At 45.2% G+C, this 72,089-nt stretch overlaps 1 protein-coding gene across 1 annotated transcript; it reads right to left on the reverse strand.

The window, feature by feature from the left end:
- Nucleotides 1-16,508: 16,508 nt before the first annotated feature.
- On the reverse strand, nucleotides 16,509-60,573 carry MKX (mohawk homeobox; the record flags this gene model as incomplete). Its single annotated transcript, XM_082327320.1, has 6 exons — nucleotides 16,509-16,695; nucleotides 16,802-16,835; nucleotides 49,649-49,984; nucleotides 51,212-51,365; nucleotides 58,141-58,300; nucleotides 60,392-60,573. The coding sequence occupies 6 exons, from the start codon at nucleotides 60,571-60,573 to the stop codon at nucleotides 16,509-16,511; spliced, it is 1,053 nt and encodes a 350-aa protein (XP_082183446.1).
- Between the last annotated feature and the right edge of the window lie 11,516 nt (nucleotides 60,574-72,089).

The following is a 72,089-nucleotide window of genomic DNA, read 5'->3' on the forward strand; positions in this document are numbered from 1 at the left end:
GGCAGCTCAGCAAGGAAATCATGCTTTAGGCAGGGCAGAATCCCTCTGCACGCTCTGCTGGCAGTTTCAATGAAATCTCCGTCATGTTGGTGGGATTTTAAGCGCCTGGCTTACATGGAAACCTGCATTTTGACTCCAAGATTTGGTACCTTGAACTGAATCATGCCCGTGGGGGCTCAGTAGGATCTGTTCTTATGAAGAGATGTTCATCCACCTCTAGGCTGGCTCACGGAGTCCTGGGAGTGCTGTAAAAGCCAGGCTGTTCCCCACATCTTGCAGTCATCCTGCCTTTGTAGCTTGGGATAGGGGTGGCTGCAGTCCCGGCTCCTTCTGGGCTGGGAAAAGCCCAAGGCAGCATGCCTGGGTGATGCTCTAAGCACTCAGTAAAGGCCCTGTGATACCGGCTGTGGCATCCCAGGGGCACCCCTATGAGTTCCTATGGGTAAACACCATGGGAAGGCATCAGCTCTGGGCTTCACCGTTCTGCACAGGCTGCTCTACGTGACACACCAGTGCAGCTAAGACTAAAATCTGAGTCCTTTCCCTGCCTGAATCAAGCTACTCCTTTGAATCTGGCCTTGTACCTCCCAGCTGTCTCCTTCAGCCATTAAACCCTGACACCAGTTATTACCTCTGTCCTTATCCCAGTGACATTCAGTTAACTTCAGATAGAGCCTCAAGAGAAAGATGCCGAGTGGTAGGCTCAGATATTAGGCTGAACCTGAGTAATGTCCCACAGAGACTGCTTCAGCAGCTGGTCTCAGGGCTAAGCATCGGGTCTGTTGCCAGCTTCTGCCTGGTGTCAGGAGAAAGCCTAGTGACAGCTTCCTCCTTCCCCTTTTGGGGTTGAGCCTCAAGTTCACAACACGCCCCTGAACTTAGAAAGAGAAGGTATTTCTTGAAAGTCCCAACTCAGCTGCCACAGCCATGCATGAAACCAGTTGTCCTTGCAGGTCACTGTGGTCCCAGCATGCAGCACTCGTGCTGGTTTGTTCTTCACTGTCGGCACGCGCTCTCCCGGTTCCTTCTGGTGCCTCGCACAAAACCAGGCATGACCTCTGCCCGAAGGAATTCAACTAGGCAGCGAGATGTCTAGCTGCTAGAAAATCACCTGCAATTATTCACACCCTCAAAATTGCAGGAGCAAAATGAGAGCCTGCTTTTCAAAATCAAGTCCATTATGTGTCTGCAAAGTATATAATCTCCACATAATTCATCAACACCATTAATCTAAACTCCTAGGTACTGAGCTCAATAGTGCATGTGTTTTCCATGTGTGTGTAATATCAAACAAACGTGTGTTTAACTTGTCAGAATATAATCAACTTCCATTAATTACTTCAGTATGAAGTCTCCAGTACCAATGGTTCTTCATATAATCACTCAAAAAGCTTTTACTGGGGAGCTAAACAGCTCAATAACACTAATTAATTGTGTTTCTTGGACAACTGAGATTGTATAAGTGAAAAGGTGGTTTTGGTACATTTCCCACTACATTGATTTTCACATTTCTGGAACGCATTTCCCCATAATAGTCATTAGTGCACAGAGAGAAGAGTTGGAAAGGTGCGGTAGAAGCACGGCATTCCTGAAATATGATTTGAGATTTGTACTGGATCTGCACTGTTTGCCAGAAATTCAAACTCTGGCAAATAACTTAGCCTTTCTAGGCTGTTTGCCCAATAGGCTGAGTGAAAAAAACAGCAAACCTAAAAATCTGCCAATATTTATGTACCAGCGTGTGATTCAATTGTTTTATTGCAGAGTAAAAGTGACACAAGAGAGAGAGGAGGAGGATAGAAATTCTGCAAGTCTGGGGGAAAAATATGAAGCATTTGAATGTTAGTGTTAAAGAATTTTAAGACCTTTAATTAAACCACCTCAAAACTCACAAGCTCAACAAAACCAAAAAAGAAAGAGAATTGCTCTCCCGGGGCTTTCAGGGCTTTACTTCTACACATATTTTTCTAATTCCACATAGAGAAACAAAGAATGTGCTTTTCCCACCTGAGAAGTGTTGTTTGGTGATTCATGAAGCTTTCTCCGTTGTCTGAAGCAGAGATTTCTCAGTTACGTACCCCAGGGCTGCACCATTGCAGAGCGGAAGAGAGCTGGCTGGGAGGGGGATTGCCGGTGGGGAGGGTGTGAGGCCTGGGGAGCATTTCGGATAGCAGGATATTACTTAGTGTCGTGTGTGTATGTATTTATACATTGGGAGTAAATGAATTGTTGCACTCAATGGCATGGAAAAGCAAATAAAAAGCCTCTCTCGGCTGGATCGTGAATGCTGGTTGTGGGTTTGGATTTGTGTTTCAAGGCTCCATTCACTGCTGGGTTTTATGTTTTCAGGCCCTCTGTGCAGCTCCAGTGTTATCTCAAAAGCCCCATCTTTTTGTCTACCCAAATACTCAGCAGCACTCAAAATACAACTCTTATCATCCATGTGTTCATAGCTTTTTTCCTTTGAAGTTTCCCCCCCCCCATCATCATAAAATACAGATTCCACTCAATGGAAATGTATGGCACAGTAAGTGCCTTGGTAAATCAAGATCAAAGTGTGCTTAAATCCTATGAGATTATCCTAATTTAGTAGCTTATTCTTCTTTAGTAGTAAATACTGCCACAAAGAAGTCATCAAATAGTCCTGTGCCCTATTGAGCCAGGCTCTGTGGAAGTCAATCCGTCCCTGGAAAAGCTTCCTATACAAGGTAGCGAACATGTATTGGGAAGCGCGAGGAGAGAGTGAGAAAAGTTGCAGATAAATGCATTGCAACAGTTTAGGGCTTTACATTTTCCCTTGGTCTAAAAGGCAGAGTTAATTCAGACCCGTAATTAACTGGGGAATGAAGTCTGCACTTTAATTCAGTAGTTCTAAGAAAGCAATTAAATAATCAATAATAATAACGATAGACAGGAACTGGAACATCCACTGTTGTGTCGCTTTTGCTGGTAATTTGAAAAACAGGTGATCCAACAGTTCTAAGAAACAGAGAAAAAACTTGCCATTACAAATGCCTAGACTGTAATTTCTTAGAAGACTGATTATAGATTCTTCACATTTCACTGTCTTTCAGTCTGACTATGGAGTTAATACTATATTCTCCAGGCAGACCTCTGAAAAGCCATTTGATAAAAAGCTGGTGCCAAGAGACAGACAACAGTATCAGTATTATGTGTTGCTCCTGCGAGGATCTCATGAGACATTTCTGCCATTTCCGTAAGTAAGTATGTTTTCACAAGGCAGTTTTTGCAAGTCTCGTTAAAGGAGCAGAATCTTAATACAAGAAAATGGATGTTGGCCTAAATAAAGAACTAGACTTGTAGTCTCACAGAAATATTGGCAAGTCCCAATCAGGGTCTCTTTAATCCCTGGCACCAGGTGGAGGTAGAGGGAGAAATCCATGTTCTGTTGCTAACAGGTAATGTCCCACGTTGGTCAGATCTTTCAGATCTAGGACATTTGACTGGTTTCCATCCTCCAGTGGTTGGTAGTTTCGTTTAATAACCAGCTCGCATTAGCAGTATCTGTGATATTCCTCTTTCCTACCTTGAGAGCCAAACCCTGTTTCTATCATGCTGCACTTGGATCCGTTTCAGGTTTCATCACCCTCCTGAACATTTCTGACCACTTATGCGAGTTCTTCGCATCAAGAATAGCTCATTCGGCGCGCACAAACAGTTGGATTGTCAGTCTTTGCAGCGAACACCTTGTGAATCATGTAGCTGGCAAAGGAAGGGGATTGAATTTGCTGTAGTCACTGGATCTGATACAATGGTAATAAAATTCTTGTCTCTTTTGTATCAAAAATAATTGTGTATCTCTTTGGCTAATGGAATTGCCGGTGCTTGCAAAAAAAATATATCCTATTGTAATGAATATATGCAAGACTCTTAAATTCTGATTTACTTTCCCCTCTTTCTATTTCTGGCTCAATCTCCACCTTTGTACATAGCTTGACTTTGCTTTCCCTCCTACCCCCGCCTCCCCATTTCCCTATCCACTAGTTTCTTTCTGAAGTGAGCTGCTCATACCTAGAAACGTATTCAAAGTGTCCCTTTGAGTCAATATACCAAGTCTTTTCATACCCAGCAGAGCCTTCCTTCTGAATGATCCATCTTGTCACACAAGGAACATTCCTGATGTTTTTTTACACATCCTGACGGCCTGTGCACTCTTGCGGAGCAGCTCTGGGGATTCTCCAGCAGCAATTTCCTTGGCTTTGTGGCGCAGAGTGCGATTCCCCACTCGGACGACAGGCAATTGTTTTCCTGTTAGTTAGCGGCATTGACCGCAAACCAGCCTGTCAAAAAGGGTGTTGGTTAACATGCTCAGCAACCCCTTTTGAAGCTTGAGGCAAACTGTGAAATAATTTCTTCCTCTGTTGGCATCTTCTGTGAAACTAGAATTTCTCAGCAATCACCAGAGGCTCTGGAGCAAGTGTTATTTGAAGCAGCTTATAGGATCTGTTCCCGTGTTTTTCTTTGTGGTCTGTCTGCCTGTGTCAGGCTCCAGAACACAGTGAAAACGTTCAGTCTCCCATGACATTGAGTAGAGGCAACACAGCCTTCAGAAAGCTCGGTGCAGGAACTCCAGATTCTGCTCAAAACAAACATACCTTCTGGAGGGTTTCTGCCCAAGTATTTTCTACGGAGGCCAAAAGCACTTAGAGAGCACAGAGATCCTTCAGGAGTCGTTCCATTGCATCTAACTGGAAATTTCCTTGTTTTCTTCTTCTGGCAACTTTAACTTTCATGTTAAATGTGCATCCCTCTCTGTTACCTTCCATGTTTTTCGAGACTGTTGTCTTGCATCTAGGAGCCACCTTTGTCCTTTATGTTAGGCTCTGAAAGGCTGGGAAAGTTAAACAGCCTCCGATGGATGGCTGCCCGGTCTCCTCTGCTGGCTGGCTGGTGGGATCAGAACTCGCTGTCCTTCCTCTCCACTCTTACGCCTGGAATGTAAACACACCTCCCAAAAACAGAGGAATAAACCAGCTGCTATTCACTCTTTTAACCATCTATTGAGCAACTGACCTCTATGCCATGTTTATAAGGCAGACTGCTGAAATGGAAAATAAGGGTGGGAGGTGACCTTGAGAGGCCATCCTGCCCCAAAGTAGGATCAATTACACCTATTTAATTTCTGATTAATATGTCTCTAACTTGTTCTTAAAAAACCTTCAGTGATGGAAAGTCTACCACCCACACAGTCAATGTACTCCAGTGCTTCCCCATCTGATCTCTCTTCTTCTGTTGGCATGTTCTACCCAGTAACTGACTTACCATCTCCTTTGCTGCAATTGAAATGCATTTTTACTTAACTGTACTATGGTACAAAGAACAGAATATTTCCTTTGTCTGTTTGCTGGCCATGTATACCTGGAGACTGTTATCTTTGCTACACTTAATAACCCTGGATCAATCAGTCTTTCCTTCCAGATCATGTTTGTCCCTATCTCCTTCTAGCGCAGCCTCAACAGAGCTCAGCAGAGCAGAAGACACTCACTTACACATCATATAGTCCAACACCTAAATATACAACCCTGTGTGTCATTGCTTTTTCATAACAGAAGGGTGGTTTTGGATAATATTCACCTTGTGATCAGCCATCATCTTCTCCCGCAGAACTCCTAGCTACCTGCCCATGCACTGTGCAGTTCATCTCTTTTGTTCACAGGTCCTTGCAATACCGTTGATTAATTCTGTTATTTTTCAGGCCATTTCTCCAATCTGTCAAGGTAATTTTGCATTCTAACCCTGGCCTTTGATGTACTTGCAAGGAGCACCAAGTTCACAACAGAAAATGTAACAAGATTCTGGATTGCAACAGCTCCACTTCTTTCTGCTCAAGACCACCATGGAGAACAGCAAAGGCAGAGGGAACATGCTCTGACAGCAGCAGCCAGAGGTCTTTTCTGGGCTATACGCCCCCTAGGAACTGGTTGTATAAAACTAATAGCACACATCCCACAGCTGGGGAACCTCTGCTTTATTCCTTTAGCCAAGCTATTGATGAAAATACTGAAAATAAACAGCCAAGGACAGACCTCTGTGGAAGTCCTTTATGCATACTTTCATTTTGACAATGAGTCCCTGATAGCTTCTCTGAGTTTTCAACTTGTTTTATACACTCTCGATGGTAATTTCAGCTCCATGATATTTCCTCTGCTTATTTATGAGAACATCATGTAAGATGTTGCCAAAAGGCTAACTAGAGTCCCAGTAGCTGTCTGATCTACTGCGAATCTTCCACCCACACAATTTGCTGTACTGTTGCAGGAGGAAATCACATTGGCTTGATGCAATTTGTTTATGAGAAGTCCATGCTGACTGTTACTTCTAGCACCTTGCTGTCCTCTAGGTGTGTACGCACAGCTTGGCTGGCTGTTCCTGCGGTTCCCTGAGACGTCAGCCAACCATCTGGACCTCCTCAGTTTGTCCCTTATGTGGATGAGTGGCACACATTTTGGAGAAGTAGTGGACACCCTTGTATAGTGCAAACAGCCAGATATGGTGCTACTTCTCCTGCCCTACTGGATCAAGAGCAGCTACGTCTCTTACTGCCCCACTACATGCATTGCAAAGAAGGTGTAGGTAGGATCTGGGTAGAGGTGGGCCTCAAGCATTTGTTCTGGTGGTTTCCTGGTTGATCTGCAGGGACTGAAGAAGTAGGTGAAACACAGATGAAGGGGACTTGGCTGCATCTTAGAGCCTGTCATCTGCCGCCCTGTCTGGGTTGGTGCAGTGCCTCAGGCTAGAGCGATGCTGAATCACCGGCACCCGAGGGCTCGCTGCTCAGTGTGTCTCTGAACTACAGCTTCTCTAAATATACTTCCTACCTGAGCAATGGGAGCCACCAAAACAAACTACTGAAAGCAAGACATCGAAGTATGTTACCAGGATTCTCAGTAAGAGGTGAAAAGCTCAGTCTCTGGGATCTTTCATGCTCAAGAGGAAACCAGTATCAAAGCTCCGTTGGTTTTGATGAAAGGAGAATTCAGCCCAGGGGCTGTGACATTTAAGACTTCACAGATGAAAAAGTAACGAGTCCTCACGGTTCTACATGGGACTGTTTTTCTTTTCATTTTCATAGAACAGGTTTAAAAAAATTACACTTGGCATTTGGTTTCCATGCTACCATTTTGTTGCTGTTGAGGGAATGCAGCAAGAAGTAGCTAAGTATTAGTTTACATAATAATGTTTCGACACGCCTGTATTTAATTTCCAGCTGTAAACCCAGGTTCCACCAAATCCCACTCTCATGCTGGTACATGTCCTTGTGAAACAGATACAGGGAATATTTCATGTTATAAATCAGCTATAGAGTTCCCACCTCAGATGCCCATTAGGAAATTAGAAAAAAGATTGCAGCCTTCTTGTATTTCTGTTCCTGAAAGGGAATCTGATTGATGATGCTTAGAAGATGTTTGATATTGACTGCATTATATAGAGATGCATATATAGTTGTTTTCATAGTAAACATTTTTATTGCAAGTAGCCTTGTTTGAGACAGACGAAATGTGTTTTTCTAGGAACTAAGACCATAAAGGAAAGCTTTTATTTAAAAGGTGAGAGAAGGTGGGTAAATATAACTTGTAACTGTATAATGCTTTACACACTTCAAAGTGACAAAAGCACCAGACTTTCCAGCTGGAGTACCCTCCAATTTGGCCCTGGGCATGGCCTGATGGGGTTACGCCAGCCTGGGCAGGCTGCTCTCAAGGAGGCCTTTCTGCTGCCCACCTAGAGGCACCCTTCTCAGCAGAAGTCAGCTTCAGGAGCATAGTCAGAGGTTTAAAGGACTAGAAATGACTATGATTTTCTTTGATCTACATCTTGAAATGTGGAGAGTCACTGCTAGCTGTTTGTTTTTTTGTCGCATGAATTGCACGTGGCTTCACTGCCAATGAAGTGTTGCAGCAAATCCTGGACCAGTTTGTGTTTTCTGGTTGCTATTACACTGCTCAATGCCACCTGAGAAATGCATTTATTATTGCTATTGCAGTCTCTTTTTAAGTGATGGGGATGCCATCTTCAGTCTGACACCTCTGCTTTCTCTTGCTTTCTCTATTATTTGTAATCAACAGGCATGAAGTAGTATCACATCGGTTCTTCCATTACCACACTGGGTGTCTGCCCTCCAAGGATGAGGAGCACTAGCAAATGCTATGCCCACTGTCTTCATTTTCTGGCCAAATGCAAATTCTTTTCATCATCCCAGAGAGCAACAAAAGCCTCACAGTTTCCCTTAAACCTTTTTCTTTTGAAGATATTGATACAAAGGTGACCTACAGCATAAGCAGCATTGTGTTTGCTGAAATGATTCAGCATAAAAACTAGTACTCTCAAAATGAAGTACTGAGATATAGGCTTTTATATCCACCGATCACCATGCAAAACTGCTCTGATTTTTCAAAACACTGACACTTAAAAATTATTCCATGCAACTCTGGGGGGGGGTGTATTTTCCATCCTGTGGAAATTTTTGAGATATTAAAACTTTCTTGTTTTAAACTGGGTTGGAAAGTGTAAATATATAAACAAATGAATATGAATAGCCAAAAGAACATTTTTTAAAAGTCAGTAAACATAATTTGGTAACCTCAATATTTTGATAAGTTTCAATGATTTCTATTTTGGCTTTCATTTCAACCTTTTTTTGCTATAATAATCTTACATTTCAAGACAAAAAAAAATTAATCTGGAAAACTAGACTTTTTCATTTAAAAAAAGAAAAAAAGTTGGGGGTTTGATCATCTCCAAGCTTTCTTAAAAGAAATCCAAAGAAATTAAATGCAGTTGTCCTATTGCACAAAATGTTTCCATTTTGCTGACCTGGCATTTAATTTGCAAAGATCTAACTGAAATGCTGCTGACCACTTTTCATGACTACACTGGCTGCTGTTGAGCACTTGGAACATTTTAAAATGCAGCCACATATTTTGTGGCCATTTCACAAGAGCCCCAAAGTTAGATTCACATTTTAACTGCTGCCCAAAGAGTTTAGCCATGGATTTCAGTTATACACCCTCACTTCTCCCTGTGAATAGAAAGCTGACTTCTTTTTTCTCTGGATGTGAAGACAGCAAACATGAATGGGAAATGTACCGTTGAAGAGGAACCATCTGTGTAGCACAGATGTACCATCTGTGCAGTGCAGTGAAGGCACTGAGGCCCCAGTGTGGTGTCTATGGGTCTGCTGTCCTCTTCCACCACACCAGCACACAGCAGGGATGTCTTCTGCTGCCTGACTTCTGGATTTCTTCTGAATGTGATGAGTACAATCCATGGTTTTCAGGTCTGGCTGACAATTTCTTAAAAGGATGTGAAAAAGGAGCACAAAACCACTTAGACTGAAGATTCTCAGCTTCACACCAGTTAATATGAGGAAGATCGGGCAGCTTTGTTGAACATCCCCGTCATAGGGATGGTCCTGAGTGAAACATTTTATCTTACACCTGAACTTATACATCTACACATTCCTGGATTGCAAGAGGTCTTTTTTTAAGCTGGAAAGTGACATTTCCCCCTTCCTAGGATGAGGTTTTTCAGGTGCTTCAGTGTGCTCCTCAGCTGATGTTGCAGAGGAAGGTAGATGACAGTGGTAGCCTGAGTTCACCAGGTCTCTTCATGTTGTGGGACCCAATGGTTTGTTTCTGGAGAATGTGGTTTGTCTTCCCTGACTTTAGCTGTGTCAGATTTGGGCATCTGGTCTCAATTAATAGCTTATTCTCCTACTGCAGTCAGTGAAGAGATAGAAGTGCTGCAGAAGGTGATGCTTGCTCTGGGACATGTGCCTGGGATGCACTTTTCAATGATGGTTGACATCAGGTATCTACAGTTCCTTAAGTGCCTCAAACTGAGTGTGCCACTTACAAAACAGCACTGCTCTCTCCCACCTCCAGAGCCTCATAGCAGCAGGGTGAGCAGTGAGGGACATCTCGTAGACATGATCCTCATCCCACATTCCCCGGTTCTTAGAGCGTTCCCCAAGGGAGAGAGCCAGCCTCTCTGCATTGACCAAACCCTGGATGAGGCTTGCCGGGGCTCACACAGGAAGCCTGCTGCAGAAAAGATCCTGCACTCCAGTTCTTCACCAACAAACTATCTTTCTTATGCTCAAGATAATGTGCCTTTACCGTAAAGAAAGAAATGTCCCTAATTTGTGGTTATTTACAGCACTGTAAATCAGGCACATGCCACGAAGTACCAATAAAAATTGTTTAAAATCAGCCTTAAATAGCTAAACTCTCAACAGCAGCTCATAAAATGAGACTTGGCAGTTCTTAGGTAGTTATGGTTAAATTGACAGTCCTTTTGGGAGTTAAGATAGCCAAAAGCAGTAGTAGTTAGGAGTGAAGTGATAGATGGTGGAGCTTGTTGGTTGAAGAGCCTCTATTGCGCACTCCTGAGACTGCATGTGTTCACTGACCCTGGGCTGGGAGAAGGGACATACCAGACTTTGTCAGTGAACACCAGCTTGTTGAATCATACATCCTTCACCTATATGGCCCTAGAAACTGCAGAGCCAGAAGAATGAGCTTTAGCATGAAGGATCCCATTCCTCTCTGCATGCAACAGGAGACTTTTCAGGCAGGAAAAAAGATAGAAGGAGAATCAAGTCCAAAACTGGCTGAAAGGAAAGCTAAGGAAGTCTGAAGAAGGGACCAACACCACGAATGAAAAAAAGCCGATCCATAAAGAAACCAGATCTCAGCTCCTTTTAAAAAGTCAGGTGCGCGAGTTATATTAGCCTCGAGCCAGGTCTAACTTCCGCTGCCAATAACCACTTCCACTGCCAATAACCCAAGCTGACATAACAGCAACATTAAGGAGGCTTGGGATTTTTTTTTTTGTTGCATTAGGCATTCATGTCTCTTTTCCACTTCTTTTTTTTTTTCTTCTTTTTTTTCACAAGGTACTTGTATTTTAGCCAACCTCCTCCCTTCTTGTTAAACAAGAGGAGTTTCAAGATGGGGCCCAAACCTAAACACTGGCTCAGCAACCCAGCACTGTGAAAACCGTAGGTCTGGGTCTCAATTCCGCTGCTAATGGGGATTGTGCACACCCAGATGCTGGCAAATCAGCTCGTACAACATGAACTCACATCCAGGCTGGACTCCTGTTGCCTCCCTTGCCGCGTGTCAAAACAGTGCTCTCAGGCAATTCAGCCCTTTGCATCATGCTTCACCTCACTCTCCTGCCCTGGCTAACTAGGCTAGGTAGGTATTGCACCAGAGCAGCTCCCAACTATCAGTGTCCTTCTACACACAACAGCTCAGCCATGCAGAGCAGTATTATTGTCCTCTTTGAAATGCTGCACCAAAGCACAGAAAAATTTGAGGACGTTGTTGTGAACAAGTGAAGGCATAGAACAAGCAATTGTCCAAAAGCTGCACAGACGTGTTCGCACCGTGCTGAGTCCAGTCCATGCTCTGCTGGGGACCTTGATGTAGCAGCTCAGGCTTCATGCTGAACTTGGTTACCCAGTTTCTGAACTAGACCACATTTCTGTCCAGCTGGCTCAAAGCAGGCATGCAACTGTCTGCACTTGGCCATGGAAATATGCCTTGGCCCTCGGACCTTCAGAAACGCTTGGATTTGTTAAGTTAGGAGCCTGGATCCCTTTGAGGTTCTTTCTGATTCTCCAAGAGTCTCACTGATCATAGTAACACAGGAATAAAACAGGGGTCTGTCATACTTGAAGCTGTCACTGTGACCACTGAATTGGTACCCACTGGACTTTAGAGCTGCTTGTGGAGTACTGGAGGGTCTGGTATCTTCAGCCTGTGCCGAGTCCAGGCTCCATTTTCCTGCAAGTAACAGACCAGGGCTTAAGAAAGTGTAGTCACACTAAGGACTGAGTGGAAGCACAACTTCAGTTAAAGGCTTCATAGCAGGACATGAGATTTCGCAGCAAACAACGTTGGTATTGTGCGAGAAAGTCAGCCATGATAGAAGACAGCTGCACCCTTCCCTTTGCCACATAGCAAGTGGGCATCTGAGGCAGTACCCAGCCCAAGGAGCAGTGACAAGCTTTGCGGTTGTAATTGCTTTTCTCTCCTGGCAGCACTGGGATCCCGGCTCTGCCAAGGCTGCTCTGAGGTCCTCAATGCTCTTTTGAATGCGGAAATTAGGAATAAGACTTGTATAGCCCTGGTGGAGCTCAACTTATAGGAGCTTTGTTGCAGCTTTGGCAAGTTGGATGACTAGTCACGCTTATTCTCATCTTCCACCCCACACAGGGGACTTACCAGCAGATACACCCATCTCCTCCAGCCCATGGAAGCCATGCAGGGGAATATGGCCCCGGGCTTCCTCAAGACCAAAAGAAACAGAGGCATTACTGAGCCTCAAAACCTCTGGAAGGATTCCTGAAGGAGGGTCTGAGCTTGGTGGCTGCAGCCCCGCTGCTTGGCCATGCCTTGGTAGGCAGGGTGTGGTATGCCCCACTGGCACGCTACCTGATAGCCCTGACTGGCCCTGAGTGATTCCTCGCACCAGTATTCACTCACTGTGACAAAGCAGGGAGACAAGGCAGTTCCCTGGTATTCCAGAGCATCCCCAGGGCAGCCACAAATTCCTTTCCCTCGTGCAGGTCCCCTTTTGACTGATGCAGAACAATTCCCATATTCTCTCCCACTGCTGGAGATGTCACAGGGGGTACAAAGGAAGACTTTCCAGGCATTAAGAGTACGGTGAGTTCCAGAAGCTCATGATTATCAGAGGTCCCACTCATTTTTATAATCAAGGCTGCTTCCTGTAATAGCATCTCACATTTGGTGTTGTGGATCTCCACTGATGGATAGTTTAGGTGGATAAAAACATCATTCATCAAAGCCAGGGCACATAATGAAAAACTCGCTGAGTAAACTGATAATGAAGAAACAGGTTTAAGCCCACATAGCCTTTCCCCTACACTAAACTAAATCCATTCTTCCTTGTGATATCCTGCAGGATATGCCGGGACTTGCTCTCAGCCTCCCTGGTGGAACTGCTTCACCAGGCATACATAATTATACATTAGGCCACCAACTCAGAACATGAGGCGACAAAGTGAGAACTATAGCTCAGTGGTTGTAGCTGTTGTATGATGCTGGAAGAGGAGACTGTAGTCCTGATCCCAATGTATATTCTAACTACTGAGCAACCTGGCAAAATTGGAGCTCCTGTTACTCTCAATGGTTTATAAGAGGCTGGGAGTGCTCAGCTCTTGCAAATTATGTGATAGAGTAGGTGGGACCAGAATGAGCCGGTTACTTCATGTCAGACTGGGGTACAAAGTAGATGCCAAGAAGCTCAGCATCATGAGGATGCGGGTGTTTCTACGCATTCCCAACAGCAAAAGTCAGGCTGTACATATTCCCTCAGGAACTCGCATATCAACTGAATATCCACATCTCTGGTGACATGTTGGATAGCCACAGATGTTACTGTGGTATACATATATCACAGATAAGCAGGACATAAAACCTAAAGTGCCAAGTGCCCACCAAAACCTTAGTTATCACCCTTCCCATGCAACCGGAAGAACTTTGCTGAGGCACGAAAGTTAGGAGACGAGTTGCACTGGGCTCTCATTACTATGAGCACTGAACTTCTAGATGGGCCAACTGCATCTCCTTCTCCACCAAGGCTCCACAGCCAGAGTGTATCCATACATGGTACTGTAGACAAATGTAGCCTGTACTCATAAAAAAACCTAAATGACCAAAGTCTTTCCCAGATCATGGACCTTCTCCAGTGACTCAGGACAGTGATTAGCTATGGCTTCTCTCTGCACACCTCCAATGTGGAGGATTTATAAGCATCATGCCATGTCGTCATTAGCAGCCACTAGCCTAAACTTGCTGAACAGTCATTTTCATCAGGGATGTGCTAAACTACTTCACATAACTGTGCAGCACAAGGTGTATTAATCGAAAGACTAGCATTGCTGTTTTGTCTTTGCCTATCACGTGCTTGTATCCCAGTATAGAGAAACCCTGACTATAACAAGAAACCAGAAATGCAAATGACTAAGGACAGATAAATGAATATTTAATTCAAACCAGCAAGATGTTGTTTGCAGTTATTTATTTTACTAAAATGGTTACATATGTTGAAACAAAGAAGAGCAATAGTAATAATGTTTGTTTTTCCAATATCATAAATAATTATTGAGTCTTCATTAGCTGTTGGCTCAGCACTGATCATGATTTTTGTTATTTAAAAAAAGACACACAGAATTCATTAGAATTTGTGTTTTCAGAAAACTCTAAAGCAGCAGTAGAAAAAAAATAAATTAAAGGAAATGGTAACAAGAAATTATGCCAAGTATTTCTTAAATTTAAAAGCCACTTGATGTGTTTTACAGATTATTCTTTGTGCTTTGATAATTTAAAAAAAGAACCATGAACAAGTTGTTTATACAATGGCTTGTCTTCTCCAGTTTTACTCCAGAGAAGTCCCCAAAAGTACCTTTTTTACATGACAAATTTTGTTGTCGTTTATACAGACAAAAACACTGTGAATATTTCTAACAGAAAAGTTTGTCAAAACCATCAATTTATTGTCACAAAATATTTAATACCAGAATAACTTACAATAGTATGAACAAAAGTGAAGTATTAACTCTCTGCTATTAGTTATAAACTCACATTATTATGTCAAAATCCAGTAAAGTATAAAAAATTAATGTCATGGAATCTTAGACACATAATGATGCAAGTCAGTAAAACATATACTTCAACTGTTCATACAGTCATGACGTACGTTTCTTGCTTGGCACTTTAAGTCAATGCAAATCAGCAATTTAGAAAACAAAGTAAAAATATATATGTACAAAATATTTTCATATCAAATCATTTTCATTGTACACTAAATAAACCCAACAACATGTTATGTTACATCAAGAAGTTTCCTAAGTCGTCACACCAAGGCTGATATTTGCAATGTATCTTGACTATTTTAGTGCAACTGGAACAGCCTCTACTTGCAAGTTAGTTTCATCATTAGCACAGTCCTGCTGCCATTGAAGTGGGAATTCTGCTGTTAAACTCAGTGGGAGCAGGACTAAAGTCTTGTCTTGTTCATTGATGGCTCACCAAAAAGAGAAATGAGGAAAGGGATAAGTAGGAAAAAACCTGACAGGATACCCACAGGAAAAAAATCCAAATCCTAGCAACAATCAGCTCTTTTCCAGTTTTCTGTAACTGATTCAGTATATATCATTTTTGGCTTTGCCACTGTTTATTCAAGCACTGTAAACCTCATTAGACTATTGTTATATGACTTAGAATAACTTGTACATCTCCCAGTAAAACTTAAAAATAAACCCAGTTTTATGCTAGTTGTTACGCTCAATAGCAGTCAAGTTTAGAGACATGACATTTAATACATGGTTTAGTACCTACTTAGAACCCTCCCACCGTAAATGCTAAGATTTTTCAATGTTTCATTTCCCATTTGTGTTTCTAGTTTGGGCTTTGATAGTTTATATTATAGCTTTTTCTCACTGAAATGCGAACTGTCAATCAACCGTCCTCATTTATGCAGTACATACAATATTAAAATGTTTAAACCACATTAAAGTAATAATTTCCACCATGGAAACTTTTTTGAGCTCCACTGCACATAATAAATGGCACTATAGATTTAGTTTTGTACAAGAAGAAATAATTTTTACTTCTACCAAAACTTCAGTAAGTCACTAGCAAAGCTTTAAAATTATAGAAATTCAACTTGAATTTACAGCTAGTCTGGCTAGAACCTTCTCAACTAGGAATCTTTAATGAGCAACACAGCTGGGAGCATATGTATAAAGTTCAAAATAATCTGAACAATTAACTTATTTCCTAAATTTGTGTGTTCTAGAGTATTGCACTTTTCAAAGGAATGATTTTGGTATTTTAATATACTGCATATACAGGTAAGAAACATGCATAACAACCTCATTGTCACTTTGACAAAACATACTGTACAATTTTTATAACACTGTTGATTAAAAAGAGAGAAAATGATGTAACAATTTCATTAAGACTCGTCAATTTGTACAAGTCAAATAAGCACAATTCTCCAGGGCCTCCAGCAGTAATGTGTTTAGCCCTAGGCTGCTTAAGCCCACTTGGAATAATATACAAAGTTTAAGCATTATGGCATTGTCATTTTGAGGCATAATACTGTTGTACTATGCCCACGTTATAGCTTATTTTTTGAAAGCAAGGCACTTACTGTAATAGCAATGCAAACATCTTATGCGCACTTTGATTAACATAAAATAAGTTAATGTTTTGATAAAAACAGGGTTTTTTATAATTTACATGCCTTTTATAGAAGCAATTGAACATTTCATTTAATACAATGAAAATGTCTGAGTCAGAAGGAACATTATTTTTTTTAAACTGACCATACTGTAAAAGGGGGCCTATTTTCCACATTTGCCTCATATCTGTGAATCTGATTTTGCTGAAAACCAATCCTGTGAGGAAAACGTCCGTTTGACAGGAAAAAGAAAAAGGACCCATCTCTTAAAACTGCTGAACTAACGGCACTTTAACAGTCTTTACTTCTGATATATGTGATGATTTCTGAATGATGCAGCTGGTAGTTCCCTGCAGTTTATCCTTCCCCTGGGCAAGGTTCGTTAGGGCCATAGCTGCGTTGATCTCCTTCCAGTATGTTTCGTCTTTGCTGGTTCCTTTTCTGTTAGCTGCGCTAGATTCAAGCAATAACAAATATTTACACGTACGGCTTACGTAGCTATGTGCTGTCAGGAAAACCATAATAATAATTTTGTAAAACTGTGAAGTCCCTTACTCACCTTTCACACTTATTTGGTCCATTCTCCAGGGTTTCTGAAAACAGAAAAAAAAGATGTCTATTTTCTTTTAATAGATTTTAAAACAAGCAAGTTCATGGAATAGGCATATGGAAAAATAACCCAAGATTAATTCCAAAATTGATACCAGATTTCCAAATAAAATCTTTGTTTCGACACATACAAAGGGCCAGCTTCAAGAAAGTGTCTGCCTGGAGAAATCTATACTGAGCTTGGAGCAGGGCACATGTCACAAAAAATGCTGTGGGGAGGGTCCTGAGACATGACCTTACAGCAACAGGCTTTGGTTAGGCAGAACCTCACTGAGCCTCACCAGAACCACACTGGCAGACCTGGTGCTGAACCCTGCCCAGCGCATCCCACACCAGCCTATGTCTGGGAAAAGGTTATCTTGGCAATAGTGAGAATAAAGCTGCTCTTGGAGGTTCACCTACATTTTGCAGGGTGATAGAGCTAGTTTTTTAAAACATAAATCCCAAGGACATAAGGAATTGCAAAATCTAAAAATAAAAATCAGCTTCGTTGCCCTTCACTGAATGCCTTTTTGTATGCACTAAAAATAGGACTTTCACCCATGCACACATGATATGTGTGGTTTTTAATGCGCCCCTCGCCCAGGCTGCAACTCAGTCACAAGAAGCAGGCTGAGAAGGGTACAAGTAACAAGCACACCTGGTTAACAGCCTTCAAAGACAAAATTGCATCACAGGCGTAAGCTACACTTTCCCATCAAGAGTCACATTTGTTCATTCATTAAGTCCTCACGTCGCAGAGAAGCCAGAAATATTTACCAGGCAGAAATGTATAAGCTTTATTCAGTGGCTTGCTATCCTGACACAGAAACACATTATAGAGGACCGAGAAGCCGATGCCTAACCGCAACACCTATGGAGAAGTAGTCAAACAAAAGAAACAGCAATGGCATGAGCATTAATGGCTACAAGATCCAAAAAGCCCCTAAACACAGCATAAATCTCATAAAGTAATGCATTTCTTTATAAGGCTGGATTCCCAACTAAAAATCAACCTTATTGCTAGATCTCCATCAGATTATTAATTAAAAGTTGACCTTTTCTTTAAACTGAGCTTCCAGTGGAATAGGTCCCAAAGCACATTGCAGCCCTTGGTAGCTCTCCATTTACAAGCAACTTTGCCGACCAGCAGCCCGTTTTCTCATACCGCCAACCCACGTTGAACAACTCAGCCCAACAGCACTCCCCAGCACTTGGAGGTGACCACTGGAGACCACAATCTCACCAGAAGAAATGCAGACCAGCTGTAATTTCAGAGGTCAGATGTTTGCCAAGCTGCTTGATTTAACAGGCCTCCATCCTTTTGCAAAACAGTTTTATAAATACATGTCCATAAGTGACCAAGGTTTTCATTTTGTTCCAAAAGAGCACATCTTAAATCAGTATCTCTTAAGCTCTCCTAGATCAATGCTTGAATGGGATTCAAGAGGGGGAAGTTCAACCTATGCAGAGAAGAGGGAACCAAGGAAAAAAGAAACATTTGATCCAGAGAGAGGTACTGAATGACACCAAAAGTCTCCTTCTTCATGCTGTACTTGGCTACAAATAATTTTTCAGCCCTGCTTAATTTTTTTTTAATAGAGACAATTTTAAAGGGGAGGTTTAGGACTGAATAGGTCAGTAGGTATGGAAATGGAAATGGCAAGTAATAGAGAACGTCGTTGCCAGAGCAAACCTGGATATAAATACACCTCTCTCAAGCATCTGTCAGTTTCTTTTGCTGTTGGAAAATATTTCCTACGAACAAAAAAATTGCTTGTACAAACTTCTGAGGAAAGGAGGTGTGAATGGTGACACACATTCCAATTCCAGCGTTTATTTGAAGGAGTATTTGCAAATATTTTTTACTGGTGTTTAGCCAGCTCTAAAAGAAAGCAGCTTGCCCATGGTATAAAAGCAGTAGCAAAGCTAAAAAATAAAATCCAAGAGCAAAGAGCTACCCATTCTTTAATTTTGCTGAAGATTTTTCCTGAATTACAAGTCTTTTTTTATTCTATTCAGATTTTATGTTTTTTCAAGCAAATAATTTATGTCAAAGAAACTCGAAACTGGGTTACAATAAAACCATCATTGATAATTTGCAAAGCTCTTGCTAATAACTGCTGTAAAAGCATGTTACTACAATGAAGTCTGAAAATCCATCATTTCAAAGCACAGCCCCTCTTTTTCTTGCCAAAAATCCTTTTCTGCTATACCAAACCTCTGACAGCATATCCCAGTTTGCACTACCAGAGCATCCAAGCAGCTCACATCTGTCTGAACAGCCCTTCGTGAAGGAAATAAGTACTACCACCATTTTTTGGATGGGGACAGCCACACTGAGAGAGACAAAGACCATTCCCCACGCTCTCCTTGACATCTTGTCCATCAAACCAACTTGATCCAACTCAAAAGGAAGAGTAGGGTTCACCTCACTTGCCATGAACCTGCCATCTAAATAATGTGTCTTTATTCAGGCTAGTTGTCCAGACTCCGTTCACAAACAAGAGAGATGTCCTCCAAGAAGTGGTTTCAGCCCACCTATCTAACACCGCAGTCCAACATCCCTGAGTGCTGCTGCAAAACCAGACTGTGAAGCCCTCTTCTATGGTCACCTCCTCCCACTGTTTCCCTTTGGGTAGCGTTATCATCCATGTGGATGTGAGCTGTGAGCTGGATGAGGATAGGACCGTATCTCTCCTTTGGAGATAAAAACTGGCGGTGTAACTACAGCCGTAACTGTTTAGCTCAGCCTGGAAGAACTGCAGTCTGGCCACGTCTGGCTCTTTACTGACAAGAGAGGGAACATAGATGACAAAACTTTATCAATTTTTTTTTTAAAGAAAAGGTGAACCTTGCCTGACATTTCGCTGCTTCTTCATCCCTTGCAATCTACCTGCTCTAGCCCTGACTACTAATTAAAGCTTTTGATAATTAAAGCTTTTGATATTTGACATAACTGCACAACAATTGCAAAGTATATTTCAACTGTAAAAGCAACATTTTGGTGGGACTGTTTCATGAATATAGTCAAAGAACAGCATTCTCAACATGGAAAGTGTTTGATTTCTTGACCATCGCGCAACATGTTCCTAGGTTTCTTCTCTGAGGCAATGAGGAAATGGCATTGGGACTGGGTAACATCTCTGGAAATGGTGATGGAAGGAATGGAAAAATGATGCAGCGTACTGAATCTGAGTAGCCTCAGCTAAGGACTCACCCACAGCAAGTGCTGATGGGCAGACCTCGCACTTCACTCATGAGTCCTCTCTCACTGCGTGAGAGGCAGCACTTTATACGAGGTACCAAGGATGCACCATAGCTGCCCTCTCCAAGCACTGTGGTTAACTTTAATCTAACATGCCTTAGGTGGCAGCCACCTCTGGTCCCTTCTGAAAAAGTGTGGTCCTCCCACTAGTTGGATCAAGGCAGGCTGTCACACAAATTTCAACCCCTACAGACTTGTCAAGCTTAGATCGATGTGTCAAGTGACTCCAGAGAAAGCCAGTGCTGATGCATTATTATATTCCACGCTGTTCCCAAGACTTATTTAGGGTGTACACTGAAGTTTATCAACAGCATACCACTAGCCAGCACAAATAACTTTCCTAAACAAACACAGCTGTGCTCAATAGCATATTTATTAATTGAAACCCAAAAAGAAGCTGCTGCTGAAGGTGGTTTCCTCTGTCTCAGAAAGCTATGTGCTTCTTGTGAAAGGATATTGGTAGGCTTTCAGCGTATATTGAGATCCTATAGTAAGTCTATCTAATATTAAACATCAGAAACATCTTTTTGTTACAAATTTGGAAATCACTTAAAACAGTGGTCATTTGCTCTACAACTGGAAAGTTTTAAGCACTAGGAAAATGCAAATTCAATCATTTATAATTAGGGATTGTCATTTATACCTCACTTTCTGGTGCTTCCTTCTGCTCCCAGTTGCAAGCATCCAGCGAACCAGCTTTTGCCTGGCCAGGAATGTCTCATTCTGCTCTCACCATCCGCCCAAAGAAACCAGCAAGGCGGGATATTTGTTCCCTCTTGTTTATAATAGGAAGTCACTATAAATCACTTACCAATGGAATCCTGTATACCTTTCCATTAGTATGAATTTTCAGTATACAGTTTACTGTAGCATGCAGTGCCAAGAGTGTAGTCACTGGACAATACCAGCTTTGTGATACAGTATGGGATTTTTCAGGAGTCACATAATTATTAATAATATATGTAGCATATATTATTTTTTTTTCACCACGAAATTTCTTCATAAATATTCACAGGCTGATTCTGACAGCTCTCTTGCAAGGTAGCCTGCAGTCCCATTTTAGCAGAGATGGAAATGAGTCTCAGAAGTCCAAAGACAACATGCCTAGGCAATACTTTGACCATTTCAAAAGCATTTAAGAGCAGAATTTTCCAGAATTTCTCCTATATTTAAAATGTTTTCTTTTGTTCTTCTGCTATCAGAAAGGCCCACCCAAAGAAAATAAACCCCAGGGTTCTTGCAGGCAAACCATCCTTAAACTGGACAATAGCAACACTTACCTCCAGTACATTGCCATTACACCTGACTGTTGTCAAAATAATATACAAATAATTCACAAGAAGATATACATCTAAGTACATACACAGTGCTCTTTTACATACTGCATCCAGTATTAAAGAAGAAAGCCAGAGCGTAAATGCCTACTCCAATTTACAACACACAAAGGCTCTCTGGCTACGTGGTGCTTGCGGCACATTCAAATATTTCAGAACAATTCAGACCCTTACCATTTGCCGAGTCCAGACCAATAACTTTTATATGCTTGGATGACTTCAAGGGTGTGCTAAATAATGTTAATTACGGTTACATTTTATTCTTTGGATCTAAGAGTTCTGACCTAAGAATATCACATGTGTGCGGTGATGAACTGACTACACCTAAAGGCCCTGCTGGGAACAGCAAAAGAAAGACCGACCACTTACATAGGACCAAGAAGCATCCACGTTGCTCCCCTGCTTGGTGTTATATACAGCTCAAGCTGAACTGCAACAACTAACTGGCTTAAAACCCTGCTTTGTGTTATCAGGTAACACCGACAAAGCAAAGATGGCTTGAAACCAGCAGGGGAAAGAACATGTGAATGAGGGAACAAGACAGAGAGGAAAGGGTACAGAACATTATGTAGTGGGGAAAAAATGGACATGGAAGTCAAGACACAGTAGGTCAGCCCCACATGTCTGCCATATTTCTTGAAGCTACTTAAACATGTACAGATTCCTGACGAATTACACACCTTCTATTCTAGCTCAAAACGGAGAGGAAAAAAGAACTGCTGGCCCCAAATGGTGAACACTATAAAATATTTGTTGGTTCAGTAAAAGGTCCCATATAACTTATCTTCATTTTAAAATTGGCAATGTTATTCAGCTGTTTCTCCCTCTGCCTCTCCTGAACTTTCTTTTGTTGGTTTTGGAGACTCTGGCTTAACATGTGTTGACCAGCATTTTCAAAACAAGCAAGAGGAGGAAAAAGAGGGAGGAACAGGAAATAAATTGGGGCAGCTGAATGAAAAATGAAGTTTACATGTGTGAGTAACTTAGTGGTGAGATGAGGTATTTCTGTAGGTCACACACACACACCTTGACTCTAGTATTTTCCAAACCGCAATTTCAGGGCACATACGACTTTCAGATCTCTGGTTCTCCAAGAACAAAATTGGGTTAACTGGAGTTAATATTCCTGTACTCTTCTGCATTGACACAGCTCCTTTCCTCCCGAAGGATCCCAAACTAAACCATGAATCACACATCATCACTAACGTTTACCCACATCTGGGGAGGGAAGGTGGCTTAGCACGGGCTGCTCAGCAGTGCAAGGGAGGGGAAACCGTAGCCCAGAGCACCAGGCCAGGCCCTTTCCTCTTACAAGAAATGTCATTTAATCTTGGTGCAAAGACTGTAGCACCTTTTGAAAACCCCAAGCACAGCAAACGTCTGCTCCTCTAGCTTGAATTGGAGGAAGCAGGACTTGGCCTTCCCATGCTTACACTTGCAGTGCTCCCATTTTGAGCCTGATGTGAACAGACAAATGAGTTTCTGAATGCGGATACCGTTCAGCCAGAGACGCACACTACCAGAGGCTTTCTAGACATAGACAGGACTCATCCGATCCAGCACAGCAACTCTTAACACCCTTTTCCTTTTCCACCATCCTCCCAGGTTTCTTAGGGACATCAGACCTATTAAGGATGAATTACGGAGAAGCACAGGCAATAAAGCTTGTGCTGGAAGAGACTCCAAACCAGAGTCTCCTACAGAAACGTTCCCCAGACTCGCCCCAGTGGCTGACCTCCTGCAGACCCTGGGCCACCTCCACATGGGATCCGCCTAGTGTTGTCCCTCATGAAGCCACTCCTGCCCAGAGCAGGTCCTGGACTGGGCAGGTCCCTGTGAAACCGCCCGGTTGGGGCTGGCAGTGCTCGTGCAGCAGAGCCTTTCGGTGGAGGAACAAAAGTCCCCATTCGAGTTTCAGACAACCTGCAGCTGCAGACATGGCGAGGCACTGCGACCTGGGAGTGCGTGTGATACCAACCGCAGCTGGTCCGATCTCAGGGGGGTACCGGATTTCTACTGACAAAGATTTATTACCATGTCCTTCTGTTGGGTGGGAGGAGGAAAGCTGTCAGAAACTTGCGGGAACGAGGTCTGGGCCCAAGCTCTAGAGAAAACTCCTTTTCAGCAAAGCTTTCATTTACCACTGCCCTCTCTTTCTTCCAGGAGGAGGTTATGGAGCTGCTTGTAATGAAGTCACCCCCACAACCCTGTTTGGCTTCACAGTGACACCAGGTACAACGGACCTGTCATCAGCTGTTACCTCCTTTCAGATGAACAAACTGCATAATGACAATTTATGTTCACAGTGACAGCTACAGTGAATATTTTTCCCTGTTCTCCCAGTGTTTTTTTTCCAGGAACAGCTTTAGCCCTGGTCTGACCTCTTCTATTAAGACACATAGGTTGGGTCTTGCCAATGTTGGAAATATCCCTTTGCCATCACGCCTCAGACCAAGCCTTTTCAGGGAAATCTTTCTTTGAAATTTGCTTCTTACACCAAAACATCAGATATAAGCTTTAACTGTGAGAGACTGGTACCACTCAAGTTTTTTTCCTGAATACCTGGGAACTTGAAGACTTTTTTTCCCTGTGCAGCCTGGAGCCTGCTGAAGTGGAGTAGGCATCTAGTTACATTTTAATACATGTGATTTTTATAAAATAAGTGTACATGCCCACAGAGACTGGGATAGGTGTATTTTATAAACCATAAAAGAGAATTGAGTTTGCAGGTCTATATTAACATTTGCATTAATAAGTGCACTGAAAGCCCCACATAATAGTAGGCATGGTGCAAATGGTCTTACAGTCTTGGGCTATGCACCTGCATGTGAGAATTTATGACTTAGCAAACTAGATACAAACCTGGTGTAAATCACTTCATTGTTCGGGCTGTCACGGCTGGCTCTAAATTTCCTATGACCAGTGACAGTGTGTTCTCCTTGGTGAGATGCAGGGCACTGTGGGAGACTTGTTTTCTTAGCCAGACTTTAGTAGGGCTTATAATGGGAGTCGGGGCTGTACCGTGTTGGAGGCGAGTTGTTAACGAACTGACGGTTATACGGTATTATGTTCTTTTCAAGTTTGCTGCAAAGCTGACTGAAATCAAATCTTTCCTCATTGAGTTGGCATGTAATTAATAGTGTAATGTTGTCAGATTCCTTGGTGATAGTCTCCCACACGCATTTCATAATGGATAAACAAATATCTGACCTAGGCTTCATTTTTTTGGTGTTATTTAGAAAGGGATTTACAGCACGTGGTGTGCTGACTGGAAGGATGAAGTAGTTAGCCCTCCTATTGCAAACTGTTATGGGTTAACAGTGAAAACCAAGTTAGGCAGCAGGGAAGGGACAGGGTGAAATAAAGAAAAGAAGAGAAAGGAGAAGAGGAAGGAAAAAAAGAAATAAAGGAAAGGGCATGGGAGACGTTAAAAAAAAAAGGAAATGAGAAAATGGCAAACGAAGATTCATTAGGAAAAAGAAGAGTAAGGAGTATGAAGGGAGAAAACATACTGCTGTGTTCATTTTCTTTATTTTTAATACAAAAATATCCTTTTCCCACCCAGGAATCTCGTTGTTGTTCAGGCAGGCACGTTCAGGCTTTCACTCTGGATCTAAAAAGTTTAATTGGGAGCTCTTAAAGCCTAAAATAAGGCTTTAAAAGTAAAAAGCTAAAGTCAAACGCAGCCAGGGTAAGCACTATTACACTCCAGCCCAATTGTTTTTCATTAAAAAAGCGGGGTGAAAGGGAGGGTTTCAAAGCCATATTTCAACTGTAGGCTGACACTACAGCAGTAAAATCTGATTTTGTTATGCTAGTTGGCTGTGGGTTTGGGAGCAGACCCTGCATATGCGGTGTAACGTTATGATATGAATGCATGCACACAGGATATTTTCAGAAGTCTCCTGCAGAATTTGGAGAACTGTGCCCCCCGTTCCCGTCGCCCCGCTCGCAGGAGCCAGCTCCTCGCCTGCCCATGGGAGCCAGACGGGCTCAGACATGGCATATGCTGCACAAAGGCAATTTCAATTACAAGGTGCTGTATTTTCAGGCAAGTGGAGGAACTTCTTAGTGAATGCCAGAACTGATTTCCAGGGTGCGTTTAGCCAGCAGCATGAAGTAAAGAATGGATAAGTCTGTCAGGGAGAGGAAATTCACTGTTTCTTTCACTTGCCTGTAGGATAAAGAAAAGACTGACGAATATGATCTTTTTCAACAGCTACTTCCATCCACTGCATGGGGTACTGAGATGTGCATAATACTTATGTCCAAATATTAAAGCCCAGGTACCTAAGTTATGGTCCCAAACTTATTGCACTCTGTGTGATCACAAGCGTAAAAATTGAAGCAGCTTGTAAGGAAGTGCATAAGCACAAACAGGGCTCCAACAGTCAAACAGCCATAAACATGGCTGTAGGCTGCAAAAGAGCTTCATGGTAACCTCAGACAACCATTGTACAACAGATCCTACAAATTAAGGGATCGCATGTGAAATTTAAAAAATTATTTATATCTATAAGGAGATACAGATATATTCATATATATACGTATCTGTATCTGCTTCTATATGATGTGTGCATAAATGCGGGAATGCCTAAGCAGTCTGCCTTCCCACTAAGCGTACTGTGAGATACAGCAGTACAATCACACTTGGTATTTTCTGTGGTCACCGCCTCCCCGAAGGCGCAGGACGGACCTGCTCCGGGGCTGAACCTGGAGCAGTAGGTGAGACCTTTCCCTGCACAACCTCAGTGCCGCAGCACAGCAGCTGCAAGGCTGTTGCAGCAGGGGAACACAAGAAGATAAAAGACAGTCAGATAGATTTAACAATGCCAAGTAAATCATGTTGGTGATTGACAGTCCCCCTCTTCTGCTACAGTTTGTGGGGGGGGCTGGATGAGTTGTTTTAACCAACCTTTTCATAGATGCCACAGTACGTTCCCCAGTTTCTGGACTCCGACTTGAGAGCCCGGGCTCTCATCTGCAGCAGCGCTGAGCGCTCGCAGGTGCAAATGAGGGCAACGAGAGCCGTGCTTTGAATGCATAAAGAGCCATGAAATAATGAGCATCCACAAGGTCCTAGGTATCTAAAATGACTTCAAATTGTAATTGTTTGGTGCCTCAGTTCCCCATTTGTGAAATCCTACAGATGTCTTATGAAAACAACTTTATTAAAGTTTGTGAAGGACCAGATGGAGCCTATCAAATGGCACGGAACAGCACATCATGAAATCAATCATCCTGTTCTCAGAGATGCTTAGTTGCATTTACGTTAGTGCTTTGGCAGTAGAGAAGCAGCAATGAGCACCCAGTGAGGATGTGAGCTGGGTTTTGAGGCTTCTTTCAAACTGGGTTAGTTCACATCCATCAGAAAAGTATTTCCTCATCTAGCTAGAAATGTGATGGGAACCCCTTTATTCCACATGCTGAGGAATTACAGGAACCTACACAGAAACCTGTAGTCACATACTTCCCTGACCGTATGCAGAATAACCAGCAGAAAGAAACACTGCTGAGTGAACTGCAAGGGGATGCCCATGGATTATTCTCACCTCCAACTGCACAAAAATGATTTTACTGTTTGATTGCATTTTTCTGAGTCAAGTTTTTAGTTCTGCTCCCTCTGCTTTCCCTTGTGAAGCTACTGCAGTCGTCATGCTCCTGCTCACCACAACTTCCACTGTTATTATTTCCATTACAGGATTTCTTCCCAAACCTAAATATTCCCAGACACCTTCTGAACAGGCCCTCAGAGATTCTAGTAAACTGGGAGGTATCTCAAGAAGGGCTGTGTTTTCAATTTTCCTATTCACCAGGCAAGTGAGAGACGGTGCAGCAAACCAGGCAAACGGGGGAAGGCTCTTGGAGCAGAATTGTGTGCCCAGAATTATTCAGCAAGTTGTACCCATTTGCCAAGAGGTTTTGAAGAAGCAGAAACACCTCCTTCTCCAAATATCATCTTCTATTTATAAATGGTTTGAGTCCTAGCACAGTGCAATTTCAATGACTCTGAAGGAGAATTGTACTTAGAAAGAGCTCAAAGACTATCCTGACTATCATGGAGACTGGTGCAGTGTACTAAATCAGCCAAACTGAGCTTGAATCCTCAAGGAGCAGCAAAGCCTTAACACTGCAGATGCTCACTAATTGAAAGTTGTAAGAGCCCTTCACAGCGGAGTCTTTGCGTAAGACAGATGAGGCTCCTGCACTCCAAAGGAGCATGTGTGGGAAGTCCTGAAACAGTAGTAGGCCGGTATTTAACATTGCAAAGGCCTTGGATGTGAACAGCTTTGTGGAAGAAGATGGAATTGCTCTCTTGGCAAAACATGTGAAACTGTCTGTGATAACGGGAATGAGAGCAAGGATGACTGAACAAATATTTGCACCGAATGCCTTGTCAGGACAGGGGAATTGCTACTGATATGATCTTTACTTTCAATGTTACTGCTTCTGACAGTCTTACAGACTTTGCAGATGTTTATTGGACTAAATCATTCTTCAAGAATGTTGGCTCCGTTCCCAAACCTGAACAGTCTGAATGTGAAGGGGTTTGTTATTCAACACACACTGCTGCTTTTGGAGACAGTGATTTTCAAGAAACCAGCAGGGAAGCGTCGTCAACTGATAACAACACGGGACTGAATTCAGACTTCTCAGCACTAGGGGCCTCAGACACGAGGCACGCTTGAGTAAATGTGCACCACGTAGCGGGACATCATGTATCCACGTGGCACAGCACCCTGCCTGAGCCGTGACAGCGATGCTATGCCACATTAATGAACCTATATCATAGCAAAGATTGCTGTGGAGAGACAGGGCTTACTAGCTCATCCTGACCTTGATATACTGCTTGCAGTTCTTCGTATAGCACAATTGCATGAATTTTGGGGCCTCTGTAAAACTCACTCCACAGCGCTGCAGAGGTTATTACTGTTCCAGTCGGCTCCTCTAGCTGTAGGACACACTGCATAACAACGAGGAGTATTCAAACCCTCTGCCATTCATCCCAGGGAGAGCAGTTTGCAAAAATGCAATGACTGAGCTGTAGAGGACCCTAAGCCACCATATTTCAAGCCAAGCAGATTTGCTTTCAAATAGAGTATCCGAACCACGGGCAATATGCCCAGGCTGTTTCTCTGAGTGAAGATACTGATTCTCTGAGATCACTGCAAACAGCTCTCACCTGAAAAAGCTACACTGGCCACTGGAAATGATACCAAAATAGCAACTACACCAAAATAGCAGTAATAATAATTGTGACAGTAATAACACATATATTTTAAATAATGAGTGATAAAAGGTAATCCATGCCTTTGTACTAATAAAATGACAAATTATTGAAGCACGATGTATTATTACTGCAGGGGAAAAAATGTATTATCCAGAACTATTAAACATATTTCTCCCAAAAAGGCACTGATTACCTTGACCAGTGTAGCCCAAGTCACAATAGTGGATATGATCCAACAGCAGTTAAAGCCAACAGCCTCCTCTAAAACGTAATTGAATTGCTGGCTGTCAGCCTCCAAGATCAAAGACAATGTTATCTAAAGCAGCCCCTCATAACATTTTTCCCCCAAATAGGGTCAATACTGTTTGTTTAAAAATGTCAGGTCAGTGCAGAGATAGGGTGCTTCAACAATACGTGAGACAGGTGCAGAAGGCAATAATCTCATATTTACTACATATTTGTTTTACATCAGCTCATACATGTTTTCCTGGAATTCAGGAGATTTCTATTAGGGAATTCTCTCCTGCAACAGTTTGCGATATCAGACTTAAAACACACATACATATTTATGGTAAAGCCATATGGTATTTATGGTTAAAGCAACTGACATACTTCAAAAAATATGAATTTTGAATAGTTTGAAAGATCTGTAGATCAAAAACAACTCAGAAGCTTTACCAGCATGTATAAATAAGCAGTCTTCCCTCCTGTTACTATAAATCAAAAAAAATCCTTCACCCAGCAGGGTTTGCAATCAGGGAAAACTGGGCTACATATATACGCATAAAAATATGGAAAAGATCTGCATTCATAGAATGCAATTCCTCACACAGATGCAGTTGGAAATCACTGTGGACTTTTTGCTCAAGGAGCAACCAAATTAACTTTATCTCTGAGTAACCCACACTTCTGTAATTTGCTTATGTGTCTTCCCTGACCTGCTTAGGTGCTTTCCTAAGGGTAAGCAGCATCTGCAACAATCATGTATTTGTACAGATAGCTTTGCATCCTCATCTCCCTTTTAAGAATTTCCACTTCTATAGAGGAAAGCAATGAGACAGGAAGCCATGGTTCCAGACATAAATAACATTCCTATTTTTTAGGGAATAACTATAGTGAAAAAAACTGAGATCCTTTGATCCTGCCAACACAGTCCAACTCTAGGCTTTGAGCCTTTGGACGGAGAATGAGAGGAGGACTCTGAGCAGTCACGCAAGCCAGGCAGCTATCGCACAAAGGCTCTAAGCTCTGCGAACTGAAATGGTGCATGTTCTCTAATTAACTCGCTGCTATTATTAGTAGTACTTCTGTTTCCACTTTTAAAACAATACAAGCTTTTTCTTTCGTTTTGCAAGAGTTTTTACTTTTGCCCATGAGCCAAAGCTTTCCTGTAGAGCAATAGCCTGTACATCACAGTTTGCAAAGGTTATGGAGACCTGCAAAGGGTCTGCAAAGCAGACGCAGCAAATCCCACGTGCAGACAACGCCTGCTGTCCTCACCACCCTCCTTCTGCAACAGCAGGCAAACAGACCGTGCACCACCAGCAAACGTTGTATTTGACAGTACAGATTCATCAGGGCACACAAAGCACTCACACAACCTACCTAGCTGGCTACCACCAACCGTTTTACTTCAGATGAACAAACTAGCAAGGTGTTGGCAAAACCAGCCCCTCGGAGCACTACTGAGAGCGGCTCACCCACAGGCAGGACTCAGCTAGCACTGGCATACACCATCAACCCCAACTGCAATGCACAGTTAAGCATGTCTTTTAAAAATAGTCTCCTGATAGCACTTCCTAGGCAACTACCATCTCCGGTAGGAGCATCCTGAGGGCTACTCAACGCACCCTGAAGGCTGTTGCCCACCCATAGCCTCCTCGAGACTCCAAATACTGTGGCCTTTAAAATCACGGGAGCAAAATGTTTTCTGTTCAAATGATTGGTAATGTAAAAGCAGAAAATTCCAACAGTAAAACTAAGGTTTAAATTGTACTCCTGTTTGTCAATAAAATCAGACTCGTTTCTTTTTGTGTCTCAGAGAAAAATAGGATCTGTAGAAAATGTTTAGTAGGACGCTAAATTTTAGAAAAATGGGCAAAATTTATAAAGGGAAGTACTACTTTTTCAAGGATGATGAAAACAGTATCTAGATATGTAGTAGTATAAAATCTACTGCCTAAACGCTACATTTATTTGCACAGCACATTTTTAAAAAAAAGCATTTATATTTCAAGAAAACAGTCCAAAATTTTCTCTGATTATATAATGAAGCTTCAGATGAGCGTACAGCTCTTTCTCTGTTATTCTTGTTCTCATAGATACGTGCAAGACACGTTCCTTTACAAAACATTCCTACTTTCTAAGCAGCAGAAAGGATGCCCTCCTTTGGGCAAATGCACACTTTTCATTTATTTGGACAAAAAAAATATTAAAATTAAACAGAACACATTTCCAATCAGCACTTGCTAATTTGAAACACTAAAAATTCTCCCGTATTGAAAGCAGATTGCTCTGAAGAAACACTCATTTTCAAGGTCATAACAGCGCTGGCAAAACTCAAAAAAGTTGTAGTCCAACTTGCTTGTGTTCAGCTGTGTTTACTTAGTCTCAATTTGACAAAAGTCTGCCTCTGATTATACATAGCAGTCATCTGTCCACAGATAAATAGATATTACACAAACGTTTGGAGGGAATGACATTTGGCTACCATTATTTTTGGAATAATTTACTCTGCATCCTGAACTTAAAACACCAAAATGATTCATAATGTTTTTTGGACCCAAGTATTTCCATTTAATAAATAAATTGACCTCTATAACCTTTGTGGACTTTATATTGGACACGTTAGTGGATAAGAAAAAGGCAATTTATTGTTAAACATTCTGTATGCCTGGGGCAGGTGGATTTATACAGAATTGCGACCAAAGCCAGTGGCACAGCCGGTGCACTCACTGCAGCAGGTCAGAGCGCGGCGCCTGCACTGCAAAGGGCTCAGGGTGCTGCTGGAGAGGGGGCTCCAACTCAGCTCCACAAGACAGCCCACCCCATCGCAACCTGCAAGTGTGTACTGCGCAGCCCTCTGCAGAGCATGCACCTGCGGTTAAAGCCCACACTAGCAGAAAACCTAACGGCACTGCCTGAAATACAAATGTGTTTTCTATTTCAAATGTACCTCTTTCAGCTGTAAACTTAATAGTTTTCTGCCTATTATTTGCAGGAGGAGAAACGAATACATATTGGATGCCAAACCAAAATTTTGCCTTATCTCAAGCAGGTAGTTGTTACATGACATTTATAAAATATCTTATATTTTAAAGCAGACCTGCAGTATTTCTCTGATGTGGATAAAAATTTTGTCCAGTTAAAGGTATTACTTAGCCTAAGGCATTTTGTGTTATAAATTATCCAGGAATAAGGTAAAAACTTATGAACAAATCATAGTCCCTACTCCAATTCCTTCCCTCTTCCTAATTCTCTCCCCTTTAAGCCCCTGTCAGTTCCCCAACATCAACTACCCCAAACAGCGCTTCCATGTCAAGCACTGGAAGTATCGAGGGCAATTTGAAGTCCCTGAGGGATACTGTTACTGCTGTACATTTCGAGTGGAAGATGTTTCCAGAGTATGGTGATAGATGGAAGAATAAAACCCAGACCAGACAGAGGGTCAGATAGATTAGTTTCTGTAATGTTAGCATGCTTTCAAAAATGTCTTTTCAATTAGAATAACAAAATTAAGAAAGCCTCTGATGCAATAGGAACCATATGTTTGACATATCCAGCTTCTCTCTCTTTGACATCTAAATATTCAGTTTAAAGAAAATTAAGACATTTGTTTACAAAGAACTAGTTTATGTGTTTACAAGACTAAGCTGAATGTTTTTAGGTGGAACGATTATATACTAGTCATTTCCCCTCATTTTCCCTTGTTTCAGGAAGGAATATTACTGCGAAGAAGGAATGTGTTTTCGATGTGGACAGCTGGAGGTACAGAAAACAGATTTCTGTCACGTGGAACAAATGCAGCAAATTCCTTATTTACGGGCTGTTTTCTTACAGAGACTAAGTATTAGGAGCTCATTACACTATGATGCAAAACCCTGCTCATTCAGAAGCATGCTAACGATCGCAACCCAAAGAAGAGTTAATTCAGATGGAATCCAGGAAAATGAGGCAGCACAGAAACCTCATCAGCAGTCCAATCACATGACAAAATGCGAGGCATCTCCAAAGCCACTGCCTGCCAAAAAAAGAAAGGCTGCTGCAAGAAAAATACTTTCACAGCTTGATATCTGGGTCTTGTGACTGCTATCCAAACAAGGAGTAAAAGTGGTACTATATAATGTGGCAGGGTAAACAGAACCACCCACTCGTCATCACCAATCATGTTTTTAATTCAGATAAACTCTGTTTCTTTAAAAAATGATGGGGGAAAAAGAAACAAAACCTTATGTTGAACTTGAAAATTATATGTATAATCTGATCTGGTATGACATATTTTAGGTTCATTAACATCATGAACTATATAGGAATGCATGATTTGCCATGCAAGATCAGACTATTGGTCCATCCCAGGTGATGTCCTTTCTATGCTACTGACTGATGCTCATCTCAGAGGAACACAAAGATGTTGCCCTCAGCCAACTATGCAATAGGTTGAGAAGATTTTCTGCCTGCAACTTACAGATGATTACTTGAAAAATTTTCAAACGGGAGATGTGATCTGCAAAATTTACAGAAAGACGTAGATCTGGGAGAAGTTCAAACTTTCAGGAACGCTGGGTCATAGAAGCCTCCACATTTGGCCAAACTGTCTTACAGTAGCCTGAAAACTAGTTACAGTTTTCAAAACAGGTCTTGGTGGGATGCGCCGAAGTCTGGGTTGGGTATGATTAAGCCAAAGTATGAAAACTCTTCTATACTTTTGTGTCCGGCTTAGTCAGGGATTGTGGATGTACCAAGAAACTGGGAAATTAATAACCACACGCCCAATACAAACAGACACCCTTCACCACCACTGCCGCCGCCACCAGAACTAGAGTATTTCCCAGCCTTGGACTAAGTTCTGGTTTTTTTTCCCCTGAGTTGTGAGCAACAGTTTGGATTCATTTGCTTTGTATTCCAAGCAAGGTCATACTCTGTTCTAGAAGTGTATTTGCTCTGAGCCTGTGTAACATGGAAAAAAAAGCCAAGACATAGCAATTAGATTCAAAGGTGCCTTCTAAGAAGAGTGGCAATATCTTGCATGCTTATCTACCCTCATTTGTCAAACACTTAGAAAAGGAAAATGTCATTCTCAGTCCACACTTCTCATTTTGGACTGTGAAAAATGCTAATATCTCCTATCCTTCTCTAGTTTATTCTAGAGCCCTTCCCCGTTACACTCCAGATTCTTATCAGTATTTCCATCTTATCTGCTTCCCCAGTATTTTACCATCTTACCTTCATCCCTTTGATGTCTTTTCTTTCCTCTTCCTTCCCCTCCATTGCTCTCCCCTTTCCTCTTCCTTTTTGTTCTTGTCCTCAATTCTGCATTCCCCTTTCCCCATCCTTGCCCAGCACTCTTGTCTCTACAATCTTCCAAAAGTTTCTGTTCTTTATTTTCCCACCTGTATTTATTTCCTGGGTGTGAGTTTTCCTTTTTCCCTTCGCTCTCCATCCTTTCTTCTATCTTTTGCCTCCTAGAACTGAAATGATACTCCAGCCATAACCTACCTGAAAAGTGAGGTACACCTTTTAAGTCCATTGTCAGTACTAAAGGGATGGAAAGTGTCTCAAAAAGAGGTAAATGACTATTCCAGTCACTGCCCCGGACAAACAAGTGTACCTTCCATTCACAGCTGGAGGAGTTCAGCGCCTGAGCAAAGTTATTCCCCATTTGCTACCAGTTACTGTTTGGTGTGGGAGTCCTGCTATAGCAATCTGTCCCCACACCAGGGCACAGAGCAACAGACAGAATTTCTTGCGGTGGCCGCTGGGTGTTGGTGATGAGAAAAACAACTCAGATAATGTAAGTCCTTTCTTCAGTCTTAACTGAGAATGGCACCTAACATAAGTGAAAACTTTGTTGAAACTTAAAAGGAAGAGAACTATACATGCAGAGACAGTTATGCACCGCTTCACCCCCTGTATTCTGCTGGATCTCTAAGAAAATACCAAAACCTCACAAGAAAAGTTCCTTGTATGGCATGCATCATGTAATTAATACCACAACTAACGAAAATCTCCATCTTGGCTTCCAAGTGAAGTGGTTTAACATCCTGTGAAAGGACAGAATTACACCACACAAGCAATTAGGTCAAGAGGATAAAAGACTAAGCAGCATCGATTCCCTGAACTTCTTGAGATCTGCCCATCAAAACAGTAAATGCTTGCTTTAAAGACGAAACAAGCTAATAGAAACATGCACTAGAAATCATCTTTATGGCCAACACTCCAGAGAAAATACTGGGGAACGCTTTTCTTTTTCACAGTGAATTATCACCCCTGTAACACCCCCCAGTTGAAAGCCCGGCTCCCCTCCAGCTAGTGCTGCCTGGGCGAGCTGGAGCTGTCTATGCACGGCCCAATCCAACTTGCACACCCAGTCTTTCAAAATTGTCTCTGTTTTCCTTGTCTCACTCTTTTTATATTGCTTCTGGTGTTTTTTTGTGTGTGTTTTTGCTGCTGCTCGCTTCCCACCCTTTCTGCTCTCCAACTGCTTGCCGGGCAGGCACAGCAATTCCATGTAAGGAACGTGGGGAAGAGAAGCATTCCTTGATTTTTCTGTGCACAGTAACTTGGATGACATTTGATCATACACAGAGATTAAGTCATTCACGAATAGGGCCCAAAGGGAGGAACAACTCCAGAAAAACAACCCTCCTTGCTGGTAGTGCAGCATCCAGGACTCCACAGTCATTCCTGCCACACTTACAGTTCGTAGCCGATCTGGCAAAGCGAGGAATCCAACTGCAGGCTCTGTGGTTTAAATAAAATGTATCTGCAGCAGCTTGGATCAATGTTTAAAAATGTTCCATGTTATTTTAGTCCAAGGACAAGCATTTAAAATTAAAAGAAAACTTTGGCTTTAATTACAGATTAAAAGTGAAAGTTGTTTAAAAAGAATGCAGTTCTGAGAAGAACAGTAATAGAAATGATTTAAAATTTAAAACTCGTTTTTCTCTTTCCCAGCATGTGACAAGTCTCCTTGTAAATATTTAAAACAAAAGTTTGAAAGCGATTAATTTGTGGCCAATATTTAGGGTGCTTCTGCCTTGCTGTCGTGGATCTTTGGCATAGCTTGACTTTTTCCTACATTTATGTTTTCAAGCTAGAATAAGTGTCAGATTTTGATGCATGTTGCAATGGCCAAAAAAGAACCACAACGGTAACTTTTACCTCCTTTTCCCCTAAATTTTGTTACTACACATGTGATGCAGCACATGTCACCACCTTATACATAAATGCAAAGGGTTTATTCCAGATCAGCTACGAGCAATGCGATCCCAAAGCGGTTAGGTGCTACAGTGGAGAAGCTGCTGCTCTTGGGATGATTTTCAGCAACAATTGCCCATCTGAAAATCATTAGTGCATAGCAGTAGATTTTCCACATGTTCATATGCTGGACAAGCAGGTTGCCCTTGAAGTATGGTTCCCCAGGGGAAGAAGGAAAACCCAGAGAAAAGTATTCTATTGTCAGATCACGGTTTCACTAGAGCCAGACAAAAATATGGTCAAGCATTCACTTGGCTGCTCTGCTGGCAAAACGATAGGGTACCGAAATGGAGACAGCTAATGAAGAAGGCAAAGAATGAAGCTCAGGAAGAAGAAGATCTTAAAGGAGTATAGATATTTTTTCTTTTAAAAAGTCAGAAATAGGGTTAAGTATGGAAATTTAATGACTTTACTATTACTGACCTTTATTTTTATAAGGCCAAAAGGTTTAGAATGGGTAGTATTTCCCTGATAAAGTATCTCATCTTCTAATTCAGCTGTGTTTGAAGCACCAATGAGAAAGTATTGAAGGAGCCTAAATAAAAAAGGGTATGAATATAACTAGGCAGTATTTGATATTTAATGCCCCATTAATCGATAATTTGGCTTGAAGGAGGAAAAAAGTTGGCAAAGGGGAATGGAATTCTTTAGCTCCTTGTTTTACTTAAGAAAAATTCCCAACGGGCTTCACTTAAACAAAGAACTTTAGTTTTCCACTGGAAAGACAAAAAGAAAATCTTGGTCTAGCATGTCCTGCCACATGCTTTAACTACACAGTAAAAGAGTATGTACTTGGATCCCAGGCACATTTCAAAAGTGTAGTATTTATTAGCTGCTCTGTTGCCAAGTTCCACTATTATCATTTTATTATAACTAAGGTATATTTTTACTAACTAAATTATATTTAGGTCTTTAGTTTAAGCATTTGAAGGTCTCGGAGTGTCACGTACAAATGACATACAATATATCACAGGAATTTGTTGATTTTCTCCCTCCTCCTCTATAAACAGTTACCCTATATCCGTGATCTTGGGGCATCTGACTTTCCTAAACCCATAATCCAGCTGTAAAGATACGCAGGGGCCGAGGGAGCGAAATCCTCGGATGGAGCAGGGCTCACCAAGGACGAAGGTGAGCCTCTGTTACTGGATAACCCACGGCACGCACGTCCCTCGTGCCCCAAGGGGCAGCGCAAACCCACCGCTCTCCACAACCCCCTTCAGACACCGTGCTCCCACCCTCCTCTGCTGCCCTTCACCCAGCTCACCCAAGACCTGGCTTTTTGCTGAGACCTCCTGTTCCCAGCCGGGGCTGCGGGCTGGTTTTTCGTACACAGGAGGTGTTGCGTGGTGGAACGCAGCCTCTCCATGGGCGTGGGTGAGCAGGGGGCAGCAGCTCAAGCCAAGGTTGCCCCAGCAGAGCCATGTCCCACGCTCCCCTTTAAAGGACTTTTGGTCCCGGGGGGAGCATGGAGCTGCTGCCCATCCTATTGGGATGGGACAAAAAGAGGATGTGGCCATAAGGCAGGAGAGGGTTTTGGTGGGCTCACATTGGGCTGGGTGTTGCTGCTGCTCTGGGTAGGGAAGGGCTGTCTCTGAGCAGCCACATCAGCTGCAGAGAGATGACAGAGCTCCTCAAACCTCAGCAAGTGCAGCAGTACCGTGGGGCTGAATAAAGCCTTTATTTTTCCTATTTCGTGCAAGGAATGAAGGAAGAGCAGTACCCAAGTATGAGCACTTACATTCTCTGAGGGTCACAGTCTTTGATCTGTGAGCAAAGATCCCACTGAAAGCAGCTGGAGTTCACCAAATGAAGTTTGGAAAGCTTTGCAAACACATGAACATTGTGTGTCAAACCATGTCGCGTGCTTTGGGGCCAAAACACTCAAAAACCAGACCAGAACTGGATTTTTGCTTTGTCCAACATCAAGCACTTCCAAAGGCTTGGTTTTAAAACATCTGAGTGCCTGTCCATCGATTATCAGGTAAAGCTGAAGGCACTTTGAGTCAGATATCAGATGTAATTATTAGCCCCGTCTGAAGTAACAGGGCAGAGAATCAGGGATGTGAATCTGTAAGTGAGTTGAATGAGGTACAGAGGACTGAGAAATATTAATGACGTTTTCTCTATACAGATCCACAACAAATGTAACAAACACAAATTAATGCTTATGTGCGGTTGTAGCCAGGAGACGTTATCACTCAGTCTCATTAGACAACGAGTGAAAACAGCAGCAGAAATGCTGAAAGACAGTACTAAAAGGAAAACAGGCTTATAAAGATGCCTGCCATTTTTATTCATTTAAAATGTTTAAACAAGCATTTCTTTACTTTGGTTTAGCTAGCAAAAAAGGCCTTTGCATAAAACAAAGGATCACTGGGATCAATACCTGCAGGTCAGCCTCGTCTTCTCTGCTGACCTCCATGAATAGGATTTTGGGCTTTGCTGGGCAAGCCAGAGTAAGCACTTCGGTGATGTATGGGATTTGAAAGGGAGATATCTCATCATTTGTGGATAACACAATTGGGAGCCGCTTTTCCTCCAGCTTTGCAAAGTTCACTGCCATGGTGAACTACTGCACAGCTCTGAGCTGAAGGAGTAAGTACAGCAAAACGCCAAGGCAGCAGGCTTTAATTCCACAGATATTGTAATAAAGTGCTGAAGAAATAGGTGTGTCTGTGTATGCGTGTGTGTATATAAGACATTGTATGGTTTACAAACACCACTACAGTCTCTGGAGCTGACCAGAGCAGGACAGCTTTTTTAGGGGTTCTCCCTCCTTCAAAAAGCGTCTCTAAACATCCAGTACTACTGAGATTCAATAATTAGGAAGCCCACAACAACTGCAATTCTGATGCTGCAGACAGGGAAGGGCCTCAGGCTTCACCCAGCACCCATGCTCCCCCAGCTGCCACGAGTCTCACAGGCTACGCTGGGCTCTTGCTGACACTGCTTTTGCTGCTGGCACAAACAGTGCTACAGCCACCCAGAGCTTTCCCTGATAAAGGAACAAAAGCCGTTGCCTTCTGGAGGAAGCTCATATTTGAAGATGATCCCGGGGAAACGAATTAGCGATGCAGTAACCAGCAGCTACACCAGCTAAACAACATGAGAGGGAGAAAAGTAGGACAATGAATTTTAGTGTGTCTGTGTAATGGGCAATCCACCACCCCTCCTGTGCAAAGCTGTCATAAATACTCGGGAGCAGACGGTGTAATTTGCACACCAGCTCCAGGATCTGCTCCCCGAGCAGCCGCCGGTCCAGGCTCCCCATGGCTTAGCCCACAACGGGGCAAAGCCAGACCCCGCTCCTTAGGGTGGGAAGAGCAATTAGAAGAGCTGGGATGAAAGCCTCCCTGAAGTCAACAGCTGAGACAAATTCCCCAGCACACTAAGATCTCATTAAAACTGCCCACAGTGTCTAGTCCACAAAGTAAATCTAGCACAAGGCGAGCAATCCTGCTGCTGTTTTGCAATGCATTACAAAATACCTTGGCTAGCAGAAAGAATTTGAGGCAATTCGCTCCTGAAGAGCCAGGTCGTGAAGAGCCTTCATTTTTCCAGCAAACTGGATTTAAGTTGACAAATAGTAACTGAGAGAAAAAAAGCCCAACAAAGTAAAGGGGAGATGGAGAAACCGACAACATTTAACTTGATCTTCGATGGTGTAAATCTGTCAATACCCACAAATGACCACAAGGCCATATGCCAGTTTTTACTCTGAGATACCGTAACTAAGACATTTGGCTGGTACCTCACATTGGAAAGAAAGTTTTTACATTTAGAAATGTAAAACATTGTAACATTTAAGGAATTTTGGCTACAGCCCACTAGCCAGCCTTCCCCCAGCTTCAGCTAAGGGATTATGTGGAATGTTGCTTTGCTTTTCATGCATCTGTTGCCTAAATCAATGTGGAGGCATGAGGGAGGGACTGAAAATTGGCCCTAGAAATAGTGGTGTATTTTAGTGTCATAACTGAGAGTCTTGGCAATCCCTGTTAACTTGAAATGTCAGTGCCATACCAAACGATCTGGTCATCATAACCTCAACTTCTGGCCATCAGTGAAAGAACAGAGATAGAGTCTCCAACATCAGGTTTCAAGGCCACTGTGAAAAATTAAGGAAAGCACATTTCATGACTCGTTGGAATTTCACTTTACCTATTTTTGTGTGTTTCTTTTCAGTTGTTCCAGCTCTAGCTGTTTATCTGATCTCTTTCTGTTTGAATTGTTTTTACTTTTTCCAGATTTTCTACAATGCAGTTTACTTCTCCAACTTACTTTCCTGCTTTAAACTCCTGCTCCTTTTTTTTGTAGCTCACATAAAACTCACTTATATTATACAAGCCTCCTGCATGCTTTGACTGTTAGGACATATTTCTCCTTTAACAGATCTAAAGTGGCTGTCTGATGCCAATTTAATGCCATAAAGCATAAAAGACCTCAAATGGTCTTTAGTAATCACTGATAAATTCCACATTTACTCCTTGTATCTCATACCCAAATTTTTAAGTTTGGAGTGAAGTGGATTAAATAAAACTGAATCCAACTCTGCTTTTCTGGTTTTGGATAATTAGAAATTGAACTTTACAGATGAAGATGAGGGACGCTTTTCTGGAACAGGTGTTTTTATGAGCCATCAAGATGGCAAAAATCTCATACACAAACAATACCCACAGGTTCCCCACATTTTCCAAATACAGTCAAGGAGTTTTCCGAGTGGCCAGATATAAACTCATCCGCAGCCTAACATTAGTCCACGTAGAGATCCCTTCAATCCACTTCTCAAATTGTGCCAAAACCCTCCCAAAAGCTTCTTTGTGAATGCACATGGAAGATCAGAAGTCTGGTCTCGCTAAACTGCTTTCATCATTATGTTTCTGGTATTCACATTATGGACAAATGACCTAAAAAATTTCAGTTAAACACATAAAGGAGTTTTTTTAAGTTACAGAATGACTTTCAAAAACCACAAACCTGCAAAGGGAAATAGGATTTGCTGGATCAGATAAGATTACTAGTCTATCTGGTCAGGCACATTCAGTGTGTAGCTTTTTAGAAAAGAAAATTAAAATGGGAGGAATTTACGGTGAATAAAACTAATTTTGCAGTTCAATACTGAATCAGTTTTGAAGATATTTTAAGAAGAGCCCAATCAAAAATCCCACTCAAAAGAAAACAATCTGGTCTTTTTATTTCCATATTTTTTTTCTATTACGATCAATAGATAAATTTTAGTGTTCACACTGGCGTGAACACAATTTCTTAGACTACCTGGGAGTGATCAAACCCTGATTTGGAGCAAGACCCTGCAGAGTTTCAAGCATTTGCCACCTACATCAAAACATTGCCATGGTAAGGAAAATGCATGTGCTTGTGCATGTAAGCAAACACAGAAAAACCCAAAACATTTTCTTTATTTACAGCTATATAACTGAATACAAACAAGCTGCTTTCCACTAGTCTCACCATGGGCATAAAATATTTCAAACTCCAGGACCACTGAGAAGCTCACAGTTTTATTCAGCAGTCATCATGCTCCAAATTTACAAGCCTAACTCGGATGGTTATTACGGGGATGTACCTGCTTAAATCCCTTCCACAGATGGGAGAATGAACACTGCCCATGCCAAGTTTCAGTCTGGATTGAATTTTTACAGCTGGGTCATAAATTTGTGGATTAAAAGGGTTCTAATGGAAACACAGATACAGCCTTAACTACAGCAACATGAACAGCAGCACTGTAACACTGTGCAGGGGACAGTCCGCGCTACAAGCAAACCCAAAAGTCGCGTTATTTCTCCCCAACAGTGGAAGGAGGCTGGGACACGCAGGAACCCCACGCCAGGTATGAAGTTTCAATTCAGACGTTTTTCCAGAAAGAAGTGAAACTTTTATGGGCTCGCCATTCCTTTAGATTTACTGCTGCAGAATGTGAAAAGTCTAGCCCTCGTTCCCCTTCTGCTACTACCCCGTCCCACCTGCGCCTGACTTTCCTGCACCCCGTCCCCTCCTGGTCCCACTTTGCTGCATGGCACATAGATTAGCATGTTAATAAGTGTCACCAAAGACAGCGGTTACTCGTGAAGGAGATGATAGATTTCATATGTAAGAGTAACTCACTGGGCAAATAGGAAGGTTTTTGTCCCTGTAATTTTTCTTTCTTCTCCACGCAGGTGCCACAGGCAGATGTCTCGGTGCAGGGGCAGAGCCAGCTGGAGACCCACGTGAGCCCCGAGGAGCAGAATGGGCACATTTTGGCACTGGAGCCTGTGCAAGTGTTGCTCGCAACCCAGCACTGGGGTGATCTGCCTCCAGCCATGGCTTTGCATTCAAAAGCACTTTGCAATTAGTGATATATAAAGTTAAGTGTGTGATTTCAAAGCCACTCCTGATGGGGTGACAGCACACGTCTCTGCATTTCTGTCTTTGCAAACACTCTTGTGTTTTGTTCCTCTTTTTCTCTCTTTCATGCTTAAAATCATGCCGTATTTTTTATGTTCGTTGGCCTACATCACCTCTTTGGCACAAGCAGCTGATAATCACATTTTTCTGCCAGGTTTCCTGGGTAGGGGAGAGAGCAGACGTACTCTCCTTCGTGCCCCCAGAAGCAGATCAGGGGGAAGCCGCAGTGGCAGGGTCCCTCTGCATGCACATCAACGCAGCGCAGGGTGGCCAGGCTACGGGGACGATGCAGACCTGCGCTCCTGCCCGACACTGCACCGCTCTGCCCCTGCCTGCTGCACCAGGGCTGCAGTGCCCAGGGCTTTCTGCTGCTCCACTCGAGTTGGGCCATTTCCCCATTATCTGGTCTCGTTACCTCCCCCCAAACCTCCCTTCGCCCTCCTCGTTTGAGTAGTGCTTCCTTTTGCAACACACGCAATCACTCCCAGTGGCTGCAGCCGGCCGGCGTTTGCAAGGCGGAGGGTCCCTTGAATCGGTGCAAAAGCCACCACGCTGCAAGGCAGCATGGAAGCCTGATGTTTCTGCTGTAAGAGATCTGCACAGAAATTTGGCTACTGGGGAAAATCCTGCTCAGGCAGTGGAAGGGGAGAAGGAACCACATCCATTTCACTAAATCTGTTTTCCCAAGCTGTAGTTTCACACACTCTTTAAATACTCTTTAAATTAACTGCTAATTTTCTTACTAATTTCCCTATTATATTCATTACTAGCCATGCAGTCTACAGCTAAAACTGGAAAACAGTCTGATTTATGATCATGTGCTTTTCCACGCACATAATTTCCTGAAACATTCACATTTGGGCTGCCCCCAGGTTTTAAGACCAAGCATAATTCTGAAGACAGTTTGAACAATGGGAAAATGGGGATAAATATTTCTTTCTCTTTGAACACACACCTTCGCTAAACGAATGAGGCCTGAGGCTTGCCAGGGAACAGCCCTGGCTGAGGCCTGTAGCATTGGCTAACTCTAAAGAGGAGTATTAAAATATATAGTTGTTAGCAATCGGTGACAGCACCATATATTTTTCCTGCTGCGTCTGAGAGAGGTCTTGGGCAAGCGCAGGGGTCTGCTGCTTTTTTGGCCGCTGCTGCGAATATTTGCATTTGGGAAATTTTAATGGTCTCAGAGAAACAGAGACGGGCTGCTGTACCGGCACGGGCAGCAGCAACCTGTGGCCATGGAAACATGGCTGATCCCCTGATTTTTTTGGTCTCTCTGATTTTTTGGTCAGATGTTGTCATTTTTTCCATTTCAAATCATTCATGCAAGAACATCTCATTCTCTGCGATGATAAAGCTGTCAGGAGTCCTGAGACGTGCTGCCCTGAAGCAAGCCGACTTGAAGAAAATCCTCTGCAGCCAAGCAACTGGCTCGAGCTAGTTTTTACTGAAGTACGCGGAACATTTGCCATGACATTAACAGAAGCAAAACCAGCAGAGGCGCACACGCACCTCTTCTGCTCCGTGGTGTCTCCACAGCAATTATACCCAAATCATATCCACAAACATGCTGCTGTTGGAAGCACATCTGACCCACACGTAGCCCAAGCTCCAGAATCTTCAGTAAAATAAAAAAAAGCCCAAAACATTCATAGCCATTTGCATCTGAAAACAAACAGATACAACAGGGATGCACAATGTTTGCGGCCAGCACCTGTGAGAAAACAAGGACTCTCTTTTCCCACAAAACTGACCACTAAAAGCAGGGTGTAGAGAGAAATGGCTCAGAAAAGCTAACGCTGCCAGGAGCCCCGCTTCCCCTCCCGGTGGGGCTGGCTCCAGGCAAAGCTCTCCCCTGCCCGCAGGCACCCCTGGGTGCCCAGGCTTTTGGGAGGGTGCTCTGCCCCCGGCGCGGTCGATGCTCCCAGCCCACCCAGCGCTCTCTTCCTCTGTTCCCCCACCTAAGAGAGGCTGAAACTGCTACCTTTCCACAGAAAAGATTCCGTTTTGATGAAGAACTGTTTTCCAGGGTCATGTGGAAATCACCCTGACCCATTCCCCTTGCAGCTCGAACACTGAGAAACTGAGAAACTAAAGGGAATTAAAGAACAGCTTATTTGATTTTTGCTGTTCAAACTGAAAGAAACGCAAAAAGTGAACAACCGCCTTAACTAGCAGGGAGTGAGGAGGAGCTTTAAAATTCTCAAGTTTGGGCTATCGCATCTGGTATATTAAACCTGACACTGTCCCTGTAGTAAAGCCGTTTCCTTTTAATCTTTCTTTAGAAAAAACAACAGAACAGCAAATTAAACGCAATCCTCTCCTCAATCCTCAATTCCATGCTATTTCAGTGTTGACGAATCAGGTCATGTAATAATAAAATTCCTGCAGAAATATGATCTTAGCTGTGTAACCTTCAAATTGCAGTTATGCTGCTGTGTGCATTTAATACTGTACTTGACATTCCCCTTTTCCATTTCACTTCTGGATGACATTAGGATCTGCAACAAGGACCTCCTTCAGCTCTCCCAGGTTACCATTTATTTTAAAGTATCCCCAAGGTCTCCAGCACCATTTAGATCAAACTTGCAAAAGTCACTGGTACTAGCAGTTTTTGCAGGTCCCTCGAGTTGTTTCTGAAAACAGGTTCCATTGTGTTCATATTATGCTTTTAAATTTTATAGCTTATTTTTAAATTACATGTTAATTTCTAAAAATGTTAAATTGCGAGGAAAAGTTGGCAAGGACCACACAAAATCACAGCACTGTTCTGCAGTTTGCGTGTGTCTCTCTATAGTACTTATGTGCATGGCTATACCCTTACATTTAAGTGCTCTGTATGAATGTGGGCCTGATCCTGCAGCGTGCGGAGGGTCTCATCAGAGGTGCTCAGTCTGCTGCAATAAACGACCCAGGATCATGCTTTATAAATCACAAACTTTGCAGGATCCAAGTGAAAGAAAGAAAGGAAGGTGTGAGGAAAAAAAAGGCAGTAGTAATGAAAACATCAGAAACAGAGCACACTCTTGAGTACAAATGTCTAAAAATAGAGATCAAACATCTTCAGAAATCAACCACTCATTCAAGAGTTTTTTTTTAAAGCCACCCTCCTTTCCAGGCCTGCAAGTCTTTAGTTTCCTCACTATTTTTATTTGTTATGGCTTTTCTACTGTGCTAAGTAACACATAAAGTGAAATCAATGAAAATCTGCCTACAGAAAAAAGTTAGAAAACTCCCTGTCCTGCCATTTCATCTCTCTCTCTCTCATTTTAATTTTTGCTTTCGTTCACCAACAGCAGCTCACCAGACAGCGATATCCCAGAAAGCTGGGATTTTTCATTTCCTTGTGCGATAACGATGCAGAACATTTTGTTCCCGCAGGTGACTGACGATAGGGTACTCGCACAGCAGTGCAGCGTGATTACAGAAAAAGTCAGCATTTTACTGATCCGTAAACCAGAGGCTGACGTTGCCACTTTAGATTTACATCCAGCCTCACTATAAACTTTATTAGATCTTTTCCTTCTAGATTTCTGGAGCGCTTGTTGCAGCCGGAATGTTGTTCCGTGTGTGTTTGCACAACAAATACAGATAGGCAAGTCTGGTTTTAGTTATTGCTGTCACACAGAGAACCTGCTGTGAATGACAGCATGCCAAGGAGTTAATGAAAACTTGTTCTCCAACATGGATTTTTAACTAAACAAAAACACTGAACCAAGCCTTTCAGTGGTCAGTTTAAGACACATATTTGACCAATTATATATATTTATATATTATACCTGCACTAGGATTAATCCGAACTGAAATTTTCTGTCTTAAGTGTACACATTCGCATATGTCACGTTATATACATAAGCATATCAGCTTACAACAGAAACGCTTACATATGTGACATATCCGAGTACGGTCGCGCTCTTTCCCGGCTGCTCCGTCCTCCCCGCGCTGCCGCCGCGCCGGCTCCCTGGCTCACCCGGCCGCACAACCGGAGCGGGACGGAGCGGCCCGGGGAAGCGGCAGCGGGGGCACCGCACCTGCGAGGGACGCGGCGCGGGGTTTGCTGCTCCTGCCCCAGCGCTAAAGCCGCTTCCCAGGAGCTCGCAATAACCCTGCAGAGGTATAAAGCCAGGCTGCTCTCCTGACAAGTCGGCTACATAGCCTGTCCTTGATCTTTACACGGGATTTCCCAGTTGCATGAAGCTAGAGTAGCATATGGTCCTGTGTTTATAAGCATGTTAATGACTGAAATGGGAAACTGTACAACCCGTTTTCCTTATAAACTTTAAACTGCAATTTCTTATTTTTGTCATTGGACGCTGCACTCGTACCCTGTTAATTTGGCGCAGGCTGTTGAGACGCACGTGGCCATGCTGACCCTGGGCACTGGGCCAGCCAAGTTGCTCTGGACACACTGATATACCTGAAATCAGGGTCCGGCCCATAACATGAACCAGATGCAGTAAGTAAGCTTTCTACTCACCATCTGCTACGAAAAGTTGCTTTTCCAGGGAAGCACAATAAAGAATTTGCTTCAACACCAATGACTGCCTGCTCTTAGGAGCACAGCAACCTTGCCAAACGTTTCTCAAAAATAAAATGTCAATCAATCAGTTTTCACTCTGCGCTTTTTGACTAGTAGGGACTTCACAATTCTGCTTCAACCCCTTTGTGTTAAAAATAAGCTGTTTCACTTAACAAAAAATAGCAGCAGGAAGCTCCTTATAAGCGGTGATATCTTACTTAAAAACACACTTGCTGCTTTCAGGAAGGCGTGAGTGGTACAGTCAGACATACCCATATTTTGCTTAACCAAAATGGATGGCAGGTATTTTTGAGCACACAGATACAGGTTTGCTACACGACTGCACTGAGAACTGCCATCCCAGGTATTCAAATAACAGAGAAAAGACATTAAAAAAATAAAAGGTCCTTACTTATCTCTTCCTATCTAACAATCATTTGGACAATTTCATCTATTTGTAAATAGATTTCATGAATGGATGATAACTTGAAAATATCTGCTTTGTTCGTGAAGGGCTCAATTCCTGCATGTTGTAACATCATCAGAAAACCATTAACGGGACTGTAATCTTGTAGCTGAAAAAAGCTTATTTGTACCTATTATTTCCTAAATGTGCACATGTATATAGGAAGGATATACCAAATAACATAGTGTGCATACAAGATCTTTTTCTTTCTACCAGCAGGCTACTGCTTGTCTGCTTTGGAAGTGTAAAAAGAATAAAACTATATCCTGAGAGCTGCTGGTGTGTTCTCATCAAAGGCCATAACACCTCAAAACATTAACAAAGATATTTAAGTACTGACTTAAAGATGATCTCAAGAGGAGTTCCAGGAATGTCAGTTACGAACTTTAAGGACAAATATACTGGTTTTGAGTCATTCCAGCCCAGCTTGTGAACTCACACAGTTACAGTGTGCCTGTCTCAGCCTTCTCATTAAAGACCATATTTTTCAGTGCAGCTTGAAACTTGGCAAGAAGAACTTAATCCAGTAGCAAATTTATTAAAATTTTTTAAAAAGTCATTGTGTCCATTTTTAAGTTATGGTATAAAAGTACAGAAAAACAGAAGTTTACATATCTGAGCTGCTGCATCTGTTCTTGAGTAACTTTTCACTTAAAAATAAAACTTGGCAGACAATACGCCTGTAATGCGGACCAAATGCATTTGGTATGTTGAAAAAAAAGCTAAATGAACAGTGAGAGTTAATTTTGAAACTTCTTCGTCGTGCATGCACTATTCTTGCTCCCCACGAGATCCCATTTCTCTATGGGGCCCCCACACCCCCCTCGGTCATCCCTAGATGACCTGCAGGCACCAACGTCCTCCTACCCCCACCAGAGCATTCAGCCTCCCTGTGGTCCCTCCACAGGGACAAAAAAATCACATGAAACGTGCCAGGAAAAAGAGGGCAAAGGCTGCAAACTTGAGAGGCTGCAAAGGCGAGGGGCACCTGAACCTGCCTGCCAGGTAAGCGAAGGGGAACCGAGTACAACATCTAAATCTGTACTAACTTTAGTGGAAAGCCCTCTAGTACTTTTCATCAATATTCATCCATCCCAAAAGTGATGCTGCCTGCAGGGTGGTCCCTAGCAGAATAACCCCCCCGAGAAAGGCCCTGGGACAACACGAAGGGCTGCTGCAATGAGTGGAAACCCCGAGACGCTGGTGGAGACCTCCAGAGCGTGGGATGCAAAACTTCATTTTTTTCAAAGATAAGGCGCCAGCCTTTGCCTTATGTCCCCAAAAAAATACAGAACAAGCTTCACAAGAGGAGCCTTCCAGCACTCACTGCCCCACAGGGACCTGAGCAGGTCCTGATCTTGCCCTGATTTACAGCAATTTACTGGCATGAACCAGGCAGTCCCATGTGCCTTCCTCTGACTTGTAACACAACGGATAATATAAATCATTCTTTTACGTTTTTATTGATAAGATTAAAATAATAAATTATGTGTAACCCTTCAAAAAAAACCAGTAAGACAAGATATTTAATGGTCAAGTCTGCGGCCCCTTAGCTCAGTGCACTGTGTCTGGAGAGTGATGCAGAAATTAACCTCAACTAATCCATGCATTCCTAAGAGATGCATGAGCACCAAAGGGCCACACACCGGAGAAGGCACTCCGGGGACAGAAAAGACATTGTACAACAGGGGAAGGTGTTCATGTGCCCTCTGTTGCGGGGCATATGGCTCATGTAAGCATCACAGACAGCCACCTTGAAATTTCAAAGCCCTCCTCTTCCTCCCAGCCGGGGCCATGGAGTACTTTAGTCCTCCTCTAGTCCTCCCTTATTGTAATAGAATGCTCAAGAGTTTTTTTCTTCTTTAGGCTTGTCTTAGCGCTGACAAAAACGGCCTGTAAGTGTCCGTGCAAAAATCGGCCCCATAGCTCCATTCAAAAAGCAAACCAGCTTCATTAGCGGTCAACAACAACATTTAACTTCAATACTGCTGATAGAACTTCTCCAGCGAATGAGGAGTGATCTACTCTCATAAAAGGCACAATCAGGTGACACCCACTCCACGTGACACCATCCACCAGAGCCAGCTGTATTAGAAATGAAGCAGAAAGAATCCCTTACCTGTCCGGTAGACAAAATTGCCTTCTGTCTCTGATGATGACGGAGACACCAATTCCTCCTCAAATTCATTGGAACTAAATGAACCAGAGTGATTCCTTTGCCTTGTTTTTTCCATCATAGCTGCATTAGTAGCCATGACATGTCTCAGTGAGTCATTTAGGTAACGATTCAATAAGCTGCTTTTGTATTTGGGGGGTGACACGTAATCCTCATTGGCACTTGTTTCTGGTCTCACTCCCGTTTTTATTACTGAACTTTCAGTTTTAATCACAGTGTGATGAACTGGTTTGTTATATCCCCCTTCATTCATATGGTTTCTTGGAGGATTTTCGCCATCTAAAAACAAAGGAAGAAAGATACAGTATTGCATTGAATACCTAGTATTTAACAAGACGCTTTCTCTACATGTTTTAAATTGCTATAAATATAACTAAACCTAGACAAATAATTTTAGACTTCAGCAGTAGACAATTATTTTCATTTTCTTCTGTTCACACATTGCTCACAGTAGTTCCCAGGGTTCTCAGATGCTCCAGCTATTACAAATTAATGAACTGTAGAAAACAGTGTCTGGGTCTAATTTGTTCATGAGCAACGCAAGGCAGGTAGAAAAAAACTGAGAAGTGCCCTAAATCAATGACAAACATTTCAAAATCTGGGTGAATAAGCTGGATTCTTACTATCGTAACTTGAAATTTGCTTCTCCTGAGGACTATGACGTATTTAAGTGTATTTGCTTAAACTGTACTCTTTTAATTGTCCTGCAACCAATCTTTTAAAGGGAAGTACAAACCAAAGAAATGCGCGTACAAACTGAAATCAGAACAGAGAATTGAAACTGAGTACAAGTTGAAACATATTCTTCTAAAAATTCACACACACATTTCTGACAATGTTCTGCAGCATTTGTTCCTGTCAATGTATCCCCCTGTCACAACTGACTAAAAAAAGTGCCCGCAGACATAATTAATACAAATGTTCTATTAAAAAATAGAAGGTGCTATTTAAAAAATTCTTACATTTGTTAATTTGGGTAAGAATTTCAGTGCACCTTTTAAGGAAAATGTTTGCTGGTAAAATACATGAAATAAATAACATTAATATTCAGTTTACCATATAATAAGCTCCACTGAAATTAATCACATTGTCTTGTTAATCAGATTCTCTTGTTAATGATGTGATATTGCTATAGCCCTTCCATCAAGGAAAGTACCAGTCAAGAGATATGTCATTTCCTTAAACCAACAAACGTAATCAATTTTTTCATTTAATGCAGATTAAAGCAATAGGCTTGTAGAATCTAATGAACTAACAATTATCTTTCTAGTGACAATGTTATATGAAACAGGCAAATAACGTGCAACCAGACTGTCACCCCGATTAACCTACCCAATCCTGCTTTGCAAGGCTGCATAGTAGCTGGGAGCCAAAACTGGCACCTAATTCACAGAAAATAAAGGCGGATCCACTGAGGGCATTTTGTGAGAAATCAGAGCTAACTTAGGGTATCTGATACTTTATATTTTAATTGGTTTAAAATTGATAAAAAGAGCGTCAACAAACCTTCAGAGCATGAGTCATCACTGCTCACGCTGAGTCGCTCAGCATTTCCTTGAACATATTTGTTGTACAGTTTTATTCGTAGAGCCCAGCTAAGATCTGGTTGCCTGACAGTATTCTTCAGGCGACGTCTTGCGTTGGCAAACCAGTTTGATACCTGCATACAAATGGATCTATTAGTTTCCCTTGAAAATGATGCAAATAAACAAATCTAACGTGTATAGATGTGATAAGGTTTATGTATAACCTAAAAAATAGCAAACAAGGGAAACATGAACAGGAGTCCATGAAACTATCACTGAGCAGAGCAGGAGCCTGAGACAAGAAGGCAGGTTCAGGCTTTCCACCCTTCCCAAGTGTTACCAAACCCTCATTCTTAACAAGGTTTTAATTAAGGTGTCCCAAAATACTAATTTTATATCCATCTTTCTTTGTTTTTAAAGATAATGCCCTGAACTTTCCATACGAATCTCTGCTATGTTACTAACATCCTAAGTGAAAACTAAGAGCGAATGTTAGGTAATTTGCCTTTGACGTTTATGTAGGCTACAGTAACGCTGTTGAACAGAAAAAAACATTCTGAATTTGGTTACATAAAAGCCCAAATTCTCCCTCGTGCCTTATCAGTACTCTGACAGCTACTGGGTATCAGGAAAGTCTTACACAGAATATAACCTGCGTTGAGTCACTGCTGACATCAACTATTTGCTCTACAGAGCAGCAGCTTTTATGAACTCTTTCTGTTATGGAAACCCTAAAAAGCAGTGAAGATGCAGATTCCTCACACAGGGACTACTAAACAAGAGACAGGCTTGTCTTCATTCTTCTCAGCTGCAGAGCATTTTCTAGTTTGACACTGCAAAACGGATAGACGTTAGTATCCCTCTCGCATAGAGGGTCACCGCAAAGTCAGGCTCAGACACAAGGATTTCACAGTGCTTTAGGTACCAAAGGAGCAAAAGGGCACGGGATAGTCTTCTGTGCCAGCAGTGCTAAACAAACCACCAAATGGGATGCGTGTACTTGCAATGACTTTGCACGAAAGCATACCTGAGAAAACGCTGGCCTTGATTCTACTGTAACTTGAAAATACATAAAATAGGAAATACTGATACTGACAGAGTGACCTTACCATAACCTTACTACAAGCAAGAGCAGAGGCAAGCTACCTACACTCTAACAATATTTGTTTAATGATAAATCACGTCTTAAAAATGCTATTTACTCCTTGCAGGAATAAGTGTATTTTGACATGACCTCTGCAAGAAGGAGGCAGAGTAGCACTACTTGCAAAGGAGAATGTAAAGAATGTCGGGAGAGTCGATAGCCCCGCTCACATCTTTGTGTTGTGAAAGTGCACACAGAGGAAGCCGAGATTGCTGCAGTCATATTCTGACCCGGGAACTATCATACTCTTTACTCCATGTTAACCTGCAAAGCAAGTTAACGCATGTTTTATCAATACATGCTACCCCACCTACTAGAGAGCCAAACTGTAGACCTCAGTGTTGGATTTTGGCCCTAGTTTTGTCATCCGTCTATTGTGGCTAAGGTTGTATAAATTGCACAGAAGTATTTGGCTAATTATTCTGGATTGATAGTCTCTTCCAGGGGGATTGCAAGAAAAAGAAACACTATCTGCTTGAAGGGAAAAAAAAACTTCGGTTCAGAGTCCCACCCAGAGCTTAGCAGTGGTGCCTTAAGCCTGTCACTTTGATTTTACTTAAAATCACGTTTACATGAAACAGGGTTCCACCGAAAATACAGCGAGCCCCGGATCAGCGCTCAGATGCCAAACACATAACTTTACAAACCATGTAGTTTGCTATGACAGGTTAGAAGACCAAAACTGCAGCTGGCAGAGAAGAGTAAGTAATTTTCATTCTCTTCCAAGGCTACTTATTTATATTCATCATATTGACACAGCAATCATTATAGTAAACCAGAAAGGGTGGGCTGGAATCCATCCACTTTCTAACGCCATTAACAAACTCACTCCAGACTGCTCAGCTGAAGCAGCAGTCACCTGCCTGCTGCATGATTTAGTATAACTCTGACATCAAGCCTGTAACGATAGAGGCGGATCAATCCAGGGTCCCACTGAATATTATAGCAGTTACTGCAGCATCTTACAAAACTGACAGCTTTCCAACATCTCACTAGAAAGAGGTTCATTATGCTCCATTTCATTACATATTGAAATATTTCATCAGTGAAGTGCCATGTACAGAAAAGAAAGATAGGCTAGTATTAGCGTGACTCATACATAAAAGCAATTAAATTTAGCAGGAGTGATTTTTGCATGGTACTCTTGGTTTATTTTGGGCTCATTCTTTCCATGCCAAAGCTTCGCTTTCTGCATATCAATATGAAAAGATGAGTCATATTTTAAGTCTTCTGCAATGAGGGGAGGAAATAGTAGTATTTGATCATTATGAAAGAACCTTAAGTCAGCATTTACAAGAGGAGCTTTCTGCTAAAGAACAAAACAGCAAGCTCTCACCCCAGAAACTCTTCTCCCAAATGCAATTACAACAAGGCCCATTAAAGCTGAAGGCAAATTCACTTAAGAGATTTTCAGGTTAGATCGACAGTGTGGTATCTCGGGGTACTTTCCTGCGCTCAGGCACTGGTGTATGTTGCTGGAAAATCTTGATCTCTAAGACATAAAGAGATTCAGCATCTCTCCCACTCTTCAGTCCTGGACAACCCCCAGGTGTGTGGACTGGCAGAGGCTGCATGGCCACAGGCCCTACCAGACAGCATGCCCACCCTGAACTCCAGCCACGGGCTGGGTTATTGCAGGCTGTTCCTGGCTCCTTTAAAGCCAAGGACCGTTTTGTCACTAAGTTCAACCAGCCTCAAATGTTACCTTGTGTATCCGAGCGGTCTTTATTATAAAGTTGCATGCCTACTGCTGTAGGTCCCCCACACTGCAAGTGCCTGTTTGAACCACACTTACTTAAGCTATTGCAAAAAGAAACAATCTAAGCTGCCAAAAGCCATCCATCCTTTATGATGGCCCCAAGTTACACTACTGTGACCTCCAAAAACAATAAAAAACCCAAAACAATGATTTACATACAAGCCAGTGGGAAAATCTTTGTCTCAGAAACCTCCCAAAGAACTAAGTATCTTGAAAAAACACATGATGAAATTCACTATTCTTGAAAAGTAACAGTCATGCAGTTCTGCAAGAAGTAAAAAGACAAAACCCGAGGAGAACGATAATAGATGTGCTTTCCAGCATTCATATTTTACAGCAGCTTAGTCATTCTCAGAGAGCATCAGGTACTTATATCAGCATCATGAAATACTGACTCTCTGGCTTTGCTTCTGAAGGGACTTCAATTTTATTGTAATTTGTTCTGCTTCACTGCTTAAGAGTGGCCAAAGTTTCAGAAAGGGAACAGAAATCAAGCGATTCTCCTTCTCCAGTAATCCAGATATGCCTTTCTGAATCTGAATACTATTAAATCCATAGCAGCACATGACCAATATATTTAATCCTAGTATTGCAAAGAACTTCTCTTCAACAATACGGCCATTCATATTTCTTTCTGGAAGGAATATACAGCCATTTTTCTTTTTTATTTCACAAGAACATCTAAACAAAAATTTAAAATCAAATAAATCAAGCACTGTGGTAATAATACAAATGAAAATGTAGCATATTAATAGGACAAATTATTGGATTCTGAATTGGAATCTAATTGGAGTAAAACATAAAATGCCTTTTCAAACTATATTGCTTTTTTGGCTTTCTGCTTTGGCAATTGGCGAAGTAAAAAACTTTGGACTGTTGGACTGAAAGCTGCAATAACATTTGCCTTGAGGACTCTCGAAGACCTTGTTGGCCTGCTCAGGAATAAGTCAGCCCAGAATTTGCCCCAGGTTTTGCTACTACTTATTAAGAAACAAGATGATTTATGACTCCTGCGAAATCCTACCTCCTTGAAAGAGTCTGACTTTCCTTCTGCAGCACTGTCGGACCTGCAGCTGGAACAGCCCCCTTGCTGTCCCACTGTACCCAGGGACAGGGGATTAAGCCAAAGTATTAGTGAGGTAGAATAAACTAATTTAAAATCAGCCAACTGGGTGATAGCAAAACATGAAAATAAAATAGTGGAAGATTTGACATGCAGATACTGTCCTAATAATAACAGTAGAAAACAGGGCTGGATGTTCACCTCCTTGTCTCACAGAAGGATCGGTTATATCTATGCCACAGCCTGCAAAAGCTCCTTTGGATAGATGGTACATACTGCAATAAGGCTCATTAGATGAAAGAAAAGCACGTGGAGAAGAGTTACAGCCATATTATCAATATTACTGTGACCAACATCATCTTCCAGGCAGCTGCTGAAGAGCTTTTCCAAGGTCAGCAGTCAGGTGAAAAACAAAAAACCCCAATCATTCATTCCCTAAACAGCATTTTGCCAGAAACTCAAAGGGATTTTCAACAGTATCTTTTGTCTTCCCTAGGGCTTCCAACAACAAGGTGTCAGCACACGAGGGATGCTGGGATGTGGTAATAGCTGTCAGCAGACAACAGCCTCCCCAGGACGGCAAGCTGTGGGGGCAAGCATACGGTCCCACCAAGAGCAAACACCACGGGACAGCACCAAGAAATGGAAGAAGAGTAGGAAATATGAGACTGGCCAGTGAACGTGAAGGTGTGTCGCCCGGAGAAAACATCACACGCTGATTCCTGGTTCTCCAATGATGTCTGGCGTTACTAGGTTAGAAAAGGAATTGCAAGAGACCCTGGCTGATGCTTTTGCAAAGTGCCCCTCCTGGGAGAGAAGCGAAGCTTTCCAACAGATACGGAAGCCCATTCCCAAGCCTGCTCTTGGTTACGCCACTCAGCTGAACGAGCACAGCCTTCGGGGAAGCTATTTCAGATGTACCCAGCGTGGCTGAGATCACAGCCTGGCGCTTTCTCTCTCACTCTCAGAGAACAAGAATTTTGATCTGGATTACAGTCTTGTTCTTTCTGGGCATCTGAAAAGTAGATGTGGGGCGTGTGTTGTTTTGTTCTTCCAGGCTCAGGAATTACCGCTGGTGCCAGACATATGTCTTTACCTCTCGTACAGATGCTATCGTATTCCTGGATTAAAAGAGCATCGCACCCCAATGATGGAAGAAACAGCTGGGGTTTCTTTTTGATGGTGTGCTTCTGTAAATGAAGATAGATGTGCTGGTTTGCACAGCTCTTTCAAATATTACAGTTCATAGAAATAAGGCTGGTCAAATTCAGCTTCAGCGTAAATCCACTAGAGTCATGGGGGTCTAACAGAGATAAATGTAGCCCTCCATGATTCTTTTTAATTTTATTCTACACCTTACATAGATCGTAAAACTCTATGGTGTAGTGGTCACGGCTCACTTGATGTTTTTACAGAGGCTAACACAGCACATCCCCGTCAGGATTTATCAAAGCTGCCACGAGAGAAATACTGCAAAAACCCACCAGTTTTTTTCCCTTGTCTGCTCGTTCTGAGACATTTATAAAAGAACAGGAGAGGAACTCCTCAAGATGTCATTGATGAGAAAGTCTCCCAACATGTATTCTGGATGTATGTTTTAAAACTCATGTAAAAATACAGGAATATTCTAAAAGCCATAGTCCAATAAACTACTCCTATTGAATTGCGGCATTGAATGGATAGTGTTTATGTAATCGTATTTTTAAAAGTCTGAGCAAACCTTTCATGTATATTTTTTAAAAGCAAGAGAAGTTGTTTTAACTGTATCTTCCAGTTATAACTGGCATTTTCTGAGACGTTAATATTATTTTTGTCAAAGCTATAGTGTTTTTTCTAGTGCAATAGTTTCACAGTGAGGTACTAAAGTGTAAAAGTTTCACATTTTGTTGTTACTAGCATTGAAGTTCACTGCACTGGCTTTTTCGAAGGACTACTCGAAATAATAATGCTGAATTACCACCTTCTTTTTCTAATACTTCATGTTATTTTGATATCTTCATGTTCTTTGCAAAGTGACACATAATATCTCAGACAGAGCGCTAAGGACCTGATCCTGCAAACACATCTGTTTCATTTTACGCACCTAGCAGTAGCTCCCAGTAAGGAAATTAGATTATTCACAATGCATAAATCTTTGCAGCATCCAGACCTGAGATAGCATCACTCAGCAACCGATAGCATTTAACCACATATTTCAATAGAGTGCCAGATGGCAAAGAGAACAAAGAAGTAAGATTTATAAACATTTGCAGCCGACTTTCTACCTCTTACTGCAACACAACTGCCAGTCATTTCAGAGGAGTCTTTACCTGAGGGCAAAACAATTTCTCCCCAGGTCTAACTACATTATGATGATAATTCCTGCAAGACTGTGAAGCACGGTCCCTCCACGCCAAGCCGCTGCACGCAGCGCGTAAGGTAACTACCAGCTGGGCAACAGGTGATGGCTATTATCAGAACGATACAACTGTTTCCACTCTAGCCCATTTTCAAAAGGGAAAAGAGTAGCTCCCTACAACTTCCTCAACAATTCCTGTTCTGTGCTGCAATCTCCCATTACTCACTGTCTTTACCCGAAGATTTTTAAAGACTAAGCAAAAATATTTCCACTGTATTTATGAATGAGATTAAAGGATGGGAGCATCTTTTCCTAGGAGGGAAAACATACACCTTTTGCTGATTGCCTTTACCACTTCCCCGGCCAGGAGAGCCCAGACGTGGGAATTCCTGTTTGGGGGATACAGTCCTGCCGGAGGGGGAGCCCCGGGGAGGGTGGAGGGAAGGACGAGCACAGGACCCCCGGCCTTGCTGGCGGCACTGATGCCTCCCCTGATGCCCCTCGCTCAGCTGACAGCGGGGCTTTGGCTGATGCTGTCCCTGTCCCTCCTGTCTACGAAACGCCCCAGAGCAGCCGCCGGAGGCGGGGGTAGGGGCGTCCCTTACCTGCACCAGGGTCATCTGGGAGCCGAGGGCCAGCAGGATCTTCTCGGTCTTGGTGGGGTAGGGGTTGTCGCGGTGCTTGTAGAGCCACTGCTTGAGCGGCCGCGCCATGTCCTGCAGCGCCTGCCGCTTGTGCCGCACCTTCCCGCCGCTCTGCCGCGCCCTGCCGCGGAGAAGGGGCGCTCAGCACCGCGGCCGGGGCGGCGGGCACCTGCCCGGACCCCCCGCCCCCGGCCCGGGCCCGGCGCCGAGCTCCCCTGCGCGGCCGCCGCCGCAGGAAGCGCGCAGGGATGCGCAGCCGCCCGCGGGACGCCCTGCCCGGGGGAGCCTGCTCGGGGGGTGCCCCGACCCCGGGGTGCGCCCTGCCCAGGGGAGCCGAGCCCCGTCCCCGCCGCCTGCTCGGGGACCTTCCACGGCCGCAACCCTCGCCCCGGGCCGGCTGCTGAGGAGAAGGCGACGCCCGCAGCTCCCCCAAGTTGAGGGTCTGGGGGAGCGAACCGAGAGGGGAGGGCTCGGGGCCGGGGCCGCTGGCCGTGATGCTGCTGCATCACTGCATCATGCTGCTGCATGCCCGGGCCCGGGCGGCTCCACCGCGGGGATTTCAGCGGGGTCAGGGCTCCGCCGGTGCGGGGTTTGAGTGTCCCGATGCCTTCGGTGCTCGGCATCTGCCAGGCGTGCGGTCGGTCTGTTTACAGAGGGGCTTTCCAGCGGGGCCCGAGCCCGCCTCGCACGGCCCCGGCCGCGCACCCCAGTGCGGCGCCGCCGGGAGCGCAGGGCTGCGGGACGGGCTGCCCCCGGGGCCAGCCGAGCCCGCCCTCCGCCCGAATTGATCTGCCGGTTATATTCGGGGATACCCGCGGCATCGAGCACCTCCCCGGTCATTTCCCCGCTCGGAGCCGGCGGCGAGGAGTGCTCCCGGGGGAGCCGGCCTGCCGCTCCCTAACGCCGCCGGCAGCGACGCGAAGCAGCCCCCGAAGCCCCACGCCTGCCGGGGGAAAAGGTGGAACGGGGGGTAAATCAAACGCAGCTCCCGTTAAAAATAAAATAAAAAAAGGAAAAGGTGTTTGTTTGTAAAAATGAAAAGCGAGCGAATAGAACCGGGGGAGGCAGAAGGAAAACCCGGCGGCGGGCCGGGGCCGGGGCCGGGGCCGGGGCCGGGGCCGGGGCCGGCAGCGCTGGGGGGAGGCTCCGGGCGGCGGCGGCAGGGGGCGCCACGGGGCCGCGCCGCGCCGGGCCGGGCCGGGCCGGGCCGAGGGGCCGCGGCCGCCGCCTCCGCCGGGGCTCCCTGGGCAGCCCCCCTCCGCCGCGATCGGCTGGCAGCGACATGTGGATGAAACACAACCTGCGTCCTACCAGCCAGCACCGCCGTTAAACGTACGAGCTGATGCAATCGTTAAGGTGGAAATTCGGCAGTAAAAACAGCTCCTCGGGATTTCTCGGTGTCGGTGCCTCCCGACTGGGCTCCTCAGTCTTTGCTTTGTAAAGCGGACCCGACACGCCTCGTCCGCGCTCGCCAGTTCAACCCTTCCAGCTACGGCTGACAGCCCGCCGGAGCTAACGCGTCCTCTCATCACCTCCCGTTTCACCTGTTCCAGCACCAAACACCCAGCCGCAGACGGCTCAGCCTCAGCCGCCTTGTGAGCAAAGCCGATCCTAACAGCACCCTGCCCGGCCCCTGACGGGCAGTCAGCTAGTCCGTTTTAAATCCCATCCCAGGGAATGCACCGACCGCGCAGCTCCCCGCCGCCCGCCCGCTCGGCGCGCTGCGAACCAGGCGGGACGGCGGACCAAGTGCTGGGGCCGCGCAGCGCCCGCCCGCCCCCGGCCCCGGCCGCCAACCGGCTGCCCCGGCCCCGCCGGCGGGGGTCGGCCCCGCCGGGTTCACACATTCCGCCTTGCGCCTCTGTTTTGGGGGCTTTAATGACATGAAGCGCCCGACCAAACCGGACGAGCCCCGCTTTCCCCGGTTTGTTTTTGTCTGGAGGCAGAGAGGGGGGAGGTCAAGCACCGCCGGACAGGAGCGCTCTGTCTGGCACATTCCAGCCCAATCGGATCCTCGGCATCACCTATTACCAGAATTTCCCACCGTAGCTATGAAATGAGAGTCCCAAAGAGTACGGACCGGGGCCCGTGGGGGAGGGCCCATCCAGAAACCCATCTCGCAACCCCCAAACCGGCTACGCGGCGCCCGGCAGCACCGGCGGCCCCGCGGAGCCGCTGCGCGGCGCGGCGCGGAGACGAGCGCTCGGCATACCCCGTCCGCCGGTTGCGCAGGCTGAGGCTCTCCTTGATGGACGGGCTGTCGGGGAGCAGCACCTCGGCGTGGTGCGGCCCCTCCACCACCCCCACGTAGGGCCGCCCGCTCCGCTCCCGGTCCTTGGCGTCCTCCTCGAAAAGCACCTGGCCGCTGAGCTTGCTGAAGACGATGGTGTTCATGGTGGGGGGGCTGGGGGCCGCCGTCGGGCTGGCCGCCGGCTCCGAGGTGCGGGGGCTCGCTCTGCGCTGCGGGGAGGCGGCAGCGGTCACCGGGCAGCCGCGCCGAACCGCCGAGACCCGCCCGGCGCGACCGGCGGGGGGGCAGCGCGGAGGCACCGGGCGCCGCCTGCCCACCCACGGGTGGGGGGGGCAGCCCGCCCCTCCCACGGCCCGGCCCGCTCCCGCGGCCCCCCCCGGCCCGGTCCGCTCCCCCGGCCCGGTCCGCTCCCACGGCCCGGCCCGCTCCCGCTCGCACCTCGCCGCCAGCCTCCGCCGCGCTCCTCGCTCCGTGTCGCAATAGTTGGGAGCGCGGGTTTTCTGTGGGGTTTGGTGTTTCTCTCTCGCTTGCTCTCTCTCTCTCTCTCTCCTTTTTTTTCCCCTTTCCCTTCCCCTCCCCTCCCCCGGAATGATTTTCCCCTTCCCCCTCCCCAAACGGGGAGGGAAACAAATTGTTTTTAACGACCACCAAATGCGCAGAGCCGGCGCCCGGAGGCACAGCCGCCGCACAGCCACTCACACCGTCGGGACCGCCGCTCCCCATCCCCGGGGGAGGGGCACGGCCGGCGAGGGGACCCCGGCCGCCCCGGCAAGGGCGCGGGCCCCGCCCGGGCAGCGCGGCGTCGGGGGGCGGTGCGCGGCGGGGCGGTAGGAGCCCGGCGAGGGGCAGCCGAGGGGACGGCGGGGCACGGCGGGGCACTCCCCGGTGTGCACGGGGGGGTCCCCGGGGGAAGGCGGCTGAGGACGCCGGCCGGCGTCGCGTTGCCCGCGGGAGAGACCCCTGTCGGGGCCGCGGGGCGCAGCCCTGCGCCGCTCATTAACGCCGGCCTTTAATGAAGCCGCACCAGGAAACATCCCCTCCGCCTCCCTTCTCCGTCTCCTCTAGTATCCCGTTCCCCCCCCCCCCCCCCCCCCCCAGGGCTTATAAATTAGACCGCAGCCCAAGCCGGGAGACAGCCCGCTCCCTTCAGCATCCCCGGCGCGCTCCCGCGGAGAGGCGATGCTCGGGCTCCAGCGAGGCCTGCGGCGCCCCGGGCCCGCTCCCACGCGTGTGCGCCGGACCCGCCGCCCCGCACCCCCCGTCGCCCTGCGGCGCAGCCAGCCCGGCCCCGGCCCCGCCGGCCTTAACATTTCGGTTACTGTGCGCAGAAACGAAGATGGCCACGGTCAATATTTACAAGGATGTAATTCAGACGGTGTTTGACCGCCGCGGGTGAGCGGGGAGCAGCTGTCTGCGCCCGCGGGCCCGGCGCGACGTGCGCGGCGCGGAGCCCCGTGCGCCCACCTCCGCGCCCCCCCGGCACCGCGCTTCCCCGTGGGCTCCCTGTCCCCGCAAGCGTCACCCCAAAGGACCCGAGTCTGCATAGCCGCCACCGGCTCTACCCTCCCCTCTCCATCACCCTGGCCTCCTCCCCTCCCGTCCTCCCGGGCCGGAGCGGCCACCGCCGAGGGGGGACGCGGTTCTCCGCGGCCCTCGGCGCTGGGGCGGCGGGGACAGGCGGGCTGGGAGCAGCCGCCTTCCCGCCCCGGGGCCGCGGCGGGGGCAGGTACCTGCTGCGGTGCCGGCGAGGCACGGCGGCGGCTCCAGCCCCCGGGCACCCCCGCCCGCCCGCCCGCCCGCCGCGTCCCCCCTCCCGGGCTCTGCCGCACCGATTCTGTCCGGCCGTGGGGTGCTTTCAGCGACCTGTCCCCCTCCCTGCACCCCTCCGTCACGGCCGCCTGACGTCACGGCTGCTCTCTGCGACGTCACACAACCACACGTCTTGGGGAAGGGGGTCCCTGGAAGAGAGGCACCCAGGCATCGGGGATCACCAACCCGACTGTAATTTCTCCAGTTGCCGAAGGGAACCAGAAAGGAGGCTGGGGAAGGGCAATGTGCTGAAGACACCTCATCACTGAGGGAGAAAAATCGCCATCCCCAGGGTGGGGAAAAACCCTCACAACCAACTTGCTGCCAGTCCCCTGCCGAGAAAAGAAAGGATAGAAACAGGTGTAAATAACCGCAGGAGCACTTCTGCGCAGCCCAGGCACCCCGCGCTTCCATGGGCCTTTGGGCAAAGCCCTGTTCGAGGCTCCCCCACGGTACGTGCCCTTGCTAGGGCACGCAGAAACAGCTGGGGGGAAGACGGGGGGCATATGGGGACATGGTGGGATGAATGCCTCCTGTTAGTCTGTGCTAACGTGCTTATTAGGGGCTTCCTGCAAAACACGCAGCTCCAATCATTGCCATGCCCAGCTGAACTGTTTATGACCTGGGAAGTATTGTTGTAATTATATTACAGCAAAAGGAGACTGAGAAAGTGACAGGCTTGATCAAAAACAAGCTCCTGAGGTCTCCTGCTCACTCCAGTGAAATGGGAAGGTGATCTCAACCGTTTGCAGCCTCATACAAGTATTTGCCCTGTTGTCTTCCCATTCCCCTCTCCCATCCCCTCTGGCAGGGCAGGGGTGGGTCCCTCTGGCAGGGCAGGCGCAGGCTCTGGCCCCCAGCTCCAGAGGGGAGGCGCAGATGGGCCACGGCAGGTTTCTGCGGGCCCTGCAGGCTGAGGCAGCCTCTGGAGCAGGGTCAGCCCGTGCACTGGCAGGGCACAGAGCAGGTGCCCTTGGAAGAGCCTCCCCTCCTGCCTGCCTGCCGTGGTGGGATGGATGCTCATTCCCTGCGTGGTGGTTCAGGAGGAATCGGGAAGGCAAAGAGAATCCTCCCCCATGTCTTCTGATGATGGCACCGCTTGGGCATGGGCTTGGGGACCATTGTTTGCACTTGCAGGGTACATGGCTGTCCTCAAGGACACCCGTGGTCCCCAGGAGCGGTGGGGGTGCGCACTGCCCACCTGCCTGCCTGCCCAGAGCTGGGCAGGACACAGGCAGCCAGGGCAGCAGGTTGCTGGGGGCCTGGCAGATCACACACCCGCACCCAGAATAAATCACAGCAACAAGAGCTGAGGGCAGAAATCAGCATTTGGAAAGCGGCTCTGGAAAAAACCAAAAGTCTGTGCGGGGCAGGCGCTGCCAAGCGTGGCGAGGCAGCGGCAGGAGCAGTTGGCACCGCGGCGCCTTACAAGCCTCTAAAGCAGTGAGATCTCCCAAATCATCACATGTAAATCTCACACACGCCCGCCCCCTCCATATTTTATTACTTAGATCACAGTTGAAAAGCTTAAATGAAAACAGGGTTTCTATTTCCAGAGCTTGTTTAACATCGCGAATGTGATACAAATTGTGGGCTTCATGTTTTTAATTAAGGTTACATACCCGGCCATGCACGGAAAAGTAAGTCAATAGCTGCTGGCCACATACCGCGGCCCGCAGCCGGCTGCCCTGAAGATGGTGCAGTGCCGGCTGATGGGAGCACTGGGGCTCCCATGCATCCCGCAGCAGGGCGGGGGCCCGGGGTGCAGTGGGAGTTGGGGCACCTGGGGCTGGAGCTGCAAGAAGCTCCTTGCTGGTCCTTGCAATGCCCCTCTCCCAGCCCTTGCACATGTGCCCAGCCTCTGACAGCTGGCAGGCTGGGCTGGCATGCCAGAAAGTGGCAGCAAGGCACCTTTCCAAGGGATATCGTGCAGAAAGAGCCTAAAAGTGGTGCTCTGGGGCCTAATCTGTCTCACTGGAAGAGGCAGGAAAAAATCAACCGTGCTGTCAGGCTGAGAGGAGAATTTGCTGCCGAGGCTGCGAGTGACAGAGCTCCCCAGTGCCAGCCCCGCTCCAGCCAGCGGAGGGGCTGCAGCCCCAGCCCAGCTGCCCGTGGCGGGCGGCCGCCTCGCAGAGCCCGGCTGGCACCGCCCGGGCAGGCTGGAGCCCTGCTCTGCCCGCTCCCCCTTCCCTGGCCAGGAGCAGGGGGCCATCCAAAACCAGTTTAGTAGCACACTGTCTACACTCCTAAACACAGTCCCCGTTTCTGGTTTGCACTCGCAGCAAAATGTTGCTTTTGTCCCTTGCTTCGTGCTCTGGTTATTTTTTAAATGCTTTCAGCAAACATTTCCTTGGCGTTGCATTCTCACAGCTCCCTCCTCCAGCTGCAGATTCCTTCACAGTAAACATATATGTTTGAAATTCAAAGAATTTCCTCATGTCCCTGGTACACTCTGCGCTATGGCATGCTGGGTGGCTAAATAACTACGGCCATGTATGTCGAAGGGCCTGAGAAGCCGCGTAGGTGAGAAATCGTTTAGGATTATGCAAAATGAGGTGTTATCTACACTGCAAAATAACTACACTCGCAGGGAGAGCATCTGCAGAGACCTGTTGCCATCCAGGGCAGCAGCTGGGTCAGCACTGAGCAAAGTCCTGAGGCATATGTAGGCAAGGATGAACCTGCTTAACCAAGTTGGCTGAAAGGGGTTTGCTCTGCTTCTGCAGGCAGCCAGAGCTGGCAGAGCCCCAGCCTCAGCAGAGGTTCTCCCTGCTCAGCCTGGCAGCCCCCAAAGCACTGGGGTGAAATAAGGTAGGGGAGAAGTTAAATCTTGTAACATGGAGTTTTGTTAAATATAATCCTAAGGAAGGAAAAGAACTGTCCCCTTCGAACATTTTGCAGGACCAATGCCTAGAATAGCCCCTGGCTTAGAGCAAGGGGGCTCAGTGCTTCATCCTTGGGAGCAGCGGGATCGTCATACTGGGCATGTGACACCTAAGGGGGGTGATAATTATGTTGGTCTACTAGAAAGCAAAGATAGGCTCTGAAGTTGCCACCTAATTACAGGCCTTTTTGCATGCAAAGAGCTGTGGAGAGGTGATCTTTGGAAGGTTTCTCAACAGCAGTGAAGGAGCACCTGAAAGATAAAATGTGTGCTTTCTTCTCTTCTTTATGGGTGTTTCATTTGGGGGAATTAGTAAGAGGGTGTGCTGAAGTGGAAACGTGTGCAGGTAGCAAACACACCAACATCATGTGTGACCAGCCCTAAAGCAGCTTTGTTGGTGGTGCCGTGGCTGGTGGTGCTGTGGCAAGTAATGCTGTCAAACCGCAGGGCCAAAGACTGTGGGGAGCAAGGAGGGCAGCGACAGCAAGAAGGTGAAATGGGGAGGTTGTCAAGAGGACATCCTGAAGCCTGGCAGATGTGACCATTAGCCAAACCCTGGTTTCATTTCCAGGTCCAGCAAGACTAGACTGAGACAAAATTATAGACTGTAGCTCCAGCATAGCACTCAGCGTAACACAGGTATTTCCTTACCATTTACATCCAGGAAAGGTGTTCATTAAAAGAGCTGGTCTGCAGTCTGCAGGCCACTGAATGCAGGTCACCAGATTTTGCCTGATGAAAAAGCCAAAAACAAGAACTGCACCAGACTCTGTACAAATGCGGGAGACAACCTTGTGTGAAGGTCCAGTTCTTGTCTTCCACAAAACAGGAAGGGTTGCATGCTATTTGTGTTTAGAAAAGAGCAGACTGAGGGCATGGGCTGGGTTGTAGAGTGGACTCATGTGCTACGACACCTAATATTTTCTCTTCTGGCTTCTAGCTTGGCTCAGCGATGAAATCCAGAGCCTGGGTTATGGCATGGCAAGGGGAAGTGGCCAGGGGGCTTCAGCTGCAGGAAGAGGTTGACCATGAAGCTGTGTCTTGAACCTGGCCTTGCACATGGCTGTCAGGTGTGGGGGGACTGAGGCCACTCTGGAGGCAGGGAGCCGGGCTGGCGACCATGGGGAGGGGGCAGGTGCCTCTTTGGGAGCTGCAGCAGGCAGTGCTGTCCCCATTTCTGCTAAGAAGCAGGGGGGCCTGTGCAGTGGCGGCCCTGGTGACACCCTCAAACTCTGGAAAAAGCAGAGTTAGTGGCAGCAAAAGTCCCAGTCAAACCACAGACCAAAAAAAAAGCCCAACCCATAGCTGTTGCTTTATCTAGGAGGATGGAGGACCCAGTTCTGTTCTGCATCTTCTTTGATGTGTTTTGTCCTAAGAATTAATAAACAAAACAAGATCTCCAACCAAGGACTAGATCTCACTTCTTTCTACTTCCATGTGAACCCCCCCTAAAGAGTCAGAAAAACAAGCTCCTGACTGGTGCTCCGGGGCTTATTTTTTTCCTGCTGCTCTGTTCCACCTCCATTTTTAATTGCATTTTTTAGATTTTCATTCCCTGGGCTGTGTAAAACAAAGCACCTTCCACAGGGCCTCTGCTGGGCTTTGGCTGCTGCATGCAGCGGACACAGGGAGGAGGAGGAGGGCTGTGCTCTTTGCAGGAGCCGTGTTTTCCCAGCACCCCTTAACCCAAGCTCTGTCGGGGCTCTGTGACCAGCCATGAGCTGGTCACAGCCAAGGGCTCCAGAGAGGTGCCGGATGCTTTTCCCAGGAAGGACAACGGTGTGTAACACGGTGTTAATTAGGGGGAAACGTGGTTAGCAGGAGAAGCTGTGCAGGAGAAGTTTGGTCTGGGACAGACTCAGTCGCTCAAGACCAGGCCTTTTGGTTATTCAGCTTCATTCGCGTGTGTGAACTGTTCTTCATTTTGCGCTTTTAGGACCCAGGTGGGATCCCTTGTGTGTGCCTCACCGAAGACCCCACTCGTGGCTCTTATGGCCCAGCTGGTTTCTCCAATTCCCTGCCCTCCTTTGAGTCAAGCTGCGTGGGTTGCTCCAGTCTGCGCCATTGCTCCTCTGCTGCTCATTTTCACTTAACCCCAAAAAAATACAAAGACAGAGACCCAAGCCTTACATTTCTACGTGAACCCTTTTTTCTGTACAAACAGGAGTTGAAACGTCCCAAAAGAGGCTGATTTTCCTAATTATGTGGTAATGTATCAATATAATCAACACCCATAATATTACTGCTATATGTATTTTATTCTTTTCATAACCATTTCTTTTAACTGAGCTTTAAAATCTGTACTTAATATTATCTCAGGAAATTCACATTTTCAGTGCCTTTACTGGTCAGGGAATGATTCAGTTCCATTTCATGTAGTATCTCAGATGGCTGATGTCTGCTCTGCATTTGAAAAATGAATGTGGATTTGTTTGGATTTAACCTTAATGGTTACAGGTCACATTGCAGAAATCACTGCTTTGAGAAGTTAAGGATAATGTTGAACAGTTGATAATGATAATTCTAATTTTTCATCATCCACCTGTGCAAAAATAAACACCACACACTGTGTTATTGAATTCCCTACTATTTATGCCTGTTTTTCCATCTAGCACCACTGAAAAGCATAAAGTCAGGTGTTTTTACCACCAATATTCTTTGGTATTACAGATATAGAGGTCAATCCATTTAAAATAATTATCTGCAGAATGGTTCAAACCACAAAGGATATTTGCTAAAGTCTGCCTTTTCTGGGCAGGGAGAGAGGAGGACGGGCGCGAGCGAAGGCGATGCAATAACATATAGGGACACCGTGATTCATGTGGCATCTGCCTGGGACCCGTCCCCTGGGTCCTACTCTACCAGCCCCAACTCTTGAGCACCCCCAAACACCCAAAAATGTGAACTAAAGCAGCAAGATGGAGAGACGCGCGCGGGCCGAGGGGACGGAGGGGGCAGCTGTGAGGGGTGACTCCGTTCCCCGCTTGAGCCGCGCACGGTTTTGTGTGATCGCGAGGATTTCACAATCCCCGTGCCTCTCTTCTGCAGCTGTAACACGGGAATAATAACGCTTCCTCCCCTTTCTCTGCTTCCTACTCTGCTTTTGGCACACGGCTAATACAAGAGGGCTTGATCTCAGTTGGAATCTATCAGTGCTACTGACATGTTAATAATACCAGCAGAAACGTTTCCTCTTTCCTTTGCACTGACAAAGCTCTGCGCGGGGTAGCAGCTCCCAACACGTCAGCCCAGAGCGTATTCACTTTCAACCCCAAATCTGAGGCGTTTTCTGGAGAGAAGACAGAGAGGATACAAGATTCAGACTGACTTTTAGGATTTTAAACAGGGAGAAGCAGTCATAACATGCTTCAGTTTGATGGCCCTCCAGTTATTGCATAAAAAACACTCCGAAATATCCTCAGCCTCTGGGCTACTTGCACAGCATAAAACCTTGTACGGCTGAGTCAGGGTTTTGATGATTTTCTGTCTAGAAGCTCCCACGGTAGATGTCAGGTCCTGGGGAGGACAGGCAGAGTCGGAGCATGTTGCCTTGGCAACACGGATGTAATTGAGGGGATTTTGTGTCTTGAAGGAAAACCCCAAAGTTAGTGCCAGTTTCTATAAAAGCTGTACGGGGTCAGGCACCCGGAGCCGCCCGGGGAGAGCTCCCTCCGGGACACGGGATCCCGCTGTCTCCGGCTCTGCTCGGAAGACACCCAGTAGCGGCTTGGTTTCCCGCAGAGGAAGCCTGAGAAAGTCTGAGGATAAAATAAGGTTGCGGAAAGATTTTCTAAAGATGACTTGCGATTAATGTTTTTGGCCCGAGTATGAAAATCTCCTTCCTTATTGCTTGCAGTCATATAAAAACATCTCCCTAGTTGCTTTAGCTTTTACATAATTGATAATTTATAAATCTCTAATAACTTAGAAGATTTCTTAAAGTTTTCCAATAATAATAAATATAAATATTTATTCAAGCAGATTAGAAAAGCAGGCAGACCATATTAATCTGTTTAACTGCTGCTGATAGCTGTATTATCTCCTTTTTAGAACTGAAGTTAAAGCTCTGCAAATAGTTTTAAAATACACAAATGCTACTCTAGCAGATGCTAAAGCCAAAGACTCAAAATGCAGTTTGGCTTCCATAGCTATTGCCAGCCTCGACCGTCAATACCCAAGGAGAGGCAACAAACTCATGCTCCGTCTGTGTTTTCCTCGTTGTGTACAGAATAGATGGGTTCTGCAGGGTGCAAAACATGAGGTGTAGCAGCATAACTCATGTACAAACTGTTACTATTTATTATTGGTGAGGCTGAGGCATGCAAGCCAGCGAAGGAAATAGCTGGCACATCTTCATTAATTCCTTCTGGTTCTAAAGTAGTTTTCAGGAAATAATTCTGCAAGACCTGGGCTACACACACAGCGTATTTATTCGGAGTTGGCAGGGGCACCAGAAACCGTGTAGTTTATAGAGGCCTCGTTTCTTTGGATCCTGAAGGTGTTTATCAGAAATGATTTTTTGACAGATTAGAGTCACACACATACACAGTACCAGTCCTACGATACTTGCTGGTGTCTTCAAGTACTTTAGGTTTAATCATAATCCCCATCCACCCTATGAATAAGCTTCAGAAATTCCCCAATGGCATTAGGGTTATTTTGAGAATGAGGAGCCATCCACCTTAGCACATCAAGTCAATATTGGCTTTGCAGGTTTTTTTTTTTTCCTCCAAATTATTTGAATATAACTATTATTTTTTCTTCTGTATTGTGACTATTTGACTTGTGACCTCGGGAATACTTTTCATGTTGCTTTGAGATCTAGCCATGACTAAACCCACAAGTTTAGATATATATTCAGACTTTTTTGTCTGAAAAATAGACTGAAAATCTCGAGTATCAGTCTCTCTCATGAGATGTCCTGATTTCATGCATTACAGGAGGGCCAGAAATAACATGAGAACAACTTTTCTCACAGTATTTCGGTAGTTCTTTTCTGGCCATTGCCAAAAGCAGGATGTGAAGACATGCATGAACATTAAAGCAAACTCTTATTAGAATAGTTCAAGTTCCTTTTGCATTGTGGTAAAAGTTTGTGTCACTTTTTATTCTATTCAGACTATTTCAACCCTTTCAGTACTTCAAAAATCCGTCAGTGTTTTTTAATAAATCATTCTGCTAGCTTAAATGTGATTTGTGGGTTTTCATCTTTTTTTCTTTTTTTTTTTTAAACACAGGCCAAGAATATGACAAAGTGCTCAGACCCAAATTGCACATTTGATTGTACACATAAATGTTGGCTATGCTGCTGGCTATCCCATTGGCTTTGCAAGCGTTCCTCATTTGTGTAATATTAAGCATCCAGTGTTTGCTGGATTGGGACAGAAGCTGCCCTCAGATGCCTGGGGGAGGGCTGCAGCTGCCCTCAGTGGGGACGTGCCCCAGGGCATAAGGACAGAATCAGTTTCAGGTTTGCATAATTAAATTGTTTCCTTCAAAGCTGTCAACAAATTCAGGTGCCCGTCACCTCACAGCGTTTCCACAAAGTAGCAAAACGGTATAAAGTTACCTGCTGCAGCTGCCAGGGTAAATACTGGGAGTAAGCGCAAGCACAAAGCAGGGCCGCAGCCTGCTCCCGTGTCCTCCTCCAGCGCGGGAGGTGCCCGGGGCAGGCAGCCCTGGCAGGGCCAGGGCAGACCTCGGTGCTGTGCCTGCCCCGTCCTGGCCGTGCCCGTAACGGTGCTTATGGCACTGTCATGAAGTGCTCCTGCCTCTTTTCAGAGCAATAGTCTGAACACGTGCTCTGCCCAGACACTGGCTTGGTCCCCCCTGGAGAGAGGCTCTCCGCCTGCCCCGGAGTCGTGGTGGCATCAGCCAGGGTTATGGTCCTCTCTGCAGAGCGAGGCTTTCCAGATCTCTGAATGTGGGTGCTTCCCAGGGTGCAACGGAGGTCAGCGAAGCCTTATTGGACTTTACCTTCTCCATCAGGTTGAAGCAAGGCAGCCTGTTTTAATAGACCAGGGCAACCCTTGCTTGCCTATGTTACCTCTTCCCCAGTTCAGTAAGGAAAGAAACGTGGGGACGTAGTGAGCAGCTTGTCCACGCAGCACCTGCAGGGGTGCCTTGCTGCCACTGGCAGGCTTTTCCTGATGAGGAGCCAGGCACCTCGCCCACAGACTAGGTTCTCCAACCAGAGGGAAAGCGAACAGCACTTTGGACTGCCCAGCACAGCAGTGAAAGCCCAGATCTCCTCAACTGATCTGTTCACTAGCTGCTAGCCCCAGATCACCACATATAGCCAGGTGGTTGGCTCAAGTCCTCGGTCTTCTTAGGAAAGTTGTCATCCCATCGGGTCCTGGGTGGAGCGGGTCAAGCCATGCTTACATGTGGAGAGGAGACCTCTGCTTTTGTGCTGAGACTCTCCCTGAGGACAGCTGAGGTATCGGTGTCTTACTCCAGATGGGTGAATCAGAGCATGAAATAACTGCCTGGCAAGCCACGAACTGGCAGGCAGTTCAGGGTTTGTGGATCCAGCCCTGGGATTACGAATCCCAGGATCTCAGATCAAGAGGGGACTTCAGGAACAGCTGAACCCTAGTACAGGGTTTTGCTGTTCGCCTTTCTCCAGGAAGAAGTTATTACAGGGCCAAAACCACCTGGCTACAAACTATTGGAGTTGGAAATAGGCCTCCTCAACATTTGTTGACCCTCCTTCAGGGGCCTGTAATATCTGCCTCCGTAGGTTGGGATGCAGATATCTGAGGAGGAACAGATGGCCTTTTGCTGTGCACAAGTGACACACTGCTGGTTTTATTTAAGAAGCCCTTGAGAAAGACACCCTCAATAGCTGCTGGGCCTTCTGTAGTTCAGTCAACTCAACTGTGAGATCTTTTTCAATGTTGTCACAGCCACTGTCCTGTAAAAGGCTGTGGCTAAGGTGCCTGAGCCTGCTTGGAGCACTGTCTC

This window comes from Platalea leucorodia (genome assembly GCF_965183815.1).
Source record: "Platalea leucorodia genome assembly, chromosome: 1".
NCBI lineage: Eukaryota > Metazoa > Chordata > Aves > Pelecaniformes > Threskiornithidae > Platalea > Platalea leucorodia.